At 38.6% G+C, this 60948-nt stretch overlaps 4 protein-coding genes across 5 annotated transcripts; 2 read left to right on the top strand and 2 right to left on the bottom strand.

Moving 5' to 3' along the window:
- Positions 1–2523: 2523 nt before the first annotated feature.
- LOC110726764 (protein EXPORTIN 1A) lies at positions 2524–20794 on the bottom strand. 2 transcript variants are annotated; one of them, XM_021906267.1, is made up of 32 exons: positions 20276–20794; positions 18681–18797; positions 16478–16570; positions 16206–16277; positions 15516–15623; positions 15346–15428; positions 14231–14369; positions 14070–14138; positions 13881–13958; positions 12338–12400; positions 12199–12243; positions 11452–11559; positions 11244–11342; positions 10771–10974; positions 10052–10111; positions 9557–9667; positions 9326–9423; positions 8978–9086; positions 8713–8778; positions 8461–8559; positions 8303–8383; positions 8125–8214; positions 7509–7594; positions 7309–7389; positions 7006–7188; positions 6541–6607; positions 5845–5955; positions 5460–5567; positions 5247–5384; positions 4032–4169; positions 3856–3960; positions 2524–3428 (listed from the first exon to the last, which is right to left on the bottom strand). In XM_021906267.1, exons 1-32 carry the CDS (start codon positions 20372–20374, stop codon positions 3306–3308), a joined length of 3231 nt encoding a protein of 1076 aa, XP_021761959.1. In that variant the 5' UTR covers positions 20375–20794; the 3' UTR covers positions 2524–3305. The 2 variants fall into 2 exon arrangements, with proteins under 2 accessions (XP_021761959.1, XP_021761968.1); XM_021906276.1 differs by having other exon boundaries at positions 10771–10971; positions 20276–20793.
- A 2752-nt stretch (positions 20795–23546) lies between these two features.
- Positions 23547–28262, top strand: LOC110726754 (ER lumen protein-retaining receptor B-like). Its single transcript, XM_021906256.1, has 6 exons — positions 23547–23862; positions 24582–24847; positions 25530–25645; positions 26959–27032; positions 27122–27185; positions 27779–28262. Exons 1-6 carry the CDS (start codon positions 23769–23771, stop codon positions 27813–27815), a joined length of 651 nt encoding a protein of 216 aa, XP_021761948.1. The 5' UTR covers positions 23547–23768; the 3' UTR covers positions 27816–28262.
- Positions 28263–29373: 1111 nt separating this feature from the next.
- LOC110726747 (ERAD-associated E3 ubiquitin-protein ligase HRD1B-like) lies at positions 29374–34955 on the bottom strand. Its single transcript, XM_021906243.1, has 8 exons — positions 34777–34955; positions 33706–34247; positions 33412–33588; positions 33145–33294; positions 32843–33051; positions 32519–32669; positions 31582–31843; positions 29374–30003 (listed from the first exon to the last, which is right to left on the bottom strand). The coding sequence occupies exons 2-8, from the start codon at positions 34239–34241 to the stop codon at positions 29851–29853; spliced, it is 1638 nt and encodes a 545-aa protein (XP_021761935.1). The 5' UTR covers positions 34242–34247; positions 34777–34955; the 3' UTR covers positions 29374–29850.
- Positions 34956–50692: 15737 nt separating this feature from the next.
- Positions 50693–51475, top strand: LOC110725965. The gene has a single exon (XM_021905444.1). It carries the CDS (start codon positions 50693–50695, stop codon positions 51473–51475), a length of 783 nt encoding a protein of 260 aa, XP_021761136.1.
- The last annotated feature ends 9473 nt before the right edge of the window (positions 51476–60948 follow it).

Here is a 60948-nt window from a genome sequence, read left to right as displayed (position 1 = left end):
TCCATGTCTTCCACTCCATTCTCTTTCATCTTTAATGTCAATTAATCAAGCTCACCCACCTGAATTCTTCCACAAATTCAATTCACCTTTGATGTCTCTCTCTCTCTCTCTCCCCCTTCATTTTTGTTGAAAAAAATAAAAATAAAATAAAAGCATATTCCCAAATTGTACCTTCACTGGCACATAATATACTAAAACTTCACAAAAACGACAACATTAGAGAGGGATCGAGGTTTGGAGGACTATTCTGTCAAGCTTAGCAGGAATTGGAGATATTTCAAGGTAAAACGACTATTTGTATTGACAATGGTAAATTGTAGAAACCATACAACTATATCTGCAACCTGTATTGAAGTCAAATTTTTTTTTTTTTTTAAAAAAAAAATAAATAAAAAAAAAAAAACCAAAATGATTTCAAAATGCCCATGATTATTTCACAAAATGTTAACTAAATTCATCCCATAACCAAATTCCCAAATTGAAAACCCTAAACCCTAATTTCAATTTAAACCCCCAAATTAAGTAGTCAAACCCAGTAATTAAACAAAATACCTTTCTCCGTGGAATCATTGAAGTGTTTTTGAAACCCTAGATGTTGATTTTGGCAAAACAATTTCAAGCTCTACCCCCAATTAGAGATGAAATGATAGAAGAAGGAGTGAAATCGTGAGAAGAAGGATGAAAGAGAGGGAAAAATGATGGAAGACCGTTAGTGGCCCAATATGATGTCACTTTAGAGTGATTGGTCAATTTTGTGGGAAGTTTTAGTATTTTGGATTTCAAAAAAAATTATAGGTGGTAAAGTTCAAAAAAAATAAATAAATAATTGTTGGTGATTATTACTAAAACGAGAACAATTGTTGGTGGTTATTGTCAAAAAATCCTAAATTTCACAGTTATTCAACGCTCATGCAATAATATCTTTCCCTTTTTCTCCTATGATACTGAATCACATTCTTGTTGTGCTCAATTGTTTCAATACAACGCTATTTCATTTAGGGACTTCATTTGTTCCTAAATAAATGCATAACTAGTCTTAATTATTTAGTCGTTTCAAAATAATTGCATCACTTTTATTTTTGGTAACTTTATACCATATTTTATTAGACCTCTCTTTCCATGATTCCCACTTAAATTATTTCATTATTTATCTATTCTCATGGTCTCCAATTAGAAAACCAATCTGTCACACTTTATCCCTTTCATGGTCCTCAACTCCTCATTATCCTTTAATTAGAATAATAAATCACACTTTGCCTCTTTATGCATCATAATATTGCAGAGAATAAATAATACTAAAACTCCAAGTGATACATTTATTTTGAAACGATTGAATAAACTAATATTATATTGAGATAACAGTTCTCAAAAAAAATATTGAGATAACAAAAAAAATAAAAGATAAGTATTAGGGATGGCAATTGGGCGGTGCGCCACAATTTTTTATACCCACCACCCGCGGTGGGTAAAATTTAAACACCTACACCCTCCTAAGCGGGTAAAAACCTAGACCCACACCCGATCCACCACCCATGTAGATATTCACTACCTACTTTTACCCGACTTTTATCCGACAACCTAACAAACATTTGTTTAATAAATTTCCTATATAATATGCCATTATGCCATCTCTAAACTGCTGTAAATACATAATTTAATTGCATATTATATAAGGTAGTAGTCAATCTGTGATAAAACAATAAAAATAGTCATACATCAAGACAAATACAAAAAGAATTACATAAAAAAAAACTAGTGGTAGTAATAAGTTAGCAGGTAACTAGGTAGGTAACTGAGTGAGTAGGCTGGCAAGACTTAAAATCACCACCTATTCGCTACCCACGGTGGGTATGACTTTTATACCCATACCCGCCTACTTACCCGCCAAAGTTAGTCCCGTATCCGCTCTAACTGAGACATGTGTAGTGTGGGATCCATATTTTTATATCCACATGCCATCCTTAAAAAGTATATGGATAGCATACATCTGTAAGGAATGAAATTTACAAATCATCTTATGTTGACAAAATAAATTAAGCAAATATTGAGCTGAAACAATAATGCGTTTGAAATATCAAGGAAGGCTCCATTTGCTTTGACAAAAAGAACATATTCCTTTCCTAAGAAAATCAATTTTATGTAATTACCCTATTGTACAATTAGTTTCCTTTATTAGGAGAAAATGGATGAAAGAGATATTAGGAGTAAGGGAGAAAAAGTGACAATCCTACCTTTTGAAAGTAAAATGTTTAGATACTGTATATATCTTTTATCAGAAATTATTTATATACACCCAAGTGCCCGTGCAGACAACTATATCAAAGTTAGTTTTTGCTCTTTACTTGTGATTAAAAAAAAATACTCATAAGTGCACCGTACACCCGGGTATAAATTACAATCTCTCTTTGTTTTCTAACCTTGAGAATACTATTTTCCACCCTTTACAAGCCTTAACAATGGAAAATGGAAAATCATTTTCTTGGAAAATGTTTTCCAAACTGAGCCTCATTTCAAAAGCAAAACTAATGCTATAAATCTCATTACTATATAACAAAACATTTAGTCGAACAAAATTGTATATGTAGATCAAAGAACAATGCTCTTTGTCAATAAGAATACACTGAAAGTCTAATATAGACCCCCATTCCTAAAAGAGAAACCCCAAAAGTATAAAAAAAACTTTCTGCACAAACCAGCTAACGCAGTACTTACAAATTATAACTACATCAAAAGATTGATGCCAGAAAGTCGAACTAATAACACACCTCTTAACAAAACATTTAGTCGAACAAAATTGTATATGTAGATCAAAGAACAATGCTCTTTGTCAATAAGAATACACTGAAAGTCTAATATAGACCCCCATTCCTAAAAGAGAAACCCCAAAAGTATAAAAAAACTTTCTGCACAAACCAGCTAACGCAGTACTTACAAATTATAATAACTACATCAAAAGATTGATGCCAGAAAGTCGAACTAATAACACACCTCTTAACCCCCCAGATGAATACAATTCAACTGAATTCTAAAAAAGCCCTTAAAACGGCTTTGTATGTTCCTAGGAAAACCTAAATAATCTACAACCAGCCAATTGATGATATAAGCCATCCACTAAAAAGAACCAAGGTTACCAGTAGGGGCACCGTCATCATCCACAAGCCAAAAACAATTATACTTCAGAGAAACAGCACGGGAAAAAGGTGGATCATGCTCGCCAACCAGCCTCATAAACCTTTGGTTAATCTAAGTTCCTCCATGATTAAGTTAGGAACCACGAAGCAATTATGCCCAGAATATTAGCCTTCTTACGAATCCACCATTTCATCTTGGATCTCATTAGGAGCAATAAGCCCAGGAATGTTGAGCATTCTTTGGCGTTCCCTCTCCCTTTGAGCAGCAGCCTCCTCTGCATAAAGGTCTTTATTGTCCTGCAGAAAATAAAAGCAACAATTTATAAAATTACAGTAAAAAAGACACCAAGAGTTAACACTTGGCACACAATTTATAAAACTTTACTGCTGTCGAAGCTTTGTATGCAAAAAATAATAATCTTGTTATTTTTTAAGGGTAATATTTGAAGTTCATCACACCCAACGAGAGCAAAAACTGAAATTGCTATCTAACAGAGAAGAGAACTATCGACCAAGCAGCAAAGTATAGCTGGAGAAAACATGGAAACATTCAAGTATGTCCAGGTCAAAAGGTATTTGATCGTGCTTTAACCCAGGCCAAGCAAGTATAAAAGCAATATAAACGCTTTCTGGGCAATATCTTCCATCAAATAAATGCCATCCAAATAAAAATTTAAAGCATAAACATGTGAAGAACAAAGTAACACAATGCAACATGATTTACCTGAGCTGAGAACTCCTTTGATTGCACCAAAAAGTCCCGTATGTGATTCTTGAATGCGGGAAGCTCACTTGTTGACTCGAACAGTCCATTGACAAATTGAGTAACCTATAAAAGTTTTAAACTTTAAACGAGGAATAAAGACATAACCCAGCTCTTTTGAATAAATTAAAACGTACCTCAGCAGGTGTCATGTTAGGAAATGAAGTACTGAGCAGCTTTATTGTGTACTCACGAACAAACATCTCGTTATTTGGATATTGATAAGGGACTGTCGCTGCATCCCATAGAGGTTCCGTGACAGCACCAGATTGTACCTGAAAGGAACCCAATAGGCAACAGCCAGATTCTTAACAACATCACTGTTCATGCCTTCTTAGAAACTCTTACTTTCTAATTTCGAGGCAAAAGCTAAACTTTGAAATGCTTGATTGCCAGGTCAAAGCATGAAACCAGAGATGCATGGGACTAGAACTATCAGCGACATAACACATACTTTCAATCCCTCTCCTACATTTGCCACAAAAGCAGGTAATCAAAAAAAATATTGACATCAATAAAGGTTTTGACTCTTTTACATACAACTTCCTTAAGAATGGGGATTATTGCCCGAGTGTTGCAAGCTACTTCCAGCAGACTAACAGAATTTTTGCTTTAGGTCAAGAGTAAAACTCAAGCAAGTTAACACAATTTCTGTCTGGGGAGGAAGGGAAACTGAAGTTTCGGCAATTGCCAAAGATAAACTTAGTAGGTGATAAAACTGTTACGGATAGAACAGAAGTGTATATAAAATTTATTAATTACTAAAAAGTTAAGACAAACCAGCTACTCCACTATATTAAAATTTCAGAAGACGGTGATGTAAATAGTATAACATCTAGGCTTAACGCCTCCAACCAAGACCACATATTTTTATCAAGCAATAGAAACCAGAGATATAAATGTGAACATAACAACAAAATCCTACTGCTGCTACTACAGAATTCATCACCAGTGCTACACACTAGTCACAGCAAGGAATACAAATTTACCTTTTTGTAGAAAATAATGTCTTTGAAGCAACTTTCTTAGGAACAAACTCACGTCTTGTAACAAGTCAATTTACTACCTCTAGACCACAAAAACATCAGCAAATGGGAACTACAATGTCACTAAAATGCTATATAATGATCCACCGTTAAAAGTAAACAAAATGTACATAAAACCACTTATATATCCAGATTTCACAAATGCAGAACTAAAGAAATAAGCAGAAAATTAAAAGAAACAGATATTCATGCTAATATGTAGAATTCCCCGGCAGGCTAAAATGAAAGGTTTTCATCTCAAAATCTGTAATCACAATGTACGAATGAGAGAGAACAAGAAACCAAAATCAATACAAAAAAGTATACCAGGCAGAATAAATGCTGCAAGACCAACACGTGCAGCTTAAACCCAGGTTTGTGAAAGGTGTCCGTCAGCACAGCAAAAATTTCTTGCTCAATTGTCAAGAAGTAAGTCCGGTAGAACTGATTACAGAACTCAGATACCTGTTACGTGAAACAGTAAGCATAAGCAACGTGCACAAGTAGCAACACTATCACAAAGAGCAAGAGGCATCAAACCTGAAAGTTCTTAAGCATCTCTAGAAGGAGGTTAAGCCCAGTTTCAGCAATATTTCTTTCTGTATGACGAAATGCCCAGATAATCGAGTCCATCACGAGTTTCAATTGCTGGAATAGGAATATGTTAAGATAATAATAATTTGGTAGATATTATTACTGAATATGTGACGTTATCTTTTTCTAGGACTACAACTAAAATTCTCCAAATACATGAACACAGCATTTAATTAAATGACTATTTTAAAATCACAATTAAAGCAACATAAGTTATCAAAAAAATTATACTTGACAAACAGAAGAATAGAAGATTATTGAATACTCTCCAAGGAAATTAGAGACTTGGAAATGTAAAATAAAGAATAATAACAATAAACATAAAAACAACCTGAGGTGACAGTCGAATCAATGCAGCGAAACAATGAGTAGCAATTGCCCGAAGTAATGAAAAGAACTTTAGTCGATGCTCTGGATAATCTTCAAAATTCTTTGTTATCATCTAAATCGCACAATAAAAATACACGTTAGATAACAAAGTGAAGGAGAAAATCCTGATGACAGCTCTCTCATACAGAACAGCATCAATAACTCTCCATAGAGAAAAACAGCTAACACAAAGGCCCATCTAGCAAAAAAAAGGTAAAAACCCCAACCAAAGCAACAAAATCCAATGTAAGCACATACTCCCTCTGTCCCTTATTGTTTGCACTATTTGATCCAAAAAGCTGTCACATAAAGTGGGCCATGGTGCAAACAAAAGGGGACTGAGGGAGTAGATTCAGATACTATGCAGCAGCATATATAACTTCAAATGCAGTTTTATGAAGCAGCAGGTACATTATCCTGCATAGGAGCTTAAAATACAGGACGTCTCTTTACTTTCCTGGGTAACCAGGGAAGGTTAGTGTCAAAGGTCACTCAGCACGTGACAAATAGGATGCAAGACAATGTCTAATGGTTCATCAAATCAGATTGCTATACTTCAAAAAATAGTTTAGTAATTCAGTTTACTTTCCACAATATCAGCTATCCAATCATGTAAACACATCAAGACAATACTGCTGAAGAAAGTTGAGAGGCTCACCTCCAAGGTGCATTGGAAAACGGCTTCAAAAATGCGAGGGACATCATCAATCATTGCAGCCTTGTACCTGAAAAAAGTTCACAGAAGACTCATTTATAATCCAAAGGAGTTACAATAGCTTCAAAAACCTAATATGCATCATAAGACCGAGGCATTAGCATATGCAATCACAATAACTGTGGGGTAAACAAATGAAAATTGCACCACTACTTAGCTAGACTCATTTACTGTTTTAAGTAACAAACTGTTAGCAAAATCATAAACTCATTCATAACCCAGATTGCCATTTTCCAAAGCAATTAACAAAGATGAAGGAATCAAATTCAGTAATATCGTCATGACCAATACAGAATATTAGTCAACAACAATGTGCATATAGTAGGAATAGCAAATTGCATATGGAAATGCATAAATCACATTACAATAGAATTTCAAACAGATGATAGCCTCAAAGAAGGATCTTACTTGTTAATTATAGTAGCAAAGAGAGAGAGGACTTCAGACTCCCTAGCATCAGGCAAATTCCTTGCATAATCCCCAAGAACAGGATCCATCATTGGTGGCACAAATTGGGTTCCAATATGTGGCTGATCTTCAGCCTTATCCAAGAATGTTTCAATGAGCTTAAGAGTCTCTCGCTTCACCGATCTGGTTCAAGCAAAATAAACCACAACAAGACCTCAATGCAAAAGCAAGTAAAAGCAGAACGAAGGAATGATATTTAATAGCTTCAAAAGGCAGGAATGTAGATTTAAGATCTAGTATTACCTCAAAAGCTTCACAAACGAGGTTTTTGATGCAAAAGGGCCACCTCCAGCAATGGTGTTTGAGATAAGTTCACTATACATTCTACAAATCCCGGAAAAGAAAGGCAGAGAGAGAAAGGGAGGATGGGTTATTAAACTACATCACAAATAAAGCAATAAACACTATAAGAAACAGGGAACAAAAAAAAAAATACAATATACCTGTACACATTAAGCATGTCCAAAAAGATCAAAGAGATCTGTTGGAAGAAACAAGTGCCAAGAGAGGTGGCGGCACTTGTATTTGTCTGATAAGAAGGGAAAAAAACATGGGAATAAAATTAATCAGCAACTCTTCAAAAACCTCAGGCATTCAACTTGAAAAGTGAATTCATTCAGACAATTAATACATAAACTCAAAACAATCAAAAAACTTAGCCACAAACCCAATCACTATTATGCTAAAATGAATTATAAATACAACTCCATCATTGCCCCCTCTATCTTCCACCATACCACCACCAAACTAAGAGTTCCCTAGCCGCCAGGAGTAGAAAATCTCACCTCTCTTTGCCATTCAAGTTTACGAAAAATAAGCACATTTTAGCATTAAAAAGAGGAAATGATCGGCAGCCATTGAAGGCAAATTGGGTTCTTCTGAATATTCCCAAACTCAGTCAAGCCAATCTTTTTCCTTTCCCTTCTCCAAGACAAAGACATACAAAAACAGTACACTTTAACAAAGGACAGGCAATCTTCTTATTTCCTCATGTATTAAGGGTAATACAAGCAATGATATCTCTATTAGTGACATACGTAATTTCAGTTATGTTTCTACCTGTAAAATGTTAAGTACAGCCCTAATAACTTCAGTTTCCTTCAGCACATCAACACTTTGGCGTGCCTGCCCAATGATCTCCGCCCATTTCTGTGCAGCAACAAAATGATCACAATCACATAAAAACATGACGATGGAGTACAAATACCATTATATTAAAGCATCAAAGACTAGGTACCTGATTGGGCAACTCCATTAAGCGCCGTAGATATTCATCCCTTTTTTGTGGATCAGATTCAGCACTGATCATATGACCAACCTAGCAATGCACAGAAATTGCTGTCAAACAATTGAAAAACACTAGAATAACACAATAGATAAAGGGGAATGACATACAGCTTCATAGAACATGTGAATTTGATGAGATTCAAGATCAGTAATTGTTGTTGGAAGGCCGGTAAGAAGTTCAGATACAAATGGCTCACTTTCCCCAACCTGCAGTCACAAGAAAATAACATAAAGTCTTCATGTATGTGAGCTCCACAGGTTCAACATCAAGAACCACAAGATGTCTAAAGAGCAATAGAGTGAATAACTATTAAATATATAGTACGCCATAAAAAAAAATCCAGCCTTCGTTCCCATTACCTGAATAATGACAAATTTACGCTTGCATTTCTGAACTATTTTCAAGAATGTATCACATGCCATGTCCTGGAAGAAACAACATGATAATAACATATTAAAGTTTATTAAAGGCCAAAGAAGCAATGGACCACAAGGTTACCTCAATATCTACACAAACAAAATAAATTTAATGAAAATGGAAGCAGAACCAAACTTCCAATAAAACACTAAATCAAGGTCAACTGGCTAAATACCAACAGAATTATGAAAATATAACAATGCAAACCTGAACTCCTGGATGTGTTTCATGCATGAATTCAAACAACTTATTGACAACTGTTTTCAAAAATTTCCAATGAGCCCTCAAAAATCTTGGGTACTGCCCAACAACATACCTGCCATCCCCAACAACATCAAATTGATGAATACAGGCGTAAATCGAATCAAAATAACAAAACATTACAGCAGGAACAAGGCTCAACCAATATGTCTATCAAAACTTGAAAAAAAAAAAAATTAACATTCATTACTGGGAAATACAAATCAAGCCATAACATGAAAGCTTGAATTCCTATAAACACCAATACCAAAGTAAGCTTAGCAGGAAACCAGTCAAACAAGCATGAGCCCTTACATGATATTACTTGCAATCACAGCTTTGTTGTCTTTCCCTTTTGTGATTTCACATAAATTCAGCAAGTCACGAATAACCATCACCAAAAACCTGTTCTCCTAAAAATGACCAAAAAAACCAGAAAAATTTCAATTATAAAGCTAATAATGAAAGTTGACTGTAACAACGGTTTAACTCATAGATCAGACTGCTGATAACAAAATGTTGCGATTAAAAAATCACATAAAATACCTGCTCTTCCATCATTGATCCAGATATTGATCCAATTGCCCAACACAATGTGTTCAAATTATTCCACGACCAATCTTCACCATTAAGCTGCTTGCTTAATTTTTTAAGCATCTGAAATAAAACAGAGCAGATTAGGACAAAAGAGGTCACATATCATTAGGCACTGACTGCAGATATCTTCAATCAAATATCAAGAAAGCACAGATCCTAGCACCAACAATTTGTCTATAATCTAGATCCTGTTAACAAAAACCTCAATGATTTACTGTAAAGAAAAGGCATGCCCATAATAAAACCAGACATTACAGCAATGTAAATAACGAAGTACAAAAACAAACATCAACCACCAAATCCAACGATAAAAACTTAGGCTGGCTGATAAATGTCACAACTCTTGACCTCACCAACATTTGTATGTCGACCATGTACAAACAGACAAACACAGTATACAATATAAAGCCTACAAAGATATTGATACAAGAAATGGTCAAATACCTGCTTCTCAGTATCATCATGGTCAAGATGTGTCAAGTATATGAGAGTTTCCCTCATGATCTGCAAAAGACAAAGCACCAATGAGCCAGCCCTTCTCAATGATAGTGACATAAAGATGTATGACCCATAAACACAAAAAACCTCCTTAAGGAAAAACTATAAGGAAAAAAGGCTAAAAAGGTGCAAGCAAGAGAAAGGAATCCACAAGAATCAGAATCACGCAATAAACTGCAACAACCTTTTATCATGCTGGAATAATAACAGATAATTAAAACAAGTACAGCTATTAACTCCTCAACAAGAGCAAATTTCTCTATACCCACAGCTCAACAGTCAAAAGTTATGGTAGAAAACAATAATTTTGCAGACAAATAACCAGCAACTCAGATATTGCCACAAAAAGACTACTAAAACAAATTTTCAGCCAAACCACAACCATCATACCACCAGAGCACCATCCAGCACACAGGATTTAAAAAACATATCTCCAGTCCTCACAATTACAAGGATAATATATCCTTCAATATGCCAAAAAAAAAATGAATAAATACACGCAGATAAAAAGAAGAAAAAGCATCTCCACATAAAGACTTAAATTCAATCAAGTCAAAGCCTCCAAGACTATAACCAAAACAGTCTGCAAAGGATAAGATAACTATTCTAACAGAATGCAGCACCCAATACTTAAGGTACAAGATAAGTTCAAAACGACTAATCACCTTATACTGAACTAGAACATCATTATCCTTCATAGTCTCGCGGACGATATTTCCATTTTCGTCTTCAACTATCAGAACCTCTTCAGGCTTTGCCATTCGACAAATCATTAGCAAACGTAACTTTGACATAGTGCCAGCATAAAGTTGCCGTCTCTGCAGGAGCTGAGAGCCCGTACCATCAGCCATGCCAGGAAAGGGCAACTGCTAAGAAAACATAATTTTGAGTAAAAAAATTGAGCAGGGCACGAGAACAGAATTGAGACTCCATCCAAGAAATGCACAAACAAGGAACATGATGACAGTTATAACATCCATCTGTAAAACTTACATATGCTAAAAAACATTTTAAGTTTTAACAATATTAAAAACAGAGAAGACAGTAAATTGACAGTAAATTGACAGAAAAATCAGCTACATGAAAGATCAGAAATAAGACACTGTATAGAAATAACAAAGAATCGTAGCAATTTCACCTGCAGCCCCATCATATTCGCAACTGCTGCAGGATTATCCACATTATGGTGTGCCTCAAACAGCTCCAAGACTAGAGAATTCCAGTAGTCCAAGCAAACCTGACAAGCAATTACATAAGAAGGAATCAAAGATCAATACTACTCATGAAAATCCAAGACCGCAGATTGAGAGCCAAAAAGTATGATTTACGGAAATTATTTAACTCACCTTAAAAACCTCAGTATCATCTACATATGATATGTTGATAAGATACTCAAGACCCATCAGGAGGGAAGCTATGCTCTCTTGAGAGGCTTCCAGAACCCTGATATGTGACTGCAAACAAAGGCATCAGTGAGATTGATGCTAATCAACATGACACGAACATGTAAAAGATGTTAAAACGACATATAACCTCCATTTCAGAAAGTTACTCAACAATTTCAATCTTTTTCCATTGCAAAAAGTACTTATCACTTACACTTTACTCCATATTTGGTAAACCCTCTTTACTACCTTACCCCTCTAACCCTACAATATTTACATTTCCACTCAAAATCTCTTATTTTGGCTACTTTTTTTTTTTTTTTTTTTTACACAAACCTGCCTTTTTACAGTATTTTTCTCTCGTACTTTATCCACCCTTTTTGTAACACCCACTCACTTCATCAACACTCTTTCTCCAATTGTCTTAATTTGTGTAAAAAGTTTAGATGCAAATATTCAGGTAGTATTTGTCAGCAAAAACGCAAAATAACTCATAGCTTAAGGTCACAAACTTCAGAAAAGATAGAAACCCCGCAACAAGGATATGGCCTAAAAAATGGGCAATACTAATTCCAGCTTATTAAAGAAAAATAAAGAAACATAAATATCAGTCAATGCATTATGCGACTTTACCCCTAATTCAAGACAAAAACTTTACAAGAAACCAAAAATTAAAAAAAAAGGCAAGTGTTCATTAAAGAAACTCACTTTGAAAAATGCAGTGAAAAAAAGAGCCAAATTCTGAATAAAAGCCTGAGAAAACACCACATATTGAAGTTAGTTGAATCTTGAATGGCAAATTAAGTAGCAGATAGTTCAGGTGGAAATCGGAAACCAAAAGTAGAACCTGCTCATCAGATGATCCATTAGCATACGCATCAGGAATATTTGTTGTTGGCGGGAGAATAGCCTGAGAGCAATCAAAAGCAATAATCAATATCAATATAAACCAAAAAAAAAAAGTAAAAAGAAACAAAAAATAACTGATGTGCCAGAATTCCACAATTCTCTTTACTAGAACTTAGTTCACCACCAAAAACTATATACCGAAATTTCTTAAAATGCATTGACTGCATGCTAAAACCAATACAAACAATATGATCAATAACAATATAAACTAATTAATTAAGAATGAATTTATAAACATAAAAAGAATTAATAGCACTAGGGGATGTCCCTTCTATGATTGAATTCTCATTAATGGCTAATAACATGGAACAAGAGTAGCAAACTTATCTAAAAAAAAAGGGGCATCAGCAGATAAAAAATAAATAAATAAATAAATAAACATGAAACATTTACACATCAGCTTATATTTGGTCATATATAAACTAACACCAAAATATTATTTATGTAGTACATACTTCCTCCAACTTTTAATAATAGCATCATTTTAACTAGTCAAATTTGCAAACGCACTACTTTGACCATTAATATATGCTTTTATTAAACTTTAAAAAATATTATTAATTTAAAAATATGTAATGAGATTAACTCAACAACAATTATAAACATGAAATTTATTATTATATATTTGTAATAGGCCTTGGTCAAAGGTAGTAAAAGAACAATATAAAAAGTCAAAAAGAGGCAACTACTGAGAAAGGAAGAATAAACTACAACTTTCTCCCCATAGAATTCAACGGTAAGTGGGTGTGAATAAAATGACAAAATAATCATAATCACCTCAAAAAAGAATGAACTTAGCGCCTAGAGGGGGTAAAAATCCGAAGTCAGAGAGCCACCCATGACTATATATATTAAATTGTGTAGCAATAAACAAGTGATACTTCAGAAGGAGATTGTTGTTTCAGCAATGTTTATTACGGATTACAAAAAAGTCCCAGAAATAATTACCCAAAAGCTATAATTGAACAAGCTCTTAAAGAAATCATTCCTATTCTTCACTATTTCCAAGTGCACCACTAAATATCTTAGGAAATTCATTCCCATAATTCACTAATCAACTTAATATTCAGCACTCTTTTTCCCTTTCCACCAAAACTTAGACCTGGACATTAAACCAACAAGAAAGAGAAGCTTAAACGAAACAAGTTGAGCAACCAGCAAACAGATAAGAGAAAAATATTGCTCACAAATGATATAACATCTCAGTAAGCTAAACAGTAAAAACCTTCTCTAACGTTAGGAAAACATAACTTCCTTAAAATTCAACTGGAAAGCACAAGACTAAAGAGGTAATAAGCAGATCTTCCCCCAAGACGTTAGAAGTTTCACCTAAATGAGAGGAAAATGAGAGAATCCACTCCCATCCCCTTTCTTATCTACTAATAACAGAAATTAATGAAGTGGAAAAGATAATTCCAGCACACAGTCAAATATGATAATAAAAAATTGACGACGGATATGAGAACCCTATTGCCATTCACCTGTAACTGAACCATGAATACATTGTACATCTTAACATATTGGGCATTGTAGAATTCACCAAAGGTCAGCGCTGCAACCTGTAACCATATCAACAAAAATAGAGTCATTCCTAACCACACATACAGTGATACAGAAGCACATACAAGAGGGTAAGAAAAGACCTTAAGAAAATAAAATATCAATATTACCTCAGATAAGCACTGGAGAGTAAGATTTCGATATGCTGGAACGGAGAAGAATTTCAAAAGAGTTTCCAGCTACAGCATTCAAGAAACAAAGACACAACAGTTAGACAAGCATAATGAAAGGGAAATCAGAAGCACCAGTAAATGAAGCAGATTAGACAAACCAGAGGGGATTCAAAAATATATCCCAAAGGAATCCATGAAAGGAAAGCATGAAGTGTAGAAAGAGTAGCACGTATCAACTCCGTCCTCTGGGATGCTGATAGCACATACAGGCATAACTCGTGAATAAGTTGAAATTCACTGCAGCAGTGCAAGAAAAATAAGGTAAGAACATCTGGGATACTATCACAACGTAACGGCACACACTAATAAGCAAGATCAAACTCAGAGCATAGACTTAGAGAGATGGAATAACGAGTTAAATGGGTGTAAGAATTAGTAGATAAATTAAGAGATTGTGTAAAGGAGTAAATATTATGAGGTAATTGGAGTAAGATGATAAAGGAATCGAGAAAGGGAATTTGCATTTGTATAGCTTTAATAATGGAAACATGGAATAGAACTATTCTAACCCTACATTTACTTTTACGGAATAACAATAAGATTAACCATTAAAACCCCTTTCCCTTCTTCCTCACTAGGCCCTACCACCAGATTTTCTCAACATCTACCCCTACCCCTAATAATCTTCCCCAGTCCTACAAAGGTCCCCCATAAAGGTAATCCGGATGTTTGTAGTTGAGATCTCTCAGTAAGTCGGGGAACTCAGGATGATTTAGGGTATGAGCCTTTAAGGCTTAGTAGCAACAAGGACCAGAATTTGGTGATGGGTGAAGACCACTCTTTCTCCTCCATCGGCAGTGTGGTGATTGAACTTGGATGCCACACATTACTAGTAGTTTCTGCAGCAGTGGTCTTGAAGGGGAAAGAGACCAGTAGTTTGACTACTTTCTACAGCAACGATGTTAAGAGGTTGACAATGTTGAGTCTCTGAGGGTTGCAATAGTGCTTGTGAGCCATGAGATGAATGATAAAGTAGGCATGAATCTTAAAACCCGGGAAGGGAGAATTGAAATACTAAGGGGCGAAGGAGATCGGCTAAGGGGTTAAAGTAATTCTACGAACAAGATTGAAGTAAATCAACAACAAAGAGTAAACCAGACACAAGCAAAGGGAATTGAGAACCCAAATTTTGATTTCTATTTTCTTTCTTGATCAAGTAAAACCAAAAAAAACACTGCTGAAGATTTCTTAAATTACAAGTCCAAATATAAACCTATTTAACGAGTGCTTAAGTTCCTTAATCTTCAGTTGTGTCATTTCTCCTCTTGAGAAATCAAAAACCTCCTCGCTCAACAGCTGATGAGAAAAGATAAACAACAGCAATTAATTACAAGAGCCAGGATTTGCGGGAGAATGTGCAATGATATTTGAAATAATACATACTTTCAATATGACCATGCAATTCTCACAAATTGTTTCACTGCTTTTAGCAGCATTAACAAGATCAGGAACAAAGCTTTTCCATCTAGTGGGCCAGTCATGCTTCAGAATCTGCAGATTATACAACAATCAGCTGCCATAAAAAAGATAGAACAAATGATAGGAACCATTCTAATCACGGTCCGAGACAATTTCACATTAATAAAAAATCATCCACACATCAAATCATGACCAGCAACAGAACTGACAAACAAAAGATAAAAGAGGGATTTACTAACCAAAACACAAGATTAAGGTTACAAAAGAAAGTTCCGAGACACACAATCACCAAAACATGAAAAGAAATCTTATAAAAGTGTATTCCATTAAGCAACCACCACCCAAATTCCCCAATATCTTTTATGCTGTTAGCAAGAATGTTTAAAAAAGACATTTTATCAGGGATAGCATAATAATTTCCAATATTCTTTTGCAGAACAAACTTCGACTATCAGCATATTATACATATGTCTCAAACATAATCCAAGGTAATTTGAGATATTCAACATACTGATCAAAATCCTAACAAAAGTCCAAAATCATTAAAGACACTCCAAACTGTCAAAACTTACTCTTCAATTTATTCCATGTGGACAATAGTTATCAAGGTAAGAGACAAAACCTTAACAAGCTTTAAAATAGAATCAATCATACCTGAACCAGTATGACATTTAATTTGTTGACATATAGCCTTTCCCGCCTGAAAGAAGCCTCGTCTCTCGAAAGCTTTCAAATTTCAAAAAGATAAAGAAAAAGAAACCTGGTCAGTAATTATAAATTAAGATCCAAAAAGAACAAAGAAGATAACTCAAAAGCTTAAAAAAGTACTAGTGAAAAAGTTGATAATTAAAAACGGCTTTTTAAGGATAGGAGAAGGGGAAAAAATAATGCAAATAATACTAGGTAAATAAGTGTGAGGTACACACCTGGACAATAACATCAGATATATAATTCTTCATTCCATCTCTCTGTTCAACAGGCAATGCATTCCATCGGTACTTAATGACACCTTCCAAAACCTGTCACAATACAGTAAAAACATAATCATAAACTAAAGTATACATATATATTTGGACATCATATACAAAAACAATGGTATATAGTAAAGGCATTATAACAGATTTACAGCTTTATTCCTGTAGCTGAACTATCTTGCAGCTTATCAATTTAAATTTACATGAAAATTAATGGTTTGTACAATACAATGACCTAAAGATTCACATGAACACCCAATGCAATGATTATGATCTGCTGTCATCACATATGCTGGTAAAATTACAAAGAACCAAAGAGATAGCAACAGCCATCATTGTTACCCAACCCCAATAAGACTTTCTATTTTTAGAAGGTCAGATGTTTTACAATTAGCAAAAGGCAAAGAAATCCAGTTAACTTAAATAAAAGGCAAAACATACAAAGTAAAACTAGGATGCCTTTGTGATCTGGATAACAGTCAAAGAAGTAGTCAGACTGGACAGAAACCTTCCAATGCAAGGTATCACATCTAATTTATTGGAACATGCAGCAAAATGGATCTATTTAAAACGAAATAAGTTTCCAGCATCAAAGATAAAGCAAGCGAATCAGCATTTTCCTTGCACCCCCAGCCACATTTATTACCAACTTAAATCTTAATTTAACCTCAAATACCCTTGCCACACACTCAATACATATACAAACACAACACTTCAATTCTCGGCTCAGACAGCTCAATGACTATTTAGAATTAGGAATATATTTCAAGAAGTGTCTCTGCATCTGTCTTGTTATTAGGAATTTAGGATAGAGTTCCCGATTTTAACATTTTACGCCCTGCTACATCAAGTTCTTGAAATATACTTGAACCTGATACTCATACTGGTGTTTGGTACCATAGTCTGCCACAGGTCCACATCTATTCTCGAATAATATACAAAAATTAATCCACAGGATCTGACCAATTCTGCTCTGGCTACCATAGACAATGTATAAAATAATTGAGGGATAGAACCAACCGAAAGAGCTATTATATGACCCCCGACAATGAACTTGAAGATATACCATATATGAACTATATGAATGCACAGTAATTCCACCACATATTTCTTGCCCCTTCCATCAGATGTGTTTAATTATCATAATTCCACCACATACTTCTTGTCCCTTCCATCAGATGCGTTAAATCGTCATAATTCCATCACATACTTCTTGCCCCTTCCATTAAAGCTGCTAATTGTGTTTAATCATCATATTACTTCAACAAAATTTCCAAATTGACAATCTTCAGCGACAATATAACATGGCTGCTCTGGCACAGGGACAATCTCCAAAACCAAAATGTTCAGGTTACTATTCAATTTTTCGTATTCAAAATTAACTTTGGTCTTCTGTTATCCTCGATTCCTCAAGCTACATTGGGCCTCTTTCTCAGAAAAAGAGATATTTTTCACCCTCACGCCCATCATCAGCATAATCTTGACTGTGACACTGAATTCTCCATTTTCACTTCATTCCTTCATAAGAATAATAATATTGCCACGTCTATAATGCACCAATCCCTTGCTAACTTGATGGCTCACAGGTCGTCCCAGTATCAGAGGCTATATTTGATGAGTCACTTTCCAAAGGATAAGCTCAGCAGCCTTGTAGAAACTAAACCTTAACCAACTGCTACTCAATGAGTAGCAAAAGCGGTATTCTATATATATTTAAAATGTATGCTACACATTCACGGTCGCAAGTTATAGCCATCCAGTAATACTGGAACTCTAGACATTTAGGAGCAGTAATCCATTCTGGCCAAAGCTTTCAGGTATTCATGTGATAATAAATGCTAAACCGTCATTTTACCCCCTCTTCACTGAATGATTGCACAAACTGATGGGGTATTAAAGTGTAAATACAGTACGGACAATCCATCAAGAAAAATCAGCCCCAGTGTTGTGCTGAGGTCAAAATATTGCGTATAGTCAGACCTCGGAATATGGCTTATAATCTGAACTGATCTCAGATATTCGCACAGCTTGACAAAAATCCCAAAGACAACTTCCACATATTAAATGAATAAAAGCATAACAACATGCAAACAAAATAAAATTTGAAAGCCATGAAGTTCTTAAATGGAAAACTAAATAAATTTATCGGACTGACCTGCAACGCAAAAAATTTTGTATTTAAGTTTTGACTGTTCTGAAGGATGTGCACTACTTGGAGCCACATATCAGGATTGTTCTGCAATTCTCGTAATATCTGGTCCGCTGCAGCCCTCTGTCAACATCGCAAAGGGAAAAACATTCCGTTAGGCTTCAGAAAAAATCAACTTGGAAAAGTCATTGACCCTACCGCTTCTCTTCTTAGGGCTTGTAATGAAATTCTGAGCCACAAAGGATTTGAAATCTGAAGAAGCTAATTATTCCGAATTTTGAAATTTAGGGGAGGGGGTGACACGACACGACAACACGACCGAAACCAGCACGACACGGACACACAGTTATTGAGAGAAAACACGAAGTCGACACGACATGACACGAAATCAACCCGAACACGACCCGTTTAGATAAAGTGGTCAAATTATGCAATTATCTTACATTTTACATAGTTTTTGATAGATTTTATTAACAACACGAAATTGACATGAGACCAAACACAAACATGACACGGCACGAACTTTTGCTAGCTCTAGAGGGGGTCATAAGCAGCTACTATGCAGCAAATATCACCATTAGACCTGGTCATTAGGCAGGTCAGGCAGGGTTGATTGTGGGTCGGGTCGAAGAGGGTCACATTTTATAGGTCAATAGCGGTCGTGTGTCAATAGCGGGTCGAAAATAGGCGGGCCGACAAACTATCAATTAAAATAAATATCAGACAAAGCCATAATTAAGTGTATATGAATATGAAAACATCAATGTAAGTTTTTTACATTATCTTTTTTCTTTAAGTTTTAAATTGGACAAACATTTTACTATATTGACCCTGTCCATTGAAGGCCATGTCCATTAAGGGCCCTTAAAGCTTGGCCCTAACCCTATTATCATTTGGCTATCCTACCCAATAACCAAGTCTAATTACCACTCATTCAACAAGCAAACTTACGGTAGAATCAAACCAGTAATACAAATATTTGACATGTGACTATATATTAATAGGAACACAAGTGTTCAACTCTTTCAGCATTTATATTAATAGGTACACTATGTTATATTTACCAAAAACATTAAGCAAAAAAAATATATATGTTAGACTTCTCCAAAACACCTAGATTACGACTTCTCGCCGCATAATTCCCTCGAACACTACTTCACATGTTCCTTATCAATTCAAAGTACGCAAATTTATAGAAAATTAAACTCCCAAAATCATAAATTCACGAGGAACCAATCCAGTATACAATAAGCAGTAAATTCAAACAGTAACAATCCTACAACGACAACCATACAATGATTCCCAACAATTTCACAATATTTGCGAGCATAACAACTACATTATACCCCACAAAAAATACTCAACAAATCAAAATTACATGCCCTAAATTGCTCCAACAACCAATGTATTACCATAAACATAACAAATTACCAAAAACAAATCCTCACTTGCAACCATAAAAAAAACAAACCAAAATCAAAAAAAAAAAAAAAAAATCACAAACTCGCAGAATACTCCACACTTCACGAGTAGAAAAAATTCAAAAAAAATGCTGCAAAAATAAAAATAAAAAATCGAGCGTGAATTTGACACTACAATACCTCTTCCTTAGATCCGGTGCCATAGAAGGCGGCAACGGTAGCGTCAAGAAGAGGAACATCAATAGGCTGACTCAAATCCCTGAGCTTTTCAGCCGCCATATCTAATGATCGGAAAAAAAGTTTTCCGATAAACCCTAACCCTAGAAATTAGTCGGAAAAAAGTTCAGTGAAAAACAAAAACCCTAGCCTTTCTCTCTCTAAAATTTTTCTCAATATTTGGAAGATTTAAGAGAGAGAAAATTAAAAGCGGGACAACGAAAGGGAGAAGACTGTAAAAAAGACAGCTTCAAATTGAAGCAGAGTTTTTATTTTGGGTTTTTTTTTTTTAATTCGGGTTTAAGTTTTTGGGTTTTATAGGAGTTATACACTACAATAAATTGAGTTAGCGTTAATTTGAAGTGGGAGTTTTATTAAGTGCGGTTGCGGCACACCGTCATATGGTAAGAATGTGTTGAGGGAGGAGTTGGAGGCTCGGGCAAAATGAAAATATTTGGGCTCGTTTTTTAATATAGTTTGGTAGGGAAAAGTGAACATTTTTGTTTTTTTCTTTCTTCGAATTTGAATCTTCTTCTTGAATATGTTGGAAAAAGTTAGAATTTGGAATAAATATGTTATGCTTTTGATGGAGAATGTTATCTGTGAAAAACAAACAGTATTTATAACGATAACTGGTTTTATATGATTCTTGTGAGAATGACATAGAGAATAATGTTGGTACTCAGTATAATATACTTGGTTGGTTCGGAAATAGATTGTTTATTGTACAGTGAAATTGTGATTATGGAAATTGGAATAAACATTTTATGCGTTTTTATGAAATTGTGATTATTGTACTCTGAAAGAGATTATTTATTGTATATGTAACGGTAACTGGTTTTGTAGGATTCCTGTGTTGATGATGCAGAGAATAATGGAGGTATAATCCACTTGGTTGGATCTGGAAATGAGATTGTTTATTGTAACTGTAAATTTAGGATGATTTGGTTTATCACGTGAGCAAATCAAGATAGATCTTCTTCTTCTTCTTGTTTTCTAGATGAGTATGGGATTTATGCAATACCAGAAAAATAACCTAAACAATCATCTCAGTCAACTAGTTTCCATGATTTTAGGTTATGAAAAGTTCATTGTCAGCTTTTATTAAATGACCATAGAATGTAATTTTCATTGTGATAATCTTGTTAATAAACTTTCAAAAATCTTAACTAACCAAAAGAAGTCATGCTCTAAACTTAGAAGAAGAAGAAAATGCTGAGCATCTCAACTGTCTAGAAACAATGATCATGATCAAACTTCAGATGCATTAAGCACACGTGCATAGTGCCCATCATTATACAAGGAGACGCTTATATTCGACAATCATTTTCCAACACTGCTCAACCTCAAAGGTGTTTTCATAAATCTTATATATTTAGCATCTGCTTTTTAAAAAATGAAATGAAAGAAGAAAGTCAAATATTTAAGAAACCAACACATGATAATCAAACATCACCTAGCCTGCGTATAGTTTAAGTCTGACAACATAGCAAACGTTTTATAATCAACCATTTCAACTATTAACAACTACAACTAATGGAGATAGAACTCATAGTGCAGTGGCCCAAAGGTCGCCTTGCTTCTCTCCTCTTACCCCTCAAGGATTGCCAACCAAGCTTCATGTGATAAGAGCCTTAGTTGAGGCCCGATTGACCTTACTGGGTAATTTTTTATTTTAAAAAAAAAAACTACAACTAATGACACCGTGCTTCATAAGGTACTGAAAAAAGAATCTTTTTTCTGGCGGAAGTTTTACATTTAGAGATTAAATCACATTATAATTTATTACCTCGCTTCAAACTTGCATTTTGTAATGTTTAGTTTGTTTACTCAGTAGGATAGGTTAAACAACTCAAACAATATTTGATTGATCCGTTAATATATATATTTTTTTAAATATGTTTTAAAGTGTGCAAACACTTAGCCCTCTATCACGGCATCACTCAATTGTATATTAGGTTAATGTCATTTACAAGTATTAAAACATACGCTAATACTTTAAAGTGGGTGACATTTATCTTTTGTAATTCAATATGAAACACAAAACAGTTAATAAAGGTCAAAACGAATGAACAAAACTCAAACCAATCAACATCCAACCAATACTTCTGTTGCTAATTGTTATGCAATTTAGTTTTGTGGACAATGGCCTAAAACAAAATACCTTTTGTAGCGATGAATACACATCCTTTGTTATCCCTTAATTGCAATGTAAAGTAGATGTATTATAAGAAAACGAAATACATAGTACATAAACCGATAAAGAGAAAGACCCAAGCCTTGAGGAGAGAAAAAAAAAAGAATAGAACATCACCGACCAAACAAAATACCGAGTACCATTGCAACTACTTAGTACGGAATATATTACCAAAAATACAAATTAAATTACGATACATCAATAACATAATACTAAAACAGACACCATGAATGACACGTGTCGCTTCCTGGTGCTGTTTTTTCCTCTAAAACTCCCCCTTCCTTTTTAAGCAAAAATCTTTTATTTTTGGAATATTTGTATAATACAACTACAATATTATGTTATTCCTGATCTTAATATTATCTTTATAATAATTATATTCCTTATTATTTTGTGTTCTATTTACTTAAAATAGTTACACAAGATTTTAAGAACTTTTAATTAAGAGAGAATAAGCTATAATTTAAAGGGTTGAAATATGGTGAAGAGTATAAAATAACAGAACCAAATATTCAATACTGGGGTTCAATGAAAAAAAAAACATTTCTATTCATGGTGTTGATTTGAAATCTTATAAAATAATAATAATTGAGTTAGTTTTCTGTTAAATATTTCTTTAATAATTTTACCAACTTTTAATTTTTTTTTTCCTTCAAAAAATCTATAAACTATTATTAAAACAGATAATGCTTACATCGATCATTTTGCACATATGTCAAGTTATCATTAAAAAAAAATTCGTTAATACAATATATCATGTTAGCTTTTATTTTTTTGATTATTCTACTTAGCTTATATTTTGGAAGTACATTGTATAGTTTTTTTTAACTAAATTAATTCATTAATAAAAAGTCATTCAACATCTACATTGTACAATTTTATTAGAAATAACATGCATCATTAATGTAATATAATGTATAATATTTTTAAATATTTTCAATACAACTAATCAAAAAAAATATTTTTTTCATTATAAATTTTCTCACTTTTTATATTAAATCACAAATTAGTTATAGAAAATAAGATTATTACTATCATGCATCACACAATCATTAAACAGAATGGAAATAAAAAAATTCGTTAATCCAAACAAGTCTTGCTCACAAAACTAACAACAGGGTCACCGCTCAGGCGCTCACGCTCAAAGTCTACGCCACGGCTACTCTCTCTCCCCTCTTTCTCTCTCTTCTGATACAATTGTTTATGCAAAAACTCGTCTGAAACTACATTGACATTCCCAGGTTCGAGGAAGTGAGAGTAATGATGAACCTATTCAGGTTAGCCGGGGATATGACCCATCTCCTCAGCATCATTGTACTTCTTTTGAAGATCCATGCTACCAAGTCTTGTTCTGGTATTATATTTCTTGTTTCCTCTTTTCATTTCTATGAATTTTGTTGCCCATTTTTTATGATTTTGTCATCAATGTTGTTTTGTTTGATTTTTTGATGTGGGTATTGATTATATGTTAATGGGTTTCTCTTATTTCTGAGTATTTAGTTGAAATATTTTTTTAGATTATGCATGTTGGATTGTTTTATGGATGAAGTTTTGGAATTTTTGATTAGGGATTTTGTTATAATTCATAAAGTTTTTGTTTTGTGGTTGATTTAATTGATTTTGGTTTGTTTGATCATGATTCATGCACAGGTGGGAAGAAGAGGTGGGTAATTAGGAAATCGGTGAACTAATTTTTATTTGTTCACCTTGACCTAAAATGGGGGCATGTAGGAAGAAATGTGAATGATATTGTCTCCAATTATTTCGTTAGTTTGGTGCAGGAAGGGTTAAGTTTTTGGAAATTGATAATCGCAATTGATAAATTGTCACTCCTTAATTATTGCAATACAAAGTAGAGATGGGTATGTATTGTGTATCAGCTTAAGAGTATTCAGGAAACAACCTCTCTATTATCGCGGAGCCAGTTAAAAGGCATTGGGGTGATGTTGATTTTGAGTCATGCGTGATTTTGATGATTTAAATCTTGGTGCAATTTCATGTTAAGTAATATTGCTTGTTTGAGAGTTACTTAACTTTTGTTTGTGCTGAACAGTTTGTTATATATTTCTCCAGGGATATCTCTGAAAACCCAGGAATTATATGTTATTGTCTTCTTGACCCGGTACTTGGATCTCTTCACCAGATTCGTGTCTTTGTATAACACTGTAATGAAGATAGTCTTTATCGGAACATCATTTGCTATTGTTTGGTACATGAGATATCATAAAGTTGTGAAACAAACATACAGCATGAACGAAGATACTCTTAAGCATTACTTTTTGCTGCTGCCATGCTTTGGGTTGGCTCTTCTGCTTCACAACGAATTCACTTTGATGGATGTAAGTCATACTGTCTGTTCCTACCCTTAATTTGCAAATCTGTGCTGATTTTATTGATGTTGTAACAATAATCTTGAACAAAATCTGTAGCCTTTATTTCCAAATAAGGCTAGTAGAAATAGTAAGATATCGTTAATACATAGAGAACTAAAGCACTCCTACAATAAAAGAAATTGGGACAGACAGATAAATTACCTTTTATAACACATATGCTTACATGAATGCTTGATACTTTACTACAAATGATGTGCAATGAACAAATGAACCGATGAGCTAATTTGAAGAGTCTATTGTGGAGGATCTTATGCTAAGTTAAAATTTTCTAACAGTGGATAGATCTCCCTTCATTTTTCTGTGGTGTCCCTGAGACCCTGACAGCAGCTAGATCCAATATCATGTTCATGTAACAATTCATGTTTCTTTAAGGAGCTAAGTTGCAAAAATAAGAGCCTGAATACCAGGATGTAAAACCTTGACGTACATTGAAGAAGCTTATAAGTCTTTGTATTAGGGACTAGCTTTCACTCAGCTCAACAATCACTGATTCACTTATCCATGTATACTGTAACCTGTCGAGACTTGATAGCTTCTTTTATTAGAAACATACTTTCAGTGTTTGATGAATTGAGTGTTACTTATTCTTCATATTTCTTGAATCCTGATTCCTAAATGTGTATGGTAGGTTTTGTGGACCTTTTCATTGTATCTGGAAGCAGTTGCCATCTTGCCACAACTGGTATTGTTGCAGCATTCAAGAAACATTGACAACTTGACTGGAAATTATGTGTTCCTCCTGGGGTATTTTCCCTCCATTTCACCTTATTCTGCCATTCTGTTTGGTTTAAGCTTTGCTTGTTCAAGCAAAGTTATCATAATGAATATTGTTTCATTCTTCTTGGCTGCTGTTATTGAGATGTTTGTATTTGGTTAGCATATTTCTTAAAATTCTGTTAAAATTCCTTCTAGCCTAACCTGATCTGTTATACTGGAGGTTGTTTTGTATTACTGCATGAGCAGTAATTTAAGAAAGAAATTGTTAGAAAAACTCAGAAGCCTTTGTGATTGTATTGGCTTAAACTGCCAAGATCCAAGGTTGGATGGGGAATTTATGTTTTACCTGCTCTAATGTTGTTTTGCATGATATCGTGATTTAACTCACCCCTGCCCCGTCTTTGGCCCTTTATCCCAAACAGCGTTATGAAATGCTTTAAGGACTGAAGCACACAATCAAGTAAAGATTTGAAGAACATATGTTCAAACCTGTACTAATATTTTGTAACAGTAATTTCAGTGCCACGAATCATAATTTAACTTTTCTACCTTATTAATCTTTTTTTTTCTTTTTTTGAAGGGTTGCATAATCCTTTTTTAATACCTCTATCTCCCTTATCCTTCCAAATAATAATTAATTTAATTTAATTTGCCTTTTTTGTTCTTTAAACAAAAAAGAGGTAATTTTTTGAGTTATTGTTGTTTACAATGTAGGGAAAAAATGTCTTCAATTTTAAATTTGTATTTTTGTAAGATTTTAGGTAAAGATAATATACATTTATATAATCATATAAAAATCCAATCGGTGCATTGCAGGGATAAAAACTAGTTGCCCATAATCTGTATCTGCTCCACCATGATCTGAATTTCTGTTTCTGTCTCTCAAAGTGTTAAGGGTGGAACATAAAAAAAAAAAAAATTTGAATTTTTTTTTTTTATCTGTGCTCCGTAGTTATTATTTTTGGTCCAAAAATATCTAGATCACACTGGTTTCTATATGTTAAGTGAACTAGAGTATTAAATATACCTTCCATTTGAGAGTTAAAGGCAACAACCTCTATGCAACTACCAGACTGAGACCATGTATGTTTTTCAATTCTAACTCCCCTAGGCACTGCCGTGGTTTAGGAGGTTGCCTAATTTAAAAAAATTGAGTAGTGTTATGGTGTAATGTAATGTCATTATGTTCTCTTTACCAAGATTTTTTTGAAAGGGATTATGGGGGATGTACCTCCTGGCTCCTGATAGTATATTTTATTGGTCAACCATTCAAATGAGATTCCATATATGGCAGATGGATTATAGTGATTCATCTTTAATCCATTTTTTCTTTTTTGCAGTGCATATCGTGCTCTTTATGTTTTGAACTGGATATATCGGTACTTTTTGCAAGATCACAGGGCTCGCTGGATTCGTAAGTCTTGAGAAATTTTACGCTTATTTGATTGATTTTTAATGATGTCCATTTCTGAGAAAGTAACTTGGATATAAAAACATTTGCAGCTTGGATATCAGGTCTGGTCCAGACAGCTCTTTATGCTGACTTCTTTTATTACTACGTACTCAGGTACGGAGTATTCCTTTTCTGCATGATTCCCACCTCATTCCCAAACAAAGAAAAAGAGGGAAAAGAAAATTAAAAATTTAGAAAAAGATGCCATGATCATGCTGTATTCATGCCAATCAATTGGAGCTGCAAGGCATGCTATATAGATCCCCCCTCTTGTGTGTCCGAGATCATGGATTTTTGACTGTGATTGATGATTGCACTTTCTTTATACCTTATCTTTCTGTTGTCATGAAGAGCAATGCAGTCTATAGTATGTTGCTTTCTTTCCCCCTACTGTGAAACATGACCTATGCCAATAAGAAACAAAATGCTTGCCGTGTTTTTATATAGATATGTGCCCATGAAAATTATCTTCCTATGTGCCCAATCTTGCTTAATTATTAGTGGGGCAATTGTAGGTGTAGCTGGCCTTCCTGAAAATTTGCAGTATAACTTGAACTCTTAACAATTTCCAAGTTGATTTTGTCTGACAAAGCTTGTTTGAACGTACTAATAAGCTGCTCAAGTGCAAATTGTTTTGACATTTTGAACCTCATACTTTAAATTGTGTTGATTTCTTTCTTTCTAATGTAATTTGTTTGTTTTTGCAGCTGGAAAAAGCATGAGAAGCTCAAACTTCCTGCTTGATGTACGGAGCAGCTTTGATTCAGCCTTATACATGATCAGAAAGTGAAAAACATGGTTCTAATGACACCGTAACTCGACAAACTCCAGATTATATATATTAATATTAAAAAAAAAAAACACTTATCACCAAAAAGCTACAGGATATCTTATATTTTCTTATCATATCATAATGTTTAGGAGACAGTTGTTATGTGCCTCTTCTAACCTAGCAGCAATACTGCTGTTCCTAGTTTAATTTTGTTTAGTGTAGAACCATGATAACTTCTCAACAAGTTGTCAATTATCTTAGCTTTTACTTCATATTTTCTTCTTCCCTTGTTCTGAGTCTCTGATTTTGTACAAAATTTTACTGGACCGTGAGTCTATAATGGTCTTCTGTTGAATCACTTCTCTATATGGGGTTTAGCTTAAGAAGCTATATCTAATGCTTTACAGTTTTATCCTAAACTAATGGAACAACTGAATGTGTTTTCAACACAAAAATTAATTTTGTGAATTTCACAAGTTGTCAAATATCTCAGCAGCTTGCAATTTGAGTTTAGCTTGGCATGCCTTCACTAATACTACAAGAGTACAAGGTCTATAATAATGAGAAATTTTGGCTTAAAACTTAGTCACAATTACCACCAAAAAAAAAAAAATAATAAAAAAAAGAAGCTGTTTGAGCTCAACCAATTTGACTATAAGCCAAAGCAAACTTCTATTTTTTTTTTTTAAAATAAAATTGAATCATAAAAGTCATACGACATCTACAAAGAGATTTAGATTTAAGAAATACATGATAATTGAATCAAATAGAAACACCTTGTCAGCAAAGCTACGATCGTTGTTGCATATTGTACATTCTTCATACCCTCTTTCATATCGCTGTGATTTACAATCTTCTTTGGCAAGGGGGTCTGTTGATCTCTTGTAGCCGTGAAGAAAATTTTCGTATGATTCATTGGATTGTAATCGAATTAACCTCTTTTTCGATCCCGCATAAAGTTTTATCCATGAAACAACTCTATAGCAATCCATGAAATAAAAAAGCAAATCCTCCCTCAAAAGAGAGAAGAAAAACCCAGTCTTTCGAAAAATCCTCCTAAAGAAGAAGAAAAACTCTGTCTTTCGAGGGAGAAATATTCCTCATAGAAGAGGAAGAGTTATTATAAATCTAAAACAAGAGAAAAAACACACAAAAACAACGATTGGGGCTTCCAACCGGTAAAAACCGATGGAAACCCGTCCAAAATTCAACAATGAAGGATAGGGTTTTAGGGAGAGGCTTTCTTTTATCAGATCTGAATGCTTGTTTCGGATTTTTTTTGTTCCTTTGAAAAGGGGAAGTAGGGTGGAGAGCTTAGATTTACAAGGTATATCGCCAAGTTAAACTCTAGGTTTGATTCGTGGCTCAAAATGAATTTAACGATATCAACTCTTTGTGCCAAGTCAACTGTGCTTGATAGAGGTGTTGGTTATGCTCGTTGTTAACCCTTAGTTCAGTTCACTTATCATCAAGGCGCCAACTTTAAAAACGGCATGTTTGCGGAAGCACTGTATTGTCAGCAAGGCCAGCTTTTATACGTAACAAACCACATAAGAACTGTATTGTCTAGTTTAAAGGCATAACATAAATAGCCAATCTTGGCTCAGACACTAAACAGATCTTCCTTTCATCAATAATTTACGAGTCAATTCTGTATCTAAAGTGTGAAAGTAAACAATAAAGCATGCCTGAAGGAACCTAAGGGTTCTGCAACATCCATCTAAGATGCCGAAATTGAAACAGTATACAGAACATATTGGAGAAGACTACATAGCCAAAATTCTCCAATAGTCAGAGGCCTATGCATCTTGTAACACCTCTCTTCTTTTATATGTACAGACCTTTAACAAGTCGTCATGAATAACGTGATCAATATTGACAATCGGAAGGGCTTACTTCACCTCAAATGAACGAAACTAAGCATCTATACCAGCCTTCTTATCCCTCAGATTATAACTCTGCAAATTCACTTCTCAGGTTTGCTTTTCAATGATTATCAAGGACAACTCACAAATTTGATTCCTGGATATTTGTGTGGGAAGTAGCATCTGAAGATGACTCTGTAGTTGTCACATTGGTAACTGTGGATACTGAATGGCTAGAACTAGCACCTTTGTCCACCTGTTGTTTCCGCAGATACTCAAGTTGACTCTGTAACAACTGAGGCAGAACATCGTGAAGGTTAGTCGTAAAACATAACAGGTAAGCGCTAGCAAATAGATAAAGTTGTATAAATTAAACATAAAACAAACTCATAAATAAGTTCATTATTATTGGCACCCTTAAATATGGGTGGAAGGATACAGAATATCTCAGATAAATGCTCAAAATCAAGCCAACAGAGACCACAGTACATAAATCATGTGTTGATAGTTTGATACATAAGAATATTGTTGGGATTTGAGAGCATAAGACGATCATCTTCGTAGAAAGGCTGAAATATAGACGATCTGCATCATATTCCACCCCAAAACCAACCTAAGGGTTTTCGGTGGAGAAGATCCCTGGGCATATATGTCTGTCTATTATTTGATCCTAAATGTGAGACTGTAAAGAATAAGAGCCTCAACAATGATTTGCTATAACATTGGGCCAATAATGGATCGCACAGAAGGCAATTATGTTTCCATAGACAGCCTGTCAATATCTTATAGATTTGTTTTCTCCGAAAAACATAAAACACTGAGCATTTGATAAGTCCATAATAATATGCATTAGGGATGTCACATTTAATTTTCCTAATGAAGGAGAGATAGTGTTTTGCACAGATAATATACATTGGAACTTTGGAAACACAATATAATTGGGTCTGTTTTCAACTTTTTATCATAAAAATTTGTCACTTTCTACAAGTAGATCACTACTCATTCTATCTCAATCACCCATTCTCCCTTCACTGTCTTTCTTGAACTGAAAGCTTAGTCTACAGCCCATACCCTTTTGTTCATCTTAGCAGCCGTCAAAGGTAAAGTTCCAAACAGAGGATGTGCATGAGAGGAGAAATTTCAGTCTATTAAGTCGACGTAGCTAGGGTCAAGGTATAAAGATAAACTAATAACCATCTTTTCTGTTTATGGGTACTTGAATTCTCTCTTTGGCATTTATTAATAGGCAAATAATGGATCAGTTGGACACTTGGGCGCATACTGATAAGCCTAATTCTAAAGATATAGATCAAGGCTTGGAAATCAGGGATGAAGAAGGGATCCTGCAAAAATCTTGTGGCAAACTTGTCAAGGATTAACATTCTTAGAATGAGACTGTTTCATAATTGAAGACTTATTGCATTGTTAAACCCAGTTAACTTGACTTCATGAAAAGTCTAGTACAGTCAGAGGGCATCATGATTTCTGTTATTAATAGTGTAAAAGTATAAAGATAAATTAATAGCCTTCTTTTCTGTTTATGGGTGCTTGAATTAAGTTCATAATAGGATTCAGCAATTGATCAGGCCAACACATCTAAATGCCCTGATTAGTTGTCACAACGAATAAAACAAGTGGTCAGTTTAAGCAAGACACACAAGGCATCTAGAGACAATTGGTAATGGTACCCATAAAGACAGGAAAAGCTTATCAGCAAAGGAAAGCTAGTATATCCTCATATCACAGAAGATGCCACATTACCAGAAACAAAATTTACTGAAACAGCATAATCAAGGGACCCAAAAAGGCAAACGGAAGATTCACAAAAATCCCAGGATCCAAATAGCCAAGAGTGGAACTAGTTCAGTCTTACCTGAATTTGATGCTCAAGAAAATTCCTGTGAGACTCAACTGAAAGATGACTGCTTTCCTCTCTCAACATATCAGTACCAGGTACTTGAATAGATGAAACAGGAAAAGGAGGCGCCTGCACGTAGGGAAAACTCATTTGCTCACTGGACATCACTTGTTGATGCTGAAGTTGTCCAACTGGACCAACCCCCTCGTCAGAATTTGCATTGCTTGAACCAGGCATAGCACCATGAACTTGTGGAAGCACAGCATATCCAGGGCGCCTTCGGACAAGGAGAAAATTAAAATTGTAAAGGATCTCTAATGTTCTTTATGAATTAAAAAGGCGGATGAAAAATTATTTAAACTGCTAAGCATGCCAAGTAGCAGATCATTAGTTAAATGCTCAAAACTAAAGTTTAGAATATCCACAGAATTCCTGTCAAATGGGCAATAGACATCTGCACATTTCAAGCAAAACCAGTCCAGCTAAAGCATACTTAACGGTTATTTTCTACTTGGTCATATGGAACACATAAAAGAATAAGATTAACAGTTCATGTTATATTTTAAGACTGTGATGAGGCAATAAAGAATACCAGATTAACAGGTCCCAATTTGTGAAAAAGACTAGAAGAACAAGTTACTTGTAATAAAAATAAAACTAACAGGGTTTCCAGCTCCAATCATTCACAACAGTCTGGTAATGAGAAAATGCTGGATGTTATGGTTGCTATTAAAGGACTTCAGCAAAACACAGAGTGATAATTAATATGTTTAGAGTTTTAGACAAATCTTTTTCCCCTTATACCAGCAGACAGCAATAATTGATTCTCAGTTGATGCTGTGATAATTCCATCATGAAATGTAACATCATTCAACTCCATCTTTTGTGAGAAACTTATACCATTCAACTCTACTCAGTAAAAATCAGGATAGCAGAGATAATAAGAACTTACCACACTAATGTATTTGCAGACGGGTAAACAAGGGATTTCTCATAAATTGCAGCAGCAGCTGCAGCAGCCTGCAGTCTAGCTTGATTACCGCTCAAAGGGCCGTCTGTAACAGTACCACTAGTTGACCCTTGACCAGAAGTATTAGTAGAAGCTAAAGAATCATAAAATATCGTCAGCAAATTCCAGTGAATGCAACAAAGTTACAAAAAGGGCCTAACAATCACTGAATATATATGAATCTTGCAATATTTCTATCAATGATTTGCTATACTATGTATAATTTAGGATATAGCACAAATATACTCAGAAGGAAAGCGTGGTTACCAGATTGTTGGACACCAGACTGCAGTCCATGTTGCCCTCCAGCGCTAACTGCACCAGTCTCAGGTGGAAGAACAAGAGCCCTGCAGGTTGGACAAGTATTTTGTCTTTCCAACCATGAACGAAGGCAGTGCACGTGAAAAAAATGTCCACAACTCAATTTCTTGGCAGTGGTCATTTCCTCACGACAAATAATGCAGGTTGCATCGCTTCTGCAATTGTTATAAGAGAAAGCTCAGAAAAACAACACAGTTAATTAGTGAGAAATAGATATGATGACACTAGAAAACAAGTCAATAGCTTACGTGTCCAGTTCCTCTGGGGTTGCATCTGGAAAACGGTCATTCATATTTGAAGTTATCTTCCGGTATCGAATGTAATCGGCTATGCGAATCTTAAAGTTGCGGAATGTTTCATAAAGCTCTCTTATCAAATGCAACGGCACACCATAGTTCCTACACAGTTTATCAAAGATCAACCAACATCCTCAAGTAGGCATGTATGCAAAAATTAAAGCATTTAGCCCAGTAAAGTATAAAATCATATATTACAAGTTCAATTAGGAAACTTACACAAATATAACCATGAAGAAACAAAGGTACATAGACAGGTGCAGCAAATCTCGGATAAGCTCCAGGTAGAAAGTACACACAGCCTTCTTCTCCCATTGCCCGTCCATAAGCATGTCGCTCACATAGAATATGTATTTCATAAACATAGCCACCGTTGTCGTAGCAAGAATCATGTACCTAAATTATATAACAATGAGCAAATCATAATCATTGCCTCCAACATAGAGGACAGATGAAAATTAACCCATTGAGCAACAGTGGTATCAATAAGATATACATTCCATGAAGACTTACTCGAATGAGAAGAAGATGGACACTGAAGCTGTCTGTGTCTCAATCAAAGACTTCAGCGAGCTGTATAAGAAGATACTGTCCAGGAAAAGAAGGAAGCCCATAAAAGAGACAATCCTAACATGAGACAAGGTGGGCACAGCCGGAGTCGTTTCGATGAATTCCACCCTCTTTTGGGCCAGCCAATGCAGTGACTTAATCAATAAAAGTGCGGTAACCATAGCAAGAAACGAAACAGAAAAATCCTGCCGGAAAATAGTGATGGCAAACAGAATCTCCATAACCTCCCTCCATGACTGTTCATTCAGTCTCTCAACCTCAGCCTCTCGAAGAGAACCAAGAAACACGCGTTTTGCCAATTGCCATAAAGAACACAGTATAACTAAACCCATATTGAGAAGTATAACTAAACTGATCTTTGAAGTCGAAAGGTATACCATAGCAGGGTAAAACTGCCTTCTACTGTGAAATGCATGATAAACAACAGCAATTGCTGCAAACAAACTAAGCCCGGCATATGGCTTTAGCCTCACCATCATGCAAACCTAAACAACCACCATTAATTTGAGTTAATCACCCAAAACAAAATCATAAACCTGGCTCGATTTTTTAACATAGAGGTTCAATCAAAACAACAAAAAATTTAAAAAAAATGAGAATTGGGCATCTAAAAATAGATGATAAGCTGATTACCCAAAAAATAAAGCTACCCATTGATTGATTTCCCGAACAAATTTATGGGACATTGAAAAAATGGAACAAATTTATATAATCTATCACAGTACATGGATGCATGTCATGCAAGAATCATTGGAAATTAAATTGGGGAAAATTAGATGTCGTTCATCAGATTGCCCAAAAAAATGCTACCCATTGATTGATTTCCCCAAAAAGATAATGGGATTTTGAAAAATTGAGCCAAAAAGCATAATCATAACAGTATATGGATGCATGTCATGCATGAATCTTTGAATAAATTAGGGAAAAATTAACAAAAATAAGTTCAAAATCAAAAGAAATCGATAAATAACAGTGAAAAAACAATAGGGTAGTAAGAAATTAGATCGAATTTACCTGTATTGTATCAAATTCGAGCAAGAAATTGGGGCTTTCTGGGTTTAGCTGATGAGAAGTCGATTTTGATTTTTGGAATGAAGAAATTTGAAGAAAAGAGGAGAGAGAAAGATGAATTTCCTCGTCACAGGTATAGAATCTACCCAATTATAAGATGCCACGTCATATATGATTTAATTGGTAGTTTGGTATTCCGTAATGTTTTTTACCCGAACCCGAATGGATTTATTGATTTGTCCCAAGGAAAAATTATCATAAAACAATGAATCCCATGCAGTCATGCTACGTGTCGAATAATCACTAAAATTATCCAATGAAAAACTATACAAGTACTCCTTAGGAGAAGTGTTAATTCGAGTGTTCAGATTGGGTTGGTGAAGTCGGATTGGATTAGCTCTATTTTTAAACTTGAGTTATGTTTAATTATTCTGAGTGAGTTAAAATCTGAATCGGATAATTTTTAGGTTGATTTTCGTCGGGGCGGGTGTGATTTTAACACAACTCGGCTTCTTAATTTTTTTGCTCCAAAAAAAATGATGAGGGAGAATCCCCTCAAAAAAAAATGAGGGAGAAAAATGGTGGGATTAGTGGAGCGATTGTAAGAGTAGAGGTGCGGTCTCATATGTCTAAAAATATAAAGGGACAATAATAAAGGGTCAAACTAAAAGGAAATTGGGACAAAAGATAAAGGACAAAGGGAGTAAGACTTAAATACTACTTTGATGGGAAATTTATCCGATGAAAATCTTGTTAAGTTGTTTGACTTTTTTGTATTTCCAACAGAGATTCTACAATGATTCTATGAAGTGGGAGGTAATTTGATTGTTTTTCTCGTATCAAGATGAAATAGTTATGGTAACTCGAATTTAATATATATGTAGACTTTTTCCAAAGTATTTCCAAGGGAGATAGTATGTCTTTGGCTAAATCTCTTCTTCTCTCATCCTCTCTTCTAGGCGTTTAGGCCGGAAATAGTCCACTTTCGACCTTTTTCCCTTAATTTTATTTAGTTTGACAATTTAGGTTTCAATAAATCTACTACTGTAGACGTTCGTCCGTCTCCCTGTGGTGAAGTGTTTCCCTATGAGTTGTTAGTTTTTTTTTTTTTTTTTTTTTTTTTTTTTTTTTTTTTGTGTGTGTGTTAGGGTTTATTAAAAAAGGTAATTATTTTTTGCCTTATTATCAGTTCATTGATAAAGATTTGTTCGGGATCGCAACGGTTGTCAAATTTCCAGATATGTTCAAGTGAATCAAATGAAAACATCCTTACGACTACAACAAATAGTTAGACTGTCTATATTCCAGCGATGTCTGAGAGATATACCACAGTGCAAAATCAGATCTATTCAACGACCGTAGCTTTGATGAAAAAATCCCTTATTTGATTCAATTTTATGTATTTGTCGATTTAGATTTCATTTGTAGATATCGTATGATTTTTTATTAATGAATTAATTAATTTGATTTTTAAGAAAATGTCTTTGGCTAAATTAGAGGGTCGTTTGGTTCATTAGAGAAGTGAAAATTTCCAAAAAATTTCAATTTGTAGAAATTAAAGTTTATCATCAAAATCATGAGAATTTATCACATTTAATATGAGTAATGAAGGAAGTAAATTTTCATGGGAATTCTAACTTATCAAGAGGGAGTGGGATTAGTAAATTCTCATGTTTTATGGTAAGCTAGAATTATTCCTATGAATGGTCATTGCTCCTCACCCCCCCCCCCCACCCCCCCCTTGTTTTTTGTGAACTAAACAAGAACTCCATAATAAAATTCATGGGAATTTTAAATGCCCATAAGAACTCTAGCCAACCAAACAATACATAAATTTATAATAATATTAGAAAGTATCCCAAGGTTTTTTTTTTTTTTTTTTTTTTTTGGGTATAGTAAGAAATTAAAAGTTTGGAAATGAAAAAAAAAATAATAGATTTTGAAGATATTGGGGTAAGAGAATAAAGTGGTTAAATTATCACTTATCATTTAATAGATCACGTGTTAATGTGTTATACTATATAGAGTTAAGATGACTTGTGAGTTGTGACACAAATCATTTTGTGCTAAACAAAACATAACTCATCACATCCTCTCCTTCTTGACCTTTTATGACACTAGCATTGTATTGTACGAAGTATAAATATAATTTTTTTAGAATATTAGAAGAAAGTGTAAGGAATAAAAGGAACAGAAAGAAGAGGTTGTTAAATTTCAAAATATTAAAGGCTTGTCTGCTTCATATGAGAACTAAATTTTTAAGGTAATTTGCAATTCACAGGATGTTATTCCCTTTGTGCGATTTATAGGAATTAGCCATAAGTTGTTTGGTTGCCATTAAGGGAGTTGATTAGGGGATTTTGCTCCTACCAATCGGAATGCGCCACGTGGGCCAATCAGGACCTGCCAAGTGTCCCCTAGTTGGAACTGTCAGGGCTTGCCACGTGGCACGCGCTTATTCGTCCACCTTGGACCTGTTATGTCACGACATGTGGCATACTCCATGCCTAATGGAGAAACCGGCCACCCAGGCCCAACTTCCGAGGGAAGCCCAATCGGCCCTAGGTTTACCTAAACCTAGGATGGGCACGTTTCCCAAGGTTATAAATACCTCCCTTAATCCTCATTAAGGGGGGGGGGACAAAAAAACAACACGCGAAAAACATTACGGAACACACTAATAACCGGCTGATCTCGCTAACAAAGCAGATTACCTACATTAAACATTCTCACCTAGAGAGACCTTATTACTTTAATTTCCGCATTAATTACTCCTTAATCAGGTACTAACTTGACCGTTGGAGGCGGAGCTCACAGGAGTCTCCGTTATTTTGCAGGTACAGGCGTCCGGTTCCAGTCTCGGAATTGTAACTCTCCCGCAGGACATCAGAAAACCCCGAAACATCTGGCGCCGTCTGTGGGGAGAGTACTTCAGAGATGGCATCCAAGTCTGTACCGACTCCTGAAGAGAGGCGTCCCGTAGACGACCCTCAAGTTCAGTCGGACCATGACACCGAAAGTGAATTTGAAGTTGAAACTCATACAGCTTCAGACGGGACCCTAAGGGCCCGACGTACCCGTCATACCGAAAGGAGGGAACGGGAGCATCTTCAAACAGGAAGCGAGCCAGCAGGCGCACCGCCTGTTCGGCAACAGCCGACTGATGGGTCTGCTCCCATCACAAGGAACGAACTCATGACCTTCATGAGGGGCTTCAAGGGAGAGATTCAAGAGTTGATCAACAAGAAGCCGCCTGCTTCAGTCAAGGAGCAGTCGGCCAAGAAACCCTCCACTTCACTGAAGAGGAAGCCAGTTCAAGGGCGAGAGGCGACTCCTCATCCTAAATCTAGGAAGTGGGAGCCACATGCCCTTGATTTCACAAAATTCCGTTATCCTACAGGAAATAGGAAACCGGTTCGTCATATTCAGGCGGACGGGTCAAAGCAAACATTCACAGATGCTCGGCTACTGCTAGAGCAGAAGAAGAGTGACCGATTGTCAGAGTCGGCTTCTACTTCAAACTTTCAAGACAGTTTGCGAAATGCCTCGATGAGGCATACTCAGTCGTACCATGAGAGTCAGTCAGGCGGCACCTCCCGTCAGTCCGGCTTTCATAGTGCCCAGGCGGTACCAAACTTACCATTTGTGCCGCAACAACAGTATTTTATGCAGCCACCTCCATTTGGTGGACCTACAGCAAAAAACGTCCAACCTATGGACTGGCAGCTACGGTTGCTTAGACTTGGTGATCAGCCGTCGGCCTTCTCCAAGGAAATTACTGAAGCCGCTCAGCCGGCCAAAGTGAAAAATGTACTAGTAGGCGCCTATGACGGCACTACTAACCCAGAAGACCATCTAATGGCATTCACCAACCTGATGTACCTTCAAGGGTTGGATGATCCCACTTGGTGCAAGTGTTTCCCAGCGACTCTCAAAGGAATCGCACAGCAATGGTTCGGCAACCTGCCGACTGGTTGTGTAAATAGCTTCAGGACGCTTGCTTACTTATTTGCCTCCAACTTCGCCATGAACATCCCTGCGAAGAAAACGACCCTTGATTTGGGAACAATTCAGCAGGGCGAGAAGGAGGGGCTTCGTTCTTACATCAGGCGGTTTAACCTGATGAGAATACAGATTCAAGGGTTACCGGATGAGGTAGCTTATACCGACTTTTTTAGAGGTCTCAAAGACGGGTCTACCTTCAAATTTGATTTGGTTCGAAAAAGGGTGGCGACTCTTCAAGAGGCCTTGATTGAAGCAGAAGCCTATATACAGGTGACTGATCTGTGTACGATAAAACAGTCGGACGGGAAAAGGTTCGACAAAAGAGAAGGACGACAGAAACAGTCGTCAAACAAAGATGAGAAAAGAAAAGAGGTCTGGGCGGCTGATTCCTCTAAACAGCCGGCCCAGAAAAAGAAAAAAGAATTCAAACCATACTCCCCAAAGTATGCATTTAACAAGGATAACCAGTTTATCCTAAAAGAAATCAAGGGACGGATCTCAATTGAGAAGCCGGTCCCCATGAAGGGTTCTGCAAACAACCGGAACCAAGATAAAATCTGTGCTTATCATGATGACGTTGGTCATCACACCAATGACTGCATCAGTCTCATGCGGTACCTAGACCGCCTGGCTGAGCAAGGTGATCTTGACACTTATGTCAAGAAAACTACGGGGAACACTTCCTCAAAAAAGCTGTCGGCCAAAAAGAATCAACAGGCCGACAGCTCCGATACAGATGATGCAGTCGTCTACACCATTGCAGGCGGCTTCTCAGGAGGCGGCCCCACTATTAGGGGCAACAAAGATAATATAAGGCGGTTAGATGTAAATTCCGTTCACCAAGGACGGCCGTCCAAATATACATTTCCTGAGATTGTCATCACTGAAGAGGATCTAGGAGGGGTAAGGGGGCCGCATGACGACCCTCTCGTTATTGAATGTAAAGTGGCCAACCAGAGAGTTGGCCGAATCCTCATAGATACCGGGAGCTCCTCAGATCTCATCAGCAGCAAATGTCTGTCGAAACTGAAATATCAGACTGACTGCATACATCCGGCCTCCCACCCTTTAATAGGGTTTGGAGGAGGAGTCGTCCACCCACTGGGACGAGTAGATTTACCCATTCGCCTGGGCGAAAAAGGGGAAGGACGACACATGGTAGTCCGGTTCCTAGTAGTAGAGGAACTCTCGGCCTACAACATGATTCTGGGTCGACCAACCCTGAATAATTCCAAGGCAGTTATAATCCCGTCTCTTATGTTGCTCAAGTTTGAGAGGGATAATGGAACAGTCGGCTCCCTAAGGGGAGATCAGAGGATGGCCCGAGAGTGCTATCTCTCGGATGTCAAGCCCACTGTTATGGCCACTGGGTCAAGTGGAGAAAAAACAGACCTTGACAATGTCAAGGAGAGTGCGCCTGTTCAAGAAGTAGGCGGCAAAAAGAGAAAGGCGTCCCAGACAGAGTCCGCAAGAAAAGCGAGAAAATAGCAATCATTGGCAGAGGAGCGGCCGGATGAGTTCCGCCCTCAGCCGGCTGGTGAGCATGCGGACCTGATCTTAGACGACTCACGTCCTGACCGAACAGTCAAAGTTGGGACGACTGCTCTGAGAAACCTTGGTGACGACTTTCACAACCTATTAAAAGAATACAAGGACATCTTTGCATTTGAAGTCCGTGAAATGCCAAGCATTAGTCCTGATCTGGCGGTACATAAACTCGCCGTGGATCCGAAAAAGAAGCCGGTACGGCAAAAGAAGCGGAACCATGGCGAAGAAAGAAGTCAGGCGGCAGCCGCCGAAGTTAAAAAATTACTTGATGCAGGGTTCATTCGGCAATGTTACTTCCCAGACTGGGTTGCAAATGTGGTGCTTGTTAAAAAGCCGAATGGCACCTGGCGAATGTGTGTAGACTACACAGACTTAAACAAGGCGTGCCCCAAAGACAGTTATCCTCTGCCTAAAATTGATAACCTGGTCGACTCAACAGCCGGCCATGCCTTGATGAGTTTCATGGACGCCTATTCTGGTTTCCATCAAATTCCCTTATGGAAGAAAGATCAGGAGAAGACGGCCTTCGTCACTGATCAGGGGTTATATTGTTACACGGTCATGCCGTTTGGTCTTAAGAATGCCCCGGCTACCTTCCAACGAATGATAAACACTGTGTTCTTTGATCAGATTGGGAGAAACGTCGAGGCATATATTGATGATATGATTGTCAAGACTAAACTTCAGAAAGATCATCTGTCGGACCTCCGAGAAACTTTCGCCACACTCAGGCGGCACCATGTCATGCTCAATCCCAAGAAATGTGTATTTGGAGTTGAGTCTGGGAAATTTCTCGGATTCCTTATCAATCAGAGAGGAATAGAAGCGAACCCTGAGAAGGTGCAGGCGGTCATTGACATGCAGTCGCCTCGTACCATCCGAGAGGTTAAGAAGTTAACAGGTTGTTTGGCGGCCTTGGGAAGATTTCTAAGCCGATCAGGCGACAAATGCCTATACTTTTTCCAGGCAATTAAGAAAAAGGCAAGGTTTGAATGGGGGCCGGATGCTGAGGCCGCCTTCCAGAAATTAAAAGTTCACTTGCATTCCTTGCCGAGGCTGGTCAGCCCTTTGCCCAAAGAGGTTCTCTACATGTACCTGGCCGTCTCTGATCATGCGTTAAGCGCTGTTCTCCTTGCTGAAAGGGACGGCTGTCAGCTCCCGGTCTACTTTGTCAGTCACGTACTGAAAAATGCCGAGTTGAGGTATCCCCTAGTGGAGAAATTTGGTCTTGCACTCTTCATGGCTGTTAAAAAATTGAAGCCCTACTTTTTGGCACATACAGTCGTCGTGTATACAGACCAACCTATCAAGCGGCCGCTGACCATCATGGAGTCGTCAGGCCGAATGATCAAATGGGCCATAGAAATACAGAGCCTCGAAGTTACTTTCGAGCCTAGAAAAGCAGTGAAGGGGCAAGCCTTTGCTGACTTTATTGTAGAGATGACTCGTCCTCCTGACTCTCAAGTTCCAGACCAAGTATGGAAGGTATATGTGGACGGAAGCTCTACTTCAAATGGTTGTGGAGCAGGCGTCATATGTCAGTCGCCAGAGGGCGACAGGTTCGAGTATGCTCTACGCTTCAGTTTTCAGGCTTCAAACAATGAGGCAGAATATGAAGCTTTACTAGCCGGGATCCGCATGTGCAAGGCGGCAGGGGCAAGAAAAATAGACGCCTGTTCCGATTCACAATTGATAGTGAGTCAGTACAATGGCGAATACGAGGCAACCCATCCGGCCATGATCAAGTATTTACAGGCGGTCCGACAAGCAGTCGGCTCCCTTGAGGATTTCCATCTGATCCAAGTGCCGAGATCAGAAAACAACCAGGCGGATGCGCTGTCAAAATTAGCATCATCCGCCTCCTCTGATACTCCTCGAACTGTTTTTTTGGGAAGTAATGGAGAAGAGAAGCATCGAGGAAAACCCTATTGGAATCCTAGACAGAAGCTCAACCTGGATGGATTCAATCAGGGCATATCTGACAAACGGTACACTGCCGGATGATCCTCAACAGGCGGCAGCACTGAAAAAACGAGCCTCCTGTTTTGAAATGATAAAGGGAGAACTTCACAAGAGGGGGTACCTTCAACCCTTCTTAAAGTGTGTTACTCCAGAAAAAGGACGAGAGATACTAGACGATCTTCACTCTGGTTACTGTGCTTCTCATATAGGCGGTAGGACGCTTGCTCAAAGAACAAGGCGGCAGGGCTACTTTTGGCCTACTTTGGAAGAAGATGCAATGGAGATGGTGAAAAAATGTGACAAGTGCCAAAGGTTTGGCAAACTAATTCACCGTCCGGCTACTGACCTCACTACCATTCACAGCCCACTACCGTTTGCTAAGTGGGGCATGGACATTCTGGGTCCATATACGCCTGCTACAGGCGGAAGGAGGTACATACTTGTTGCCGTTGACTACTTCACTAAATGGGTAGAGGCGGAGGCGGTAAAGGGAATCAAGACGAAAGATGTAATTTCATTCATTTGGAAAAATGTCATCACTCGGTTCGGGGTTCCCATGTCTATGGTTTTTGATAATGGTCCCCAATTTGAGACGCCTGTTCTCAAAAGCTGGTTGGGTGACCAAGGAATTGCAAACTACTTTGCATCTGTCGGCCGTCCACAAGCAAACGGCCAGGTAGAAGCCTTTAATAAAATCATCTCAGACGGTCTCAAGAAAAAGATTGAACGAGCAGGCGGCCTATGGGCGGATGAACTACCACATGTTCTCTGGGCCATTAGGACGACTGAAAAAGGGGCGACTGGAGAAACTCCATTCCTCCTAACTTACGGCGCGGAAGCTGTTCTTCCAATAGAACACTACGAGCCGACTCTTCGAGTGATGCTATATGGCGAAGAGGCAAACTGGGAAGCCATGCGCCTGGCATTAGACTCACTTCCTGAAAAGAGGGGCAATGCTGTCTTGCGCCATGAGATCTATCGCCTGAGAATGACTAGATCATACAACAAAAAAGTACACAGGCGTCCACTTAAAGTAGGGGACTTTGTACTTAGAAAAATGGAAGCAATTGGTAGGGCTAATGAGTCTGGAAAACTAACTCCCAACTGGGAAGGACCCTACCGAATCTATGAGGAAGTCAGGGACGGTACCTACCGTCTGGAAACACCAGACGGACAACCGTTGCCTCGAACTTGGAATGTAGATAATCTTAAGAAATATTTCTTTTGAATGATGTAAAGTAAAGAGCTACTTAATAAAAGTTTGCACTTACTATTCAATTTTGTACTACGAGGGGCATGTCGTCTGTACCCTTACAGTCGGCTACTCTCCATTGAACATTTCACTCACAATAGGGGCATGTCGCCTGGGAATATAGTCGGCTACTCTCCATAAGAAGATGGCCGACTGGTTCCAAACACATAGCCACCCCCCTAATACTTAGCTAAAAAGATTAGGGCCTGGCCGACCCTGTGCCTAACAGGCGGCTACCCTCCTTTTATTTAGCACCTACGTTCACCAAGAACTTACCAAGGCCACAGGCCGAATGATCAGACCAGGCGTCAAGCCAACTGATCAAATCTACAAAACTAATACGACCTGTCCCAACATCATAGCAGGCGTCCGACGGCATCCCTCCGGATGAAATTCGTCGCAGAGAGCAGCTCCCTTTTGGGTGGAACATTGTTCTATAAACTAATTACACGGCACCTATACGACTGTCCCCAAGGGCAACCACGTAGCCGTTTTTGAGACAAGGATAACTCTATCACTAACCAAACCAGTGGTAGCAGTTGACATCTGAGTCAGATGACCGCCTGTATTATTGGGGAAAAATGCAGGGGGTACCTATTGAGTTAATATCCAACAAACATTGGCGAATCAAGGGGTCTAGCCGGCCTACGCCGCCTGGTACCTCTACTTCTCAAACAGGAGTGACGGCGACTGAGTAACTCCAAAGTTAACTCATAGTCACTCTCTCAAACTTAGTATGGAGCCTAAAAGGTATGAGTCGTCCGCCTGTAGCAAACAGGGGCTCTCAACCACTACTCCTGCTAGGTTAACAACCTATTGAGTTAATAGTCAACAAACATTGGCGAATCAAGGGGTCTAGCCGGCCTCCGCCGCCTGGTACCTCTACTACTCAATCTAGATTGTGACGAAGACTAAGTAACTCCTATGTTAATAGTCACTCAAACTTAGTATGGAGCCTAAAAGGTATGAGTCGTCCGCCTGTTTTAACAAGCACAGGCCCTCAATCACTACTCTTGCTAGGTTAAAAAATTATGAGTTAAAAGCCAACAACATTGGCAATAAAGGGAAACAACCGGTGCCCGCCGCTTGTTTTCTCTACTACTCAATTCCTTGACGACTAGGTAATACGTTATTTACTTGGTCAGACCACTTTCCTACTTGGTTAAAATTACAAAAAGACAGGCCCGCCTGCCTAAAAAGGATCCAGACAAAATAGTTCGAATACCGATTGAATAAATGGCCGACTGATCGTCTATCCTGGAAACAGACAACCAGTCGTCCAGGGGCATAGGCGGCGTACTAACTATCCGTACCTGTCTGCAACGTTCGGCCATGTACAACAGTCGGTCTAGTAAACAATGGGATATTAGATATGGAATACTTGGACAAATTTGAAGCATTTGAAGCAAAACAAAAATTCATTAAAAATAAGCCGGTCATTAAAGACCAGCAAAATATTCAAAGCCCCGGCCCCCTGGCCGGGTAAATACAAAGCAAACGGCACGCAGGCCGTGGAAAGAATACATTAAGCTTAAGAAGGGGGCAGTTCAGTATTAGCAGCTGCCGCCTGGTCAGCACTCTTCTTGCTGGACTCGGCTTCAGCTGCATCCTTTTTTGATGCCTTACCCCCAAGTGGCACAAGCGCCACAACCGGCTCCTCCTCCTCCTCCAACGCTTCTCCCAACGCCTCTTCTTCAGCAGCCGCCAGGATCTCTTGATTATATGTTTCCGAACACTGGCGGTACGTTCTTTCCCAAGAGGCAAAGTCGACACTGGGGAAGAGGCGGCCCCAGGTCATGCGCTGGATTTGAGCGGAGTCTTCCATCATCTCCCGGACGAGCTCTTTCTTCTCTTGCTCGGCCTTTTCCGAGAGCTCTTGGGTAAGACTCTTCTCTTGGCTCACCAGGCGTTCTTTTACGCTGGCCAAGGATTTCTCCATGGCTTCGTAAGAGTACATTTTTAGGCGAAGAGGTTTCAGCTCGGCCTGGAGATTTGTGATGGTCGCCTCCAGCTCGTCATTCTTCTTCTGGGCCGCCTCTAACTGAGCCCGAACAGCGGCGGTAGCCTGCGCCTGATAATAAAGAATATCAATGGTCAGTACTTCATTTTGGGCAATTTGAAACATTGCCTTGTCACAGTCAGAGGCGGCCATAGCTTTTGCAGCCTTTACCTCTTTGTTTTTCCGATCAAGCGGCTTGCGAAGGCCGTTAACTCGGAGCAGGGCCTAAGTAAAAAAAAAAAAACAGGCGTCAGTTTCCAAACAAAAAAGAAAACAGGCGTCCAGAATATTCAAATACTCAAAAATATGCTAAGTATACCTCAGCAAGGACCCCTGCAATCCCGTCAAGGTCAAGGGAGCCGACACCCCTGACCGCCTCCCTTTCAGACGGAGGAACTGCCCTGATCATAGACTTGGCCATCTCTACCAAGTCAGGCCCCTGGGGGCCGGCTGCATCAAGCATAAACAAACGGATTAGACTTAGAAAAAAAAAAAAAAAAGAGCAAGTCTAAAATTTACAAGGATAACTTCATACCTCTAGGCGGCCCAGTTGGAGCTTTAGAAGAAGTGGCCGGCTGTTTCTCAGCCGCCACCTGTTTCCTGGCAGAACCAGGAGAGCTCCCAACAGTCGTCTTCCGGGCCTTGGGGTCCGGCTGTTGGGAAGATGAAGCTCTTGGAGCACCCGTCTAAAACAGAAGAAAAAAGTCAGTATATGCATAAACACTCCAAAAAGAGGGTGAAAGGTTCGGAGCTCACCAAGGGTGCCCCCTTTTTGGGGGAGTCGGTTGAAGCTTGTTGCATAATAGAGGCCCGCAACATGGCCGTCGCAGTCTTGGAGGCGGTGATTTTGCTCATGGCGTCAGCTGCAAAAACAAACGGCAAAGTTAATAAAAGATAAACAACAAATGTATGAAACAACAGAGTATTCGACAGGCCGACTACCTCTTGAGCACCGACTGCTGAGGCCACAGGCGGCCAAAAAGTACTCGTCATAGAGCCACTTGAAGCTCGGGACGCAGTGCAGGGGTACTTGCTCTCGTACCCCTGAAGTAGAGTCGACCCTCGACTCTACTTTAAAGAGTCCTTTGTCAAGGATCTCTTTCTTAGCCTTGGGGGGAACAGGCAGCATGCTACGGCCGCCTGCAAGAAGGGGCGGATTCCTGTTCCACCTATTGAAGCGCTTGTTCAGCTCAATGTCTGAACTCTCAATGATGAGGAAGGTGCTCCGCCAGTCCTTCCACTTGTTTGCTTTACCTCTCGTCATGAGGTAGCCCCTGTGGCTTGTTAATTGATACCAGCCGGTACCGCCTGTCTTAGGGGTCCGGCTGAGATAGTTCATATGGGCGAAAGCCTCGAAGCTCGGCTCCACCCCGTGCAGTTCGCACCCGGCCACATAGCCGAGTACGTTGACCCAGGAGTTTGGGGCTAACTGCCATAACCCCAACTCATACCCATCCAAAATCCGCTGAACAGCCGGATGTAATGGGAAGCGCAGCCCTGCCTTGATCGCCGCCTCGTAGCAGCCAAAGCAGCCGCTATCATAACTGGAACCAGCCGGCCAGACGTTTATGATAGCTTATATTGTTTCAACATTGGGGACAATGTTTATGATAGCTTGGGGGGGAGTATTTTCTCATTTACCATTGGTTCATGCTGTGTTCTCGTACGTATATGTTGATTTGCATGCCCCTATTCCCATTTCCCTAACATCCAAACCCTTTGAATCCAAATTGCTTCCTTTGAAATCCAAATCCCTTGCATTGTGAATACTTCTCCTATCCCTTATTTAGATGTATAGTTATTTTATGCCTAAAAAAAAAAAAAAAAAAAAAAAAGAGAGAGAAAAAAAGAGAGAAAAAAATGAAAAAAAAAATGATGAAAAAGTGCCCAAGGATGAAACTCATATGACGATTATATGTTTTGCTTGCTTGACTCTTGAGTGATGAGTAAAAGTTTTTTTTAGAAGTGTGTGTGCACGAGTTGGGGGTCATTTAGAGGTCTATTAATCTTGATTGCATTGGAGTATATGAAATGAAAGCCAATGAATGCTCAATTGCACGCCTAGTATAAGATATTGTCTAATTTGCTCAAGTAGGATATGTTTGAATAAATTTGTGGTCCCTTGTGCCCTTGATGTGTCCCCTTTCCTCCCCGAAATGAAACTCTATTAGGGAATTGGTTCTACTTGTATCATGTGTAATAAGTGGCGTAATAAGCCACACGTTCTCAATAAAGAAAGAGCCGCTCACAGTTAAAAGAGGCGAGGGCATTGAAAATTGAAAAAAAAAGAAGAGCATAAAAAAAAGGGGAGAACAAAAACTACCCCAAAACTTCTAAAAAAAAAAAAAAAAATTCTCTTCTTTAGAGGTCAACTCGTGGATGCCTCCCACACCTTGTTTGCATTGTTGTTTCTTATGAAATTCCCGAGTTAGAGTGTAGTTAAGGGGCCTTGGGTGTGCATTTTGGGAGGTGGACTAGCATTTTGAGATTTTATAACCGAAAGAGGGCTTGTTACAACTTTGGAATATCTAGGTGTGCTCTAATGAAATAGTAAAAGGCCAAAGGAAGTATCCTAGTGCAACCTTGTTTAGTTCTCCTCTCTACCCCAACTCATGTGTACATTTGTATGATTGGTAATTCTTGAAAGTTGTTCACTTGTCTTGCTTTTGAATCACATCCCGATGAGTTGACTTGGGCTATAAAAAAAAAAAAAATCGTGTGTTGTGTTTGTGGGAGTTGTGGGTGATTCTCTTTGGAAACCCTCACGAGAGATGGACTCGTCCTACTAGGCGACTTGTAGGTTTAAACGGCTTCTCACTTTTGCTAAAAGTGATCGTTCGGTTTATTGTGTATGCCTACCCTTTCTTGGTTTAACTTTTGCTTCAACCTTCTATAACAAGTTAGTTCCCTCTATTTGTTTTGTCATGACTAGTTTGCTCGAGGACGAGCAAAAGCTTAGCTTGGGGGGATTTGATAACTTGCTATTTTATGCGGTTTTAGGGCGTATTTGAACCTAGTTTACCTGAACAAATTTGTGTTTTGGTTCACTTTTACCCTATTATTATGCAATTTTTGTGTATCCTATGCTTCACGGGTTGTTAGTGTTTTTGTTGAGATTTTAGGTCCAAAGACGACCAAATGAAGCCCATGGTTACCAAACCGAGGTTAGAAGCAAGGAAATGATGGAAAGAATCCAAGTACAAGAGCATCGTAGAAGAAAACACGAAGAAAAGGGCCCAGAAGACCCTGCACGGCCGTGCAAGATGTTGCACGTCCGTGCAGGAGTGCAGACTTGAAGCCATCTTTCTGCCAAGGCCTGCACGGACGTGCCAAATATTGCACGTCCGTGCAGATGATGCAGCACGGACGTGCTTCCGTGATTATGAGGCAGCACGGCCGTGCAAGATGTTGCACGTCCGTGCAGGAGTGCAGACCTGAAGCCATCTTTCTGCCAAGGCCTGCACGGACGTGCCAAATATTGCACGTCCGTGCAGATGATGCAGCACGGACGTGCCAAAGGTGCACGCCCGTGCTGCAGCAGGTCGTCTTAAACTGAGTTTCTGCCTTGGTCTGCACGGACGTGCCAACTATTGCACGTCCGTGCAGACCTACAGTTTACCCGTTTCTTGTTTTCACCGTCCTCTTATTTTAGGGGGTAATATAAATAGCCCCTTTGGACCATTTTAGAGGGGTTCCCAATTTTTCCAGATTTTCATACTCCTCTTAGTTTGAAACACAAAAATCCTCAAATTAGCATAGATTTTAGTTCTTGTTTTGAAGGTTTTTCAATCCAATCATTGTAGAAGACAAGTTCCACCATTGTTAGTCAATTATTGAAGCTTCTAGTAATTTTTTCTTACTCTTTCTTTCTCTCTTCTATCTTTAATTCTTGCTTTTTATTAATTGTTTGGTTGTTCTTTGCATGTTTAATTGTTAGATTCTACTTAATTCTTAGTTTTAATTTGTTCATGAATTCCTTGAAATCTTTAATTGCTTTAACCTCCATGGATTGTGAGTAGTCTAATTCCTAGGGTTTGGGTGAACCCTCAATGTAATCACCAACACTTGTTGCATGAACTAATTTGTTAATTGTGGGGTGTTAATTAGTTGAGTTTAAGAGGTTTCATTGTTAATTCTTGTAATTGGCCATTGCTTGAATTATTTATCTAGCTTCCTCAACGAAGGATCGAGAGATGAACTTGAGGAAGCTCCCTTATGCTTGATTGACTTGATTTGCCATGAGAATAGGAATTTCTAGTCAAGGGAATTTGCATGTTATCGTGAGGATGTTTTAACACTTGTTTCTTGCCCATAATCACGAGAGTAGGTTATGGTTTTGATGTCAAGTAATCCCTCTAGCTTGAGAGAGTAGTTGGGTGCATTTGATAACTTCCCCTAATTTATCCCCTAAATCACCATTTCTATGCATGCTACTTGTGGTCCGTGATGAAGTTTAGTGGTGTAACCCATGCCCTAGGCCTTCTTAATATTGTTAATCACCTCTTAGAATTAGTTGATTTGAATTAGAATAGTGTGACGTAATACCAACTTAAAACCCCCGACTTAATCTAGCTTGTTTAAACAATAACATTTGGTGGTTGATTCAACGCCTCTCATGGGTTCGACCCTTTCTTGCCCTTGCTACTAGTTGAGTAGGATCGATTTAGGTCTTATTTCTTGATAGGTTGACGACGTCCTATCAAGTTTTGGCGCCGTTGCCGGGGAGGCAAAGTCACATTGAATAAGTTATTGTTGAATGAGTCTAGATTTGTGTATATGTATATAATCTTCTTATTTTGTTTTTGTTTAAGCGTGTTTACTTTGTGATAGTCATTGCTAACGTTTTCCTTAGCTTTGTTTGACTGTGCATGACACGGAGGAGTAAGCAATCACCGCTTATCCCCGTAGATCCGGAGTTAAATAGAACTTTGAGGAACGTAAGAAGGCTCCTACAAGGCACCCCGGAATTTTTTCTAGCTTATACGGATTCCGAGTCGGAGGATAATCTTGACAACGAGCAAGAGATGGCCAACCCACCGCCTCCTCCACTTCTACAAGACTATGACCACCCCGATGCATTCCAACTTCGGAGTGGCATACTTCTTCCCACCACCAATGCAAACAACTATGAGTTCTCTCCTTAACTCATAAGGATGATCCAAAGTGAACAGTTCGGGGGGAGTGCAAATGAGTGCCCTCTAGCTCATTTAGACAACTTCCTTGAGTTGTGCACTACCATCAAGCAAAACAACCTCACGGAGGAATTCATTTGGATGCATATGTTTCGGTTCTCTCTTAGGGACAAGGCTAAGTGTTGGTTGAGGTCCGTGAAAGAAGGATCCTTAACAACATGGGAAGAGGTTACCAAAGCATTTCTTGGGAAGTTTTGTCCGCCCGAAAAGACCGCGGAATTGAGAAGGAAGATTACAAGCTTCACTCAAGAGGATGATGAAACCTTAGGTGAAGCATGGGAAAGATTCAAGGATCTAAAGAGGAAGTGTCCACACCATGGGTTGCCTTTATGGATGATTATTCAAAGCTTCTACGACGGTCTCACTCCTACCTCAAGGGCCAATCTTGACAACGGAGCCGGTGGTAGTCTTAAAAAGCTACCGGTGCAAGAAGCCGAGAATATGATTGAAGAAGTTGCAAGGCATTACGCCTATAGATATGATAGAAGAGAAAGTCAACCGAAGAAGAAAGGTATGCATGAGTTGAGTGCAATAGATCTCATTGCCTCAAAGTTTGATATGCTAGCTCACAAGCTAGACCAAGCAACCTCCTCAAGCGGTACCTCCTCTTCACAACCACAACCACAAGTCATGTCTTGTGAGACTTGTGGGGGTAATGATCACATGGCTTCATATTGCAATGCTACTAATGAGCAAGTTGCGGCCATGAACCAAAGAAATGAGCAACCTTTCAATCAAGGTTAGAGGCAACAAAACCAAGGGTGGAGACAACCCAATCAAAACCAACAATCCAACTACAACAACCCTCCTCAAAACATCTACAACCAAAATCAACAAAATCACCAAGCCCCATACCGCCATCCAAACCAACAAAGACAGCAATTCAACCAACAACCTCCTCCACCCCAAAAGACTTCCCTTGAGGCCGCTCTTGAGTCTTTCATAAATCAACAAGGGAAGAGCAATGCAGAAATGAGCTCCAACATCCAACAACTTCAAGCGCACAACAAAATAATTGAGAATCAACTAGCTCAAATTGCACAACAAGTTGGGAGTTCTACCTCCAATGCTAGTGGTCAATTTCCAAGCTCAACGGTTGTGAACCCAAAGGAGCATGTCAAGGCTATCACATTGAGGTCCGGGAGAGGGTATGAAGGTCCGGTAATGAGTGAAGATGTGCCACAAAAGAGAGATGAGGGTGTGGAGGTGAGAAGTGAGAATGATGTTGAAAATGAGGTGGTAGAAGTTGAGAGAAAAGAAAAAGAAAAGAGTGTTGAGGGAGACACGAAGAAAGGAGAGGGAGTTGAAGTTGAAGTGGAGAAACCCCCAATGAGAGTCTACAAGCCACCTATTCCTTTCCCTCATAGGTTGGTAGAGAAAAAATTGAATGAGAAGTTTTCAAAGTTCCTTGAGGTCATGAGAGGGCTCCAAGTGAACATTCCCTATTTCATGCTATGTCACAAATGCCTACATATGCGAAATTTTTAAAAGATCTCTTGTCCAACAAAAGTAGGCTTGAAGAGAGTGCAACCATCTCCCTTCCAATGGAGGTGAGCGCAATCATTCAAAACAAGCTTCCCCGAAAGCTTGGTGACCCGGGTAGCTATGCAATTCCGGTGAAGATTGGAGATATGGAAGCCATGGATGCTCTTTGTGATCTTGGGGCAAGTGTAAGCTTGATGCCCTTCTCAATTGCGAAAAATTTAAAAGTTGGTGAGATGAAGCCAACAAGAATCTCAATACAATTAGCCGATCGTTCGGTTAGGTTACCAATGGGAATACTTGAAGATGTACCGGTACAAGTGGGAAGAGTTTTTGTACCTTGTGACTTTGTGGTGATGGAAATGGAGGAGGACAACAAGGTTCCTCTCATTTTGGGAAGGCCGTTCTTGAACACGGCGGGAGTGGTAATTGATATGAAACAAGGCAAGCTAACATTGAATGTGGGAGATGAGAAAATTTCTTTCTCATTCTCGCAAGCCATGAGGAAGCCTATGTATGAGGATATCAATAGAATCGATACTCTTGACCGAGAAGTGGAGGAATTGAAGATGATGAACAATAGCAAAGATACTCTACAAGCGATCCTCACGGAAAGTTTGTACAATGATGATGATGAAGCTAAGGGGTACAAGTTGTTGCTAGACCAACCCCTACATGGCAAGGCAAGGGAGTTTGAAGCACTTAAGGTGGAGGTAAAAGAGGAGAGGTCTACGCCTCCTCCTAAGGTTGAACTTAAACCCCTTCCCCTTCACTTAAATACGTTTTTCTTGATGATAATGAGACTTATCCCGTTATTGTCAATACCAACCTTGATGACACTTCCCTTGAGAAACTCCTAGTTGTGTTGAGGGAGTATAGGAGTGTCATTGGGTATGCCATTGATGACATTAAGGGGATAAGTCCCACGATATGCATGCACAAGATTTTGCTTGATAATGATCATGACTCCTCAATTGAGCACCAAAGAAGGCTCAACCCCAACATGAAAGAAGTTGTTAAAAAAGAGGTTTTGAAACTTCTTGAAGCGGGCATAATCTACCCTATCTCCGATAGCAAGTGGGTTAGCCCGGTTCAAGTTGTTCCAAAAAAAGGGGGCATGACCATTATCAAGAACGATAAGGGTGAGACCATTTCTACAAGGTCGGTCACCGGGTGGAGAATGTGCATAGACTATCGAAAATTGAACAAATCCACTCGGAAGGACCACTTCCCTCTCCCCTTTATCGATCAAATCTTGGAAAGGTTGGCATCACATAGTCACTATTGCTTCTTGGATGGGTATTCGGGATTCCTCCAAATCCCTATCCTACCCGAGGATCAAGAGAAGACTACATTCACATGCCCTTTTGGCACCTTTGCTTATCGAAGGATGCCATTTGGATTATGTAATGCACCTTCTACATTTCAAAGGTGTATGATGTCTATCTTTTCCGACATGCTTGAATCATCAATCGAGGTATTTATGGATGACTTTTCTGTTTGCGGTTCATCTTTTGACACTTGCCTAAGTAATTTGATTAAAGTGTTAAAAAGATGTCAAGAGGTGAACCTTGTGCTTAATTGGGAAAAATGTCATTTCATGGTTGAAGAGGGTATTGTGTTGGGACATGTTGTTTCTAGTAGGGGCATTGAGGTTGATCGTGCCAAAATTGAGGTTATTGAGCGCCTCCCTCCCCCCACTAATGTGAAGGGTATAAGGAGTTTTCTTGGACACGCGGGTTTTTACCGCCGGTTCATTAAAGATTTTTCCAAAATCGCTAAGCCGCTCACTCAATTGTTGGTAAAGGATGCCCCTTTTGTGTTTTCTAATGATTGTTTGCTAGCCTTTGATAGGTTGAAGGAAGCTTTGATCACGGCTCCCATCATTCAACCACCGAATTGGGAGCTCCCTTTTGAACTCATGTGTGATGCTTCGGACTATGTCGTTGGATCTGTGCTTGGGCAAAGGAAGGATAAAAAGCTCCATGCCATCTATTACACTAGCAAAACTCTTGATGAAGCACAAAGAAACTACACAACGACTGAAAAAGAGCTCCTAGCCATCGTCCATGCTATCGAAAAGTTTAGGTCTTACTTGGTGGGCTCCAAAGTTATAGTCTTCACCGACCATGCGGCTTTGAAGTACTTGCTGTCCAAGAAGGACGCTAAACCACGGTTGATTAGGTGGGTCTTGCTCTTACAAGACTACGATATAGAAATTCGGGACAAGAAGGGTGCCGAGAATGTAGTAGCCGATCATCTCTCACGGCTACCGATCGTAGAAGGTGAAATTGAAGCTTTTCCAATTGATGATTCATTCCCGGATGATCAATTATTCGCAATCATTCAAGCCCCGGCCCCATGGTTTGCGGATATTGTAAATTACTTGGCTTGCTCCATCCTTCCTCCCGACCTCACCTATCAACAAAAGCGGAAGTTCCTCCATGATGTCCGCCAATACTTTTGGGATGACCCCTTGCTCTTCAAACAAGGTGTTGATGGTCTTTTTAGAAGGTGTGTCCCCGACGATGAAATTCATGAAGTTATCACAATGTGTCACTCCTCACCTTGTGGAGGACATATGAGTGCTAACAAGACATTGGCGAGAATATTGCAATGCGGTTTCTATTGGCCCTCTATGTTCAAGGACGTATGGGGAGTTGTTAAAGCTTGTGACCGGTGTCAAAGGACCGGTAATTTGTCAAGAAAGAACGAAATGCCTTTGAATAACATTTTAGAGCTGGAAATTTTCGATGTGTGGGGAATAGATTTTATGGGACCTTTCCCATCCTCTTTTGGGAACAAATACATTTTGGTGGCCGTCGACTATGTATCAAAGTGGGTTGAAGCGGTTGCATCTCCTACAAATGATGCTAAGGTAGTAGTCAAGTTGTTCAAGAAAGTCATTTTCCCTAGGTTTGGTGTGCCACGTGCCGTAATAAGTGATGGAGGATCGCACTTTGCAAAGCGATCTTTCAAGGCTCTCCTTGAAAAATACGGAGTGAGGCACAAGGTGTCATTGGCTTACCACCCTCAAACAAGTGGTCAAGCTGAAATTTCAAATAGGGAGATTAAGTTGATACTAGAGAAGACGGTGAATAGGTCAAGGAAGGATTGGTCATCAAGGTTGGATGATGCTCTATGGGCCTACCGCACCGCCTTCAAGACTCCTATTGGCACCACCCCTTACAAGCTCGTTTATGGGAAGTCATGCCATCTACCGGTGGAACTGGAACATCGTGCGCACTGGGCTATCAAAACCTTGAATTTTGATATCCAATCCGCCGGAGAAAAGAGGATGCTTGACCTCCATGCCTTGGAAGAGTTGAGGTTAGATGCATATGAGAGTGCAAAGATCTACAAGGAGAAGACCAAAGCATGGCACGACAAGCACATCAACAAGAGAGAGTTCAAGGAGGGTGACAAGGTCTTGCTATTTAACTCCCGGTTGAAGTTGTTTCCGGGAAAGCTAAAATCAAGATGGAGTGGCCCTTTCACCATTACAAAGATATTCCCATATGGCGCCATTGAGATTTCCAACGACAAAGGTGAACCATTCAAAGTTAATGGCCAAAGGTTGAAAGCATACTTCGATGGTTTCGTGCAAGAAGAAACAAAGGTAGTTCATTTAGATGAATTTGATATCCCTCGTGATTGAAAACGTAATATGGTCAAGCTAGTGACAATAAAGAAGCGCTTCCGGGAGGCAACCCGAGTATTTTAGTAATTTTACTCAAAAAAAAAAAAAAAAAAAAAAGGAGAGTAAACGTGCCAAAAGCAGCAAGTATTCTGCCAAGTTAAGCACGTCCGTGCCAAAATCAGCACGTCCGTGCCAAAAGCAGCACGTCCGTGCCGATAATGGCACGTCCGTGCTTTTACAGGCAGAAAGTTGAGAAGTATTCTGCCAAGTTAAGCACGTCCGTGCCAAAAGCAGCACGTCCGTGCCAAAAGCAGCACGTCCGTGCCAAAAGCAGCACGTCCGTGCCGATAATGGCACGTCCGTGCTTTTACAGGCAGAAAGTTAAGCACGTTCTGACTTGAGCTGCACGTCCGTGCCAATGCTGCACGTCCGTGCATACCAAGTATTTAAGGCCGAAACTGCTCGAAAAAAAGAAAAAAATCCACAATTTTTTTGTTCTTCCTCTCAAACCCACGGTTCTCCTCCTTCTCTCTAACCCCTCTTACTCCTCCTCTCAACCCTTAAACACTCAAATTCTCACCCAAAATTCAACATTTCCCACCATAATCAACACTCCTTTTCAACAAAAACGCAAAATACTACTCCTTTCTCCAATCTTCAACCCAAAAATCACCCATTAACCGAAACCCTAAGAAGAAAAAAATCAATTTGGGGGTTTTCTTTTGGATTGAAATTTTAACAATTGGTTGAAGGAAAAGGTTCAAGCAAGGGAAAGGAAGGCTAGGAAGGTTCATTGGCGGGTTTTACACCCACGTTAAGCTCGGTATAATCGTTCCTTCCACTTACTATTTCCATACTTGAAACTTGTTGTTTTGTGCTTATTTTTGCTTGCAATCTTGGTTGAATTGATAGTTGTTGAGTATTTGTGCTTTTATGTAAAGCATTATGGGTTTAATTGAATATTGTGAGGATTAATTGTTTAGGTTTTGTGAGTTTTTGTGATTGTGTGGATTATTCTTTGTGGTGTCCTTTGGTGTGGCTAAGTCTTGGGTTTTTGACCTTAAAATTGCTTGGTGAATTGGTTTAGTGTCTTGATCTCTTTGTGTGGCGGGTTTAGTCATTCTAAATAAAACAAAATAAAAACAACCATGCCAAGAAGAAACCAATCCCGAAACACCTCTTCCCTTAGATTTAGGAACCCATCGCCTCCTCCTCCCGTTGATCCACCGCAAGTGGACACAATGGGAATAGTTTTCGCTGACCAGGCCTTTTCGGCCAATTTCCTTAAAATCAGTAGGAGGCGGGTCAAGCCCACCAAATTCTATGATAGTGAGGTGGCGGACGCCTTAGGGGTAGGAGCTGACATCACAATGTTATTCGAGGGAGCCGACCTAGGTTCTTGGCTAGAGTTACATGCCTTAACCTATAGGAGACTGACCCTAGAATTCCTCTCCTCCCTTTGTGTGCACCGTGACACCACAAGATCCCCCCGTTACATGACCTTCCAGCTCATGAATGCCCAACATAGAATGTCCGTAGCGAGAGTTAACCAAGCTTTCGGGTGGCCTGTTTCTGGAACTATGGGGCCTAAGGATAGGCAACCCCGTAACTATATGGCGGGTGAATTTTGGAGAAGAATCACAGGGCTGTTTGGGTATAACCCTAGAACTGATAAGGCCACAGCCATTATTCGCCCTGCCTTTAGGATCGCCCAGCGTACCATAGCGAACACAGTTTTTGCTAGGGGAGACAGTTCAGGGGTCGTGTCTACTCGAGAGCTTTACTTTCTATGGCATCTGAGTGAGGGTAGTACGAGTTTAAATGTGGGGTCTTGGTTTATGGACCACCTAGAAGATGTTGCCACAGGATCAGGCAACATCACCATAGGTGGTATGATTACTATAATTGCTGCTGCTCTTAACCTTGATTTTGCAGAAGAGCAGGTTGTTCCAGGTCCAACACAGTTGGATATGCAGTCGCTGAGAGCCATGAAATGGCTCACGGATGTAGAGGGGAACCACCCCTATTTGTGGTTGGTGAGTAGGCGCCCCTATGCCTACTTACCCGACCCCGAGGCCACCGCCATCTACAACCAGGCGAACTGGATCTTTGAGAGGGACTTCCCTTGGGCTCCCGGTCAAGAGGGAGAGGAACAAGGGCAAGAGCAGCAAGAGCAACAACAACATCATCAACAACAACAATTTCAGCAACAACCAGAATTTCACCAGCAGTACGAGTTCCAACAAGGGTACCAAGAGGGGTACCAAGGTCAGGGCATGGGTGAAGGCAACCCATTCCTCACCTTCGAGCAGCAGATGGCTAATATGAATGCGAACTTCGCCCGCATGACTTCCGAGTTTGAGACCATGAGGAAGTCAAATGAAGACTTGAGGACTTCTTTTGACGGAATGAGGTCAAGCTTTGAAGGTCTTCGATCGGAATTGGGCGACTTCCGCAATGTATATCACCATCTCTACCCCGGGGGTTCGAGCTCCCAAGGGGGCCCGAACCAATGAGTTAGTATCTCCTTCCCCTTCTCTTTGTGCTTATATTGTTTCAACATTGGGGACAATGTTTATGATAGCTTGGGGGGGAGTATTTTCTCATTTACCATTGGTTCATGCTGTGTTCTCGTACGTATATGTTGATTTGCATGCCCCTATTCCCATTTCCCTAACATCCAAACCCTTTGAATCCAAATTGCTTCCTTTGAAATCCAAATCCCTTGCATTGTGAATACTTCTCCTATCCCTTATTTAGATGTATAGTTATTTTATGCCTAAAAAAAAAAAAAAAAAAAAGAGAGAGAAAAAAAGAGAGAAAAAAATGAAAAAAAAAATGATGAAAAAGTGCCCAAGGATGAAACTCATATGACGATTATATGTTTTGCTTGCTTGACTCTTGAGTGATGAGTAAAAGTTTTTTTTAGAAGTGTGTGTGCACGAGTTGGGGGTCATTTAGAGGTCTATTAATCTTGATTGCATTGGAGTATATGAAATGAAAGCCAATGAATGCTCAATTGCACGCCTAGTATAAGATATTGTCTAATTTGCTCAAGTAGGATATGTTTGAATAAATTTGTGGTCCCTTGTGCCCTTGATGTGTCCCCTTTCCTCCCCGAAATGAAACTCTATTAGGGAATTGGTTCTACTTGTATCATGTGTAATAAGTGGCGTAATAAGCCACACGTTCTCAATAAAGAAAGAGCCGCTCACAGTTAAAAGAGGCGAGGGCATTGAAAATTGAAAAAAAAAAAGAAGAGCATAAAAAAAAGGGGAGAACAAAAACTACCCCAAAACTTCTAAAAAAAAAAAAAAAAAATTCTCTTCTTTAGAGGTCAACTCGTGGATGCCTCCCACACCTTGTTTGCATTGTTGTTTCTTATGAAATTCCCGAGTTAGAGTGTAGTTAAGGGGCCTTGGGTGTGCATTTTGGGAGGTGGACTAGCATTTTGAGATTTTATAACCGAAAGAGGGCTTGTTACAACTTTGGAATATCTAGGTGTGCTCTAATGAAATAGTAAAAGGCCAAAGGAAGTATCCTAGTGCAACCTTGTTTAGTTCTCCTCTCTACCCCAACTCATGTGTACATTTGTATGATTGGTAATTCTTGAAAGTTGTTCACTTGTCTTGCTTTTGAATCACATCCCGATGAGTTGACTTGGGCTATAAAAAAAAAAAAAAATCGTGTGTTGTGTTTGTGGGAGTTGTGGGTGATTCTCTTTGGAAACCCTCACGAGAGATGGACTCGTCCTACTAGGCGACTTGTAGGTTTAAACGGCTTCTCACTTTTGCTAAAAGTGATCGTTCGGTTTATTGTGTATGCCTACCCTTTCTTGGTTTAACTTTTGCTTCAACCTTCTATAACAAGTTAGTTCCCTCTATTTGTTTTGTCATGACTAGTTTGCTCGAGGACGAGCAAAAGCTTAGCTTGGGGGGATTTGATAACTTGCTATTTTATGCGGTTTTAGGGCGTATTTGAACCTAGTTTACCTGAACAAATTTGTGTTTTGGTTCACTTTTACCCTATTATTATGCAATTTTTGTGTATCCTATGCTTCACGGGTTGTTAGTGTTTTTGTTGAGATTTTAGGTCCAAAGACGACCAAATGAAGCCCATGGTTACCAAACCGAGGTTAGAAGCAAGGAAATGATGGAAAGAATCCAAGTACAAGAGCATCGTAGAAGAAAACACGAAGAAAAGGGCCCAGAAGACCCTGCACGGCCGTGCAAGATGTTGCACGTCCGTGCAGGAGTGCAGACTTGAAGCCATCTTTCTGCCAAGGCCTGCACGGACGTGCCAAATATTGCACGTCCGTGCAGATGATGCAGCACGGACGTGCTTCCGTGATTATGAGGCAGCACGGCCGTGCAAGATGTTGCACGTCCGTGCAGGAGTGCAGACCTGAAGCCATCTTTCTGCCAAGGCCTGCACGGACGTGCCAAATATTGCACGTCCGTGCAGATGATGCAGCACGGACGTGCCAAAGGTGCACGCCCGTGCTGCAGCAGGTCGTCTTAAACTGAGTTTCTGCCTTGGTCTGCACGGACGTGCCAACTATTGCACGTCCGTGCAGACCTACAGTTTACCCGTTTCTTGTTTTCACCGTCCTCTTATTTTAGGGGGTAATATAAATAGCCCCTTTGGACCATTTTAGAGGGGTTCCCAATTTTTCCAGATTTTCATACTCCTCTTAGTTTGAAACACAAAAATCCTCAAATTAGCATAGATTTTAGTTCTTGTTTTGAAGGTTTTTCAATCCAATCATTGTAGAAGACAAGTTCCACCATTGTTAGTCAATTATTGAAGCTTCTAGTAATTTTTTCTTACTCTTTCTTTCTCTCTTCTATCTTTAATTCTTGCTTTTTATTAATTGTTTGGTTGTTCTTTGCATGTTTAATTGTTAGATTCTACTTAATTCTTAGTTTTAATTTGTTCATGAATTCCTTGAAATCTTTAATTGCTTTAACCTCCATGGATTGTGAGTAGTCTAATTCCTAGGGTTTGGGTGAACCCTCAATGTAATCACCAACACTTGTTGCATGAACTAATTTGTTAATTGTGGGGTGTTAATTAGTTGAGTTTAAGAGGTTTC

The sequence above is a fragment of the Chenopodium quinoa genome, unplaced genomic scaffold (genome assembly GCF_001683475.1).
Source record: "Chenopodium quinoa cultivar QQ74 unplaced genomic scaffold, ASM168347v1, whole genome shotgun sequence".
NCBI classification, from domain to species: Eukaryota; Viridiplantae; Streptophyta; class Magnoliopsida; order Caryophyllales; family Amaranthaceae; genus Chenopodium; species Chenopodium quinoa.
Note: the sequence above shows the minus strand (reverse complement) of the source record. Positions and strands in the feature narration are given on the sequence as shown.

Bases quoted from the DNA above. Each gene is read 5' to 3' on its own strand.
- LOC110726754 (XM_021906256.1), top strand. From the start codon at position 23,769: ATGATGAACCTATTCAGGTTAGCCGGGGATATGACCCATCTCCTCAGC. The intron at 23,863-24,581 runs GTATTATATTTC...ATATTTCTCCAG, and splicing joins TGCTACCAAGTCTTGTTCTG to GGATATCTCTGAAAACCCAG. The intron at 27,186-27,778 runs GTACGGAGTATT...TTGTTTTTGCAG, and splicing joins TTTTATTACTACGTACTCAG to CTGGAAAAAGCATGAGAAGC.
- LOC110725965 (XM_021905444.1), top strand. From the start codon at position 50,693: ATGATCCAAAGTGAACAGTTCGGGGGGAGTGCAAATGAGTGCCCTCTA.
- LOC110726764 (XM_021906267.1), bottom strand. From the start codon at position 20,374: ATGGCGGCTGAAAAGCTCAGGGATTTGAGTCAGCCTATTGATGTTCCT. The intron at 12,244-12,337 runs GTTCTACTTTTG...GTGTTTTCTCAG, and splicing joins ATGGATCATCTGATGAGCAG to GCTTTTATTCAGAATTTGGC. The intron at 5,385-5,459 runs GTTTGATGCCTC...TTCACGTAACAG, and splicing joins AGATGCTTAAGAACTTTCAG to GTATCTGAGTTCTGTAATCA.
- LOC110726747 (XM_021906243.1), bottom strand. From the start codon at position 34,241: ATGATGGTGAGGCTAAAGCCATATGCCGGGCTTAGTTTGTTTGCAGCA. The intron at 33,589-33,705 runs GTAAGTCTTCAT...TATATAATTTAG, and splicing joins TCCATCTTCTTCTCATTCGA to GTACATGATTCTTGCTACGA. The intron at 32,670-32,842 runs GTAACCACGCTT...ATGATTCTTTAG, and splicing joins GTCTGGTGTCCAACAATCTG to CTTCTACTAATACTTCTGGT.